The sequence below is a fragment of the Chenopodium album genome, chromosome 11 (assembly GCF_948465745.1).
Source record: "Chenopodium album chromosome 11, dcCheAlbu1.1, whole genome shotgun sequence".
Lineage (NCBI taxonomy): Eukaryota > Viridiplantae > Streptophyta > Magnoliopsida > Caryophyllales > Amaranthaceae > Chenopodium > Chenopodium album.
In genome coordinates this window covers 16,348,400-16,417,976 of record NC_137844.1, presented here as the reverse complement: position 1 = coordinate 16,417,976, position 69,577 = coordinate 16,348,400, and the positions used below count along the sequence as shown (strand labels likewise).

The following is a 69,577-nucleotide window of genomic DNA, read 5'->3' as shown; positions in this document are numbered from 1 at the left end:
CGACGAAGGTCAGCGCCTGGCGACGACTCTGTCGTCTCGCGCTGGTCCAAAAGTCAACGCGCTTATCCACGCGTAATTACCTTTAACACCGGTTGCAGGTAATTAAGCGTCCAAATAGTTTTCAAAATCAGATTTAATATTTTATTCTAAATAAAACCTGTTTTTAAAAAAAAATACAATGATCAATCCTAATTTAATTAAAACTAAAGAAAACCTTCTAGATTTTCTTAGAAGACTAAAATCAATCCTAATCACTTTAAGAATAATAATTAATAGGCCCTCCTGTAGATCATTGGGCCACTTTGAAAATCATTGGGCCTAATTTAATTTAATCCATAAATTCCTCATAAGTCATCGGAATTGGGCTCATAATATATTGTTGGAAAGCTCTTTTCAAGCTTAATCCAACTACACTATTATTGGACCTTCATCATGGACCAAGCTAAATTAGACTGGCTATTTTTTTATAAGTAGAGTAAGAAAAGAAATATTTTAGAAAACAGATAGAGAAATATAAAAACACCCTCATCACTAGACTTTCCACACTTTCACTTCGTTCGATAATCAAATGACGGGAAAGGTATTCATCACTGGGTTTGGTTTTGGGGAGACATATTTGGGTGTCTACAGGAGTGCACCCTATTTTTTAGGCTAATTTATAAAAAAGAAGTAGTTAAGGGGAAATTTTGAGTGGGAACAGTTGTGGTATACTGTGCTGGTGTGTAACCGGTAAATATATATGAAATTTTTTTGGTAACCCAAAAAAAAAGAAAAAGGTAGTTTTGATATTTGAGAAGGGTAATTTTGCAAATTGAGAAGGGTATTTTGGGAAAAGACTAATTTATCAACCAAGAAGGCCTTTCTCTTTATATATTACTATCGATTAATTATTTAATTTAATATTTTCCTTGAAGTTATAACGTGTGTATTGTTTTGATAAAAAGAGATACGAGGCAACAAAATGAGTAATTTAATTTCTCTATATCTTTAGAAAGCATACTTAGATCATTTTAATTCCTAGTATCATGTTAGGATGTTATTTATTGCTTTCTAGTATCATGATTAGGTTGCTTCCTATTTTCTTATATCATGTTAGTATCATTTTAGGGTTAAAGCTTTGATCATTATTGTTTAGCGACATGCTAGGGTTTGTTATTAATCATGTTAGTATCATGCCTAGGATATATTATTATGCTTTGATGAGATTGAGATTGTTATGATGATGATGATTTGTTGTATCAATATTATTATGTTGCTTGATATTATTGTTATTGCTTGATCACGCCCTCTCTTGCAGGTTTAAAAGGAATTTGTACTTGAAATCACGCTTAATAAGATAATTAATAATTTATTTAGGCTAATTATAATATGATTTTAATTCAAGTGATCGCCAATAATAGCTTTGTTTGTGCATTAATATTCAACCAATGTATATTATATAGGTTTAGGATTAATATATTGATTGTATGTTAGTCAGAAAGCGCACGTGAATATGAGACGAACAAAGTAGAGGCCTATTTAGGGCAAGTTTAATCTCTTTTAGGTTGGATTTGTACCTTCATCCCTGAATATCCAGTCATGGTTCAGGACCACTATGGAGTTCGCGATCTCATCGATTGTAAAGGGGTGTAACCTTCATTCTGTGAACGATTTACAAGTTCCTAAAACTTGTTGGACACTCTTTTGCTCTAGCTTCATTCCCTTTGGACGCCACCATGCTTAAGTGTATGATCACAGCGGGGCTCAAGTGTGAGATGCTTAAAATATTCCCTACACTCTTAAAAAAAAATCAAGAAAGAAAGGGTATTCGGTAAAGTAGCAGCTATGATATACGTCGTCGAATTCCTGAAAATAGGATTGCTGCATGCTCATTTTTCTATTAATTCTACAGCAGCAGTATAAGATGAAATCTCCTGCTGATTATGACAAGTATGTTTGTGCAGAGATACTTCATATGACTCAGCCTGAACTGCGAAAAATTGTGTTGAAGCATATGATGCTTGGACCATGTGGGCAGTTAAATCCAGAATGCCCTTGTATAAGAAAAAAGGATAATGTCATTGCTTGTAAAAATGGGTATCCAAAAAAATTTACGGCATAAACCACAACAAATAAGGATGGTTATCCATGCTATCATAGAACGGATACTGGAGAGCAAGTGAAGGTCAGAGGTGCTCATTTAGATAATCGATGGGTTGTACCTTATAACCCTTATCTTTCTTCACTTTTTGACTGCCATTTAAATGTTGAAGTTTGTTTGACTATAAAAGCGGTGAAGTATTTGTATAAATATGTTTATAAGGGGCATGATCGAGTGGCCTTTAATGTTTCAGCTCATGATAAAAATTCGAATGATGAGATTGATCAGTATTAGTTAGGAAGGTGGGTGTCACCATGTGAAGCAGCTTGGAGGATTTTTGGATTTGATTTGTTCGAAATGTATCCACCAGTGTTACCTCTATCTGTTCATATGCCAGACATGAACACTGTGTGTGTACGGCCACATGAAAGATTAGATGTGGGTATTGCAAGTGGTGCTTATGCGAAGACTCCTTTAACAGAGTTTTTCCGTTTAAATGCAACTTCTGAGAATGGTCTAGGGTATTTATATGGAGAATTCCCAGAGCTCTATAGGTGGGATGCTACTGCAAAAACATGGTTCAGACGACAACGTAAAATACCAATGGTAGGCCGGTTAGCTTTAGTAGCTCCTTCTGAGGGTGAACGCTTTTACATTCAGCTGCTGTTACTGAATGTCAAGAGTCTTAAGTCGTATACAGACTTGTGTACATTTCAAGGCCATGTTTGTGCGAGTTTCAAAGAGGCATGTTTAAAAGCAGGTATTCTAGAAGTGGATGATGTTGCAAGCATTTGTTTAGCTTAAGAGACTGAAATTCAGTTGCCAGTAGCTCTACGTCGTTTATTTGCTACTGTCCTGATATTTTGTCGGACCAGAAAATCTTGAAGAACTATGGTGAAAATACTACACTGCATTGTCAGAAGATTTTGCACAAAAATACTCTGGTACAGAAAGTAGGATAAAAAAACTGACAAGAAGATTGGTGGAAAAGCATTTGGAAGCTATGGGAAAATCATTAGGTGAATGTGGTTTGGCTATTTTGATTAATAGTAATGATAGTTTGATTGACAGAATGAAAGACATCCAAGATGCATTAGATGCTCCATTCCCTCAAAACTGTATAGACAGTCGGAGTCTCTTGAATATAGGTCAAAGGGAAGCAAAACATGTATAATGCAGCATGTACTAGAAGGAAAGCCAGGAGCATTTTTTGTGGATGGTCCAGGTGAGACTGGCAAAACATTTTTATACAATGCACTCTATGCAGATATCCGTCTTATGAACAAGATCGTTTTACCAACAGCTACTTCTGGAATAGCTGCAGCAAACATTCCTTCTGGTCGTGTGGTACCTGGTTTTTAGTGGAAAAAGATTAGTCTATAAAGGTTTCACTTAAGTGTCTGATAAGACTTATAAACAAAACTTAGAGTCGCCACCTCATTTTTATCCGAATAAGGACGGATTTTAAAACAGTCAATTTTAAGAAATAAAACTAAAAAAAAAATAAAATCAAATGTTAACTCCATAAAGATAAATAAGGCATAGGGTTTACGTTAAGAGAATTGAACGTCTGGAACTCGTCTTCCCTTCCATTCTAAGGAACGGGCTCTTACTATTGCGTTGTTAAAAATCAAGTTTTAAGACATGTTAATCACAAAAATAAAAAATGATATAATAATTAATATAAGGTAGGTTTGAGCACCAAACTTGCACTACGTAGCGATCATAGTGAGATTTTGAATTCACTCACGGATCAAAACCTTCGTAGTTAGGACAGATGCCATGTTTTAAATAACCAATTCCATTGGATTTTTAATTTGGGTAGTTGACATAAACGTCATTTTTTTGTAAGTGGGATCTTAGTGATCTTTGACGGATTCACTCATAAAAGTAAAATGAACCACCTTGGTTGAGGAAAATCACCCCGATTAGTGATCACCAAAAATGTCTTTTGAAGAAGATAATTCAACAAATGCATCCTAATTGACGACTTTTTTAGTGGGTCAAGGTATTTTTTGGAGTGAAACTGTAAGGGTTCACTGTATAATCTCACTTTGGGTTTAAAAACACTCAAGGGTAATTTTTGTAAGGTTTTAAAGGTTATGTGTTTAGGCTTAATGGAATTGACTAAGTAAAACACGACACCTGTCAAGGCCTTATTTCCAAATAAAAGGGAACAATAAACTATTTAATCATATCCGATTGTCAATTAATCCATCGGGTAATTATAATAGGATATAAGCTTATTTTTATGGAGATAGATAATTGTTACAACCTTATACAACTAAATAATTAATCTTAAACCTCATGTTTGGAAATGAGGCCATAACCTTGTATTAACTATCATTAATTATTAAAACAAACAAGTAAAGTTACGATTCATTCTTGTGTCGTGATGGTAGAGGGAAAGATCGGTCGTTGGACAATCACCCTAAAGCCAAACAATATTTCTACCTAAACCAACCTAAGACAAGTCTACGGTATGTAGAGGATCGTATCCACAGGGAATGGGTAAAGAACACCAAGAGTATGGAACGGTTGTAAGCTAATTCAGCCACAAATTTGGTTTTGATTAGTTAACTAATATATAAAGGAACGCTAGGGGAAACGGGATTCAACACTAACCAAACCAAAGAATCAATAACAAGGACAAATCATGAGCACACAAGGAAGATAGAATAGGAATTTAACATTGTCTTCTTTCAAAGTTACAACATAAGTACTTCCTAGATTAAGCACCAAAATAACAAGGATTAAGCATCAAGGATGGGAATTGGGTTTCTAGCTCGAGTTTGTCTCTCGATCGTTCCGAACTAGCATGAATCACAAATAATTAGGATTTCTCACCTAATTACCACACTAAAGCATCCTACTCAATGAAATCAAACATCCATAGTCATGAAGGTAGCATAATCTAATTGCACAGGAAAGGACTCACTCCAAATCCCCATCTTTCGATGTGAGAAGAGGGATGAACACATGAGTATAAAGCGGCCATCAAAATACACATGCGATAATCAATTCAAGCATAAACAGCTATCAATCCAAGGTAAAACATGAATAAATCCAAGTCAATCAACCATAGCTTGATTGGGTTTTCACCCAACCCCTAGCTAAGAAACTACTCACTAAACATGGTAGAAAGCAGTCTAACAATTAAATCTAGGGTTAACATGAAATCAATTAAACTAGGAGAGAGATTAGACAAGGATGATTAAGCATGCAAGAACAATTAACAATGATTAAGAAAGACCTAAGATTAATCAGAGATAAAATCAGGAAATTAAATAGCAAAGGAGAGAGAAAGAGATTACTTAATAAGCTTCAAAGTTGAGAAAATGTTGAAATTGATGGAACAAACTTCCAATAATTCTTAAAAATGATTGAGTTTTTGAGAAACTAAACTAAGGGAGAGGAAAAATATGAACTAATTAAGAAGATAAGCCTAAAGGATTTCAGAAGGAATAAGCCCCCTTACAAATGAGCCCCCAAAAGCTACTTATAATCCCCAATTACATAGTAAACTCCGCAATAGAAAGTTCGCAGGGCCTATCGAGCGCGACCTCTCCAAGGCCTGGAGAGGCCGCTCCCAAGGACTGGAGAGGCCGCTCCATGTCTTGGAGAGGCCGCTCCAAACTGGGGCGAGTTGGGGCAGAATGCTCCGTAGTAGAGTGGAGAGGGCTCTCCAAAAAGGTGGAGAGGCCGCTCCAGGTGGAGAGGCCGCGCACCTATGTTGGAGAGGCCTCTCCGCATCTCTTCTTTCAAATCTGCCAAGTGAGGCAGGAAGTTCAGCAACGAGGTGGAGAGGCCGTTCCAGTTGGAGAGGCCGCGCCCTATGTTGGAGAGGCCTCTCCTCACAAAATCTCTTGAGTCTACCAAAGAAGGCATTAGCTACAGCAGCGGGGTGGAGAGGCCTCTCCACTAACCTGGAGAGGCTGCGCCTTAGGAGAGGCCGCTCTAGTCGATTGAGAGGCCGCTCCATTGCAACCTTTTTCTTTTTCTTAACTTGGCTCCCTTGCCTTGGCTTCTTTCCATCATCTTCTTGCTTTCAAACTTGGTTTATCATCCATAGGCTTCACTTGGTCGTCTTTAGGCCTAAAAACTCAACAAAAACACGAACAACCCGTGAAGCACAGGATACACAAAAATTGTATAATAATGGAGTGAATGTGAACCAAAACACCGATTTTAACAAGTAAACAAGGTTCAAAGACACCCTAAAACCATACCAAAATACAAGTTATCATGTGAAAGGGTTTGAAATAAGAAGGTTCACAAAATTATAAAAAATTTTAAAGTTTGTTAAAACTCTTATTTCTGAAGTCGTCTTAAAATAAAATTAAAGTCCTTAATACATCACTTATTTCAAAAGTCATTTTTTAAATAGTATTAAATATTTTTTTTTAAAACAAAAACGTTTTGAATTAAAGTTTATTAATAACTCTTATTCTAAAGTCATCTTTAAAATAAGATTAAAGATATTAAAACGTATTTTTTAGAATTAAAGATTGTGAAAAACTCTTATTTCTAAACTCATCTCTAGATAAAATTAAAGTTACTTAAAACTCTTAACAAGTAAAGTTCTATAAATGTAAATACATGATATAGTGTAATATAGGTTCCATGACACCATTAGTTTCTTGAAAAAAAAGTAATACAATTTTTTTTTTAAAAAGAAACACGTGCCTATTTCACCTCTTTGATAGCTTAAACTAAAAAAATCATTAAAAAATATAGAAAAATCGAAAAAATTATTGTGAGATACGGTTGGAAAGCTCTTGAAAAGTGCTATCACTTGAGCTAAAGAAATAGAACTGCTTCTGGACGTAAGGGTTATTTCATAGGCCATCTTTGGGACGTGGTAAGTAACTCTTCACTCTTGAACATCCTTTACATAAACTCTTAATTCCTTAGGTCTTTAAGCTCACTTTAAGAAGAAAATTATTTTTAAAAAATATATCCTAAACAAACACATGAATGTATTTACCTTCATATTTAAAATGCATTAGAAAGAGATGCAATGCAAAATGCAATTAACCCCCCCTCTTTGTAACCTATCACCTCACCAATAGGCTTGGCTTTCTAATTTGGAGTAATGAAAGATTTAGGGCTAATTTAGCACCTAATATCGTCATTACCCCTATTGGTATCATCACATGGAAACAAACACATTAGTTAGCATAAAAATAATTAAGGAAATTAAGAAAGGAATAAAGATAGTACCTTGAGCTAAATGCGGCAATTTTTTTGATAACCTCTTTTGTTTATCAAGGATGAAAAGGTGATAACTCCTTAATTAAAATTCAATGAAAGAGACTAAGTGATATATTTTGGAATTTTGAGATATTAAAAGAAATTAGTGCAAAATAAAGCTAATGAACTTTTTTTGTTTTGATATTTTGATTATAGAAAATAAACTTAAAAAATAAAACTAAATCTTAAGAAATAATTTTTTTTTTGGTTTTAGTATAGAATAGGGACACTTAAATAATTAACTAATTTTTTTAACAAAGATGAAAATAACAACAATACTTGAACTTGAGATATTTTTGTGTTTTTTTTTATATAGGAGTTGAAGATAATAACAATACTTAAAAAAAAATAAAAATAAAAATAACAACTTAATTATATGATGCTTTTTATAAGCTAATAACGTAAAAATAAAGCTAAATTAGAGAGATTTTAACTAAAGCAAAATTTTAGAGGAGAATTTTTTAGAGAGAATTTTTAGAGAGAGAATTTGTAGGAAATTTTTGTGTCTTAAAATCAGAAAATCAGGGGGGTATTTATAGGAAAATAAAGGGGTTAATTTGTAAATAAAAAAAATTAAATAAAATATAATTCAAGGATTATAAAGGTAAATATCAAGATTTTGGTAATAATGAGAATCTTGATATTAAATTCTTTTGTTTTATGTGTAACAAACTACATAATCTGTTTTGCATCACTTAAACTGATAACATAAAGAAAACCATAATAAAATCAACTCTAATATTCATATAATAAAAAGTTTCTAAAATGCCATGGTATTACAAAAAAGAAAATATATGACCAAGTCATGTCACAACACAACTCAAAAATAATACTCACATGGTATACGATAACAGAGTGCCTAAATTTATTTAGTGACTATTATACTCACCAAGGTACTAAAACAACTCTTATAAAATAAAAATCAGCTCTGAGATGTCAGCTCTGAAAGTTACACAAAGACATTAGGTTACAATACTAGTAGGGTTGGACATAATATTTCAGAGTTTATATATATATATATATATATATAAAAATAACCCCTGCCCTTATTAGATAGTATATATAAATTTACCCAAGAACATCTAAACATACGACAAAACCTTATAAATACGAGCATTTCAAATAATAACCCTTACTTAAAGTATAAAGTAAGGTAAATCATATAAATTCATAAGATTGACATGGTCAAAGTGAAAATACACCATGTAAAATCATACAATATTAAGTCATACGTCATAAATTTAAGGTAGTCAAGGTTAAAATATATTCCCTTAACCGAATGACCTTTAAAAAGAAGATGAAATCTTATCTTTCCTCATTCTACTAAAACACAAATTTATACTTATCATAGTCGTAAAAAAAATAAGATAAAAGATACAAAACTAGATCAAAACAAAAGGAAAACAAATAAAACAAAAGACCAAATTCACGTCGGCAACGCAAATTAACGTAACGAAAAATACTATTTGAATAGTATCAAATAGTGTTTTGAATAGTGATATGCAATGTGTGACGCGTATGAAATCCAGCTGTCCCAATTAGCGTCAGATAAATATTGATACAATTGATCCAATATTGAAATTTATCGGATACAATATTAACCGCGGGGGATAAAAAAAGGTAACGTTATTTCACTATTGACAATGTTCATCATAATTGACGAAAGGATACAAAAACTAGACTGAAATAAACAAGTCATAAAAAAAAAAAAGAAGAAGAAAAGAAAGAAAAAAAAAAGAAGTTACATACCACTATGGCCTACAGTGGTATGGTGTGCACAAAACAACAAAAACAAAGGTGAAAAAAAAATAAATAAAAAGAATACAAGATCTGTAGTATACGCTGCATCAACAGTAAATTGAAACAAGAAATTCAATATGATTGCTCCAGTATAATTACTAAAATACATATTGCATTATTTCATTGTACGCGTAACATTAACCATGAAATTCCCATTGTCCCGCAAATTACTCACATCCATATATCTATCATGCTAGATAAATATTGGTACGATTGGCCCAAATTGAAATTAATCGGATCCAATATAGACTGAAGGAAAAAAAAAGGTGGTATTATCTTAGTCCAAAACTCATAATGGTAAAAAGTGTTCACTCAAGAAAGAGAATGTTTGTCATTTCCCTACCTTGGTTCGGTTATGGGTCTTTAGAGTACTGTACTTTATAGGTAAACTGGCCAAATAATAGAGTAGTGCACAAATCGCAAAAAAAAAAAAAAAAAAAAAAAAAAAAACTCTAACAGCCTAAGTGAACATACAAATATACTTGTTATACTCTAAAGGAGTAAACAACGCTTGTTTATAAAGAAAATGACATATTCCCCTGGCGAGACAAAAAAATATTGTACTTTATACTATATGATTATTATACGTATAAAAATACGGTCTAAAATACCTACTTTTTACTATAAAAAGAAATTACCCTTATCCAAAATCTCCACTCACCACTTAATTCTTATCTTCTTCCATCTTCCTCCTTACCCGAAAAAACCAAACAAAAACCACCATTAAACTCGGCCACCATGTTTCAAAAAAACCAGGAAGATCAGGCTGTTTTTACCTTTGAGGAAGACATGAGGATGATAAGGGTGTACTTCATGTACATTGTGGGGCTAGTGGTCCTCCTAATGGCTGTATTAATTTACTTGTTAATCCACAAGTAAAGCCCGAAAATTACTTCGGTGGAACAGGGTAAAAATACATGTAGTGTTAGCTGTACTTCAATATTTTGTAATTTAGTAGTTTAGAAGTACAAATTGTAACATGTATTTTGGAAATTATAAATAAAAATCATTATTATTACTCATTTTCTTCATTTTAAATAATAAAACAAACGTCGTTAAGTTTATAAAAATATTTAGAAAAATAATAATAATTATTTGCAAAAAAAACAATATCTATAATAATTACAAAAATAGGATCAAAATTTGGTGTCTACAGGTCGAACAACACACTCTAGATTCAAAATACCAGTGGACTGTGATGGTTCACTAGCTTGCAGCATTTCTAAACAAAGTAGCTTAGTAGCATTGATAAAAGAAACAACTCTTATAATATGGGATGAAGCATCAATGGCGAATAAACAAAATTTAGAGTCTCGGGACTTATTGTTTCAAGATATATGTGATAATAAAGTTATATTTGGTGGAAAGGTAATAGTATTCGGAGGAGATTTTCGGCAAGTGTTGCCTATTGTTCCTAATAAGACTAAAAAAGAAGCAGTTGAAGCAAGTGTAGTAAGTTCTTATATTTGGCATCATTTGAGAAGATTAAGATTAACTGAAAACTTAAGAGCTATAGAAGACCCTGCATTCTGTCAATTTTTTCTTGCACTGGGAAACGAGGAATTGCAAACTATGGAATGTGATTTCATTCAACTGCCTGCACAGATAGTGCAAACTTTCCAGCCTGATGATGATCCAATAAGAGAATTTCTTGAATTGTGTTTTCCAGAATTAAGTTCAGGCATTTTGGATCCCAAAATCTTTTCAAGCAGAGCTGTTCTGACACCTATAAATGATGATGTAGATTCAATAAATTCATTCATGATTGATAAATTCCCAGGAGAGGCCAGAGCATATACAAGCTATGACAATATTTTGGATGATGCTGGAAACATATATCCTACAGAATTCCTGAACAAACTGTACCCGGGAGGAATGAGCCCTCACAACCTTGTGTTGAAAAAGAATTGTCCAGTAATATTACTTAGAAATCTGGTTCCTTCTTCTAGTCTGTGCAATGGAACCCGTCTCATATGTAAAAGGTTTTTCTCAAATTTAGTCGAGTGTGTGATTGCTATTGGACAATATCAAGGAGAACATGTATTTATACCTCGAATTAGACTCAGGACATCAAGCTCATAGAAGTATATCCTTTTCAGTTTCATAGGAACCAATTCCTATCAAGCTAAGCTTTTCATTGACCATTAACAAGTCCCTAGGACAGACTTTAGATCAAGTGTTAGTATATCTTCCTCGGTCATGCTTTTCACATGGTCAATTATATGTTGCTCTCTCACGTGCCCGGACAGCATATAAAGTGAAGGTCTTATCAATTGCTCCTACTATACATCATACAAAAAGTCTGTTAAAAATGTGGTCTTGTATACTGTCTTAAAGCTAGTAGGAGTAATATAGGTGAGTATACATTAACTAAAGTTTTAAAAAACTTCTCATTACAACATGTTTTGGTTAATATTACATATCTGCCTACACAATAAAAGGTCCTTAATCATTTTTAATGTTTCAATTGCAGGTAACAAGTTATAAGGAAACAAGAATAATTCGCTAAATCATTAGGTATTAAGATCACAAAATATGTCCATCTTTCTACCATAGGCTTCTTATTATGCCAAGTTTTAAAAAGTTATCAGTTTATTGATTAAGCTGCTAAAGTAAATTCTGTACTCTTTGTCTTGATATATGAAATGTATAAATTGTTTTACTACTTTATAATATATTACTGCTAGAAAATTTAGGGTAGCTTTAATTTTGATAATATATTACAGCTCCTTTCTTTCAAATAGAAAAATTGTACCACATAAATTTTCAGATATGTGGCTCTTATAAACTGAGATTTATTCTATAAAAGATCTATTATTATTTTATTATTTATATGAAGATATGACCATCTTTGAGGTATGGAACACACTGTAAATATCCACTGAGAAGTATGGAGTGCACAGTGTAAATTTCAGTACTATAGAATACCTAATGAGAGGTATGGGATGTACATTGTGAACTGTATCAGTAGATTTAAAAATGATATTGGCTATTATGTGAGTTGTCACTAGTAGAAAAAACCAATTTGGAAGCGGTTCAAACTTTCAAAAGGGAAGCGGTTTTGAACCGCTCCGGCTTGGGGGCTTCCCTTTAGGCTTTGGAAAAGGAAGCGGTTCAAACCGCTTCCCTTTTTGGGTGAAAGGGAAGCGGTTTTGGCGCCAAACCGCTTCCCTTTTAGAATTTTGGCAGCATTATGGTAAGGGTAATGGGAAGCGGTTTTGGCGCCAAACCGTTTCCCTTTTGAAATTTTTTTTTAATTTATTATTTATAATAATAATATAATAATTATATTAGTGACCTGTGAGAATAATAATAATATTACTATTTAATAATAATATATATTAATATTAATATTAATATTAATTAATAATAATATTAATGTATTATTAATTAATATTAAATACAACAAAAATACAAATAACATGTAATTATCATAAATATCAAAATGAGTAACATCATTAATATATTTAATTAAAACTACTATTTAATTATAAGTAATTAATGTTAATATATAATTGACATAATAATATTTAAAAATATAACTAATAAAATAATGTTCACAAGTAATCTAAACTAGCTCGATCTCAGTAGATGCCATCAAATGTCACGAAAAAAGCCCACATGTCACGAATTTCATTGATTTCGTTGCTTGTTAACGGGCCTTCCCTTTGAATCTTGCAAACCTTTGGAAAAAAAATCAACCAACCATTATTATATATCAGTATATCATGCGTATGACATGAAAAAGTTAAAAAAATGTTTCTTTCATAAACTTGTATGTCATGCATTGACAAATCACATCAAATATAGCAATTTACTAAGTTTTATGACGCATTATATCCAAAAGGGCCCATATAAGGCCTATACGACTTCTACTTTGCCCATTTTCTACATTTCTTATCAAATGAAGTGTTTCTTTCTCATAACATGTCAATATTACCTAGTATTAAGTGTCTAATGTTTGAAATCACACCAATATAGTAATTTACTAAGTTTTATGACGTATTACATCCAAAATGGCCCATATAAGGCCTATACGACTTCTACTTTGCCCATTTTCTACATTTCTTATCAAATGAAGTGTTTCTTTCTCATAACATGTCAATATTACCTAGTATTAAGTGTCTAATGTTTGAAATCACACAAATATAGAAATTTACTAAGTTTTAGGACGCATTCCATCCAAAATGGCCCATATAAGGCCTATACGACTTCTACTTTGCCCATTTTCTACATTTCTTATCAAATGAAGTGTTTCTTTCTCATAACATGTCAATATTACCTAGTCTTAAGTGTCTAATGTTTGAAATCACACCAAAAATAGCAATTTACTAAGTTTTAGGACGCATTCCATCCAAAATGGCCTATATAAGGCCTATACGACTTCTACTTTGCCCATTTTCTACATTTCTTATCAAATGAAGTGTTTCTTTCTCATAACATGTCAATATTACCTAGTACTAGGTGTCTAAGGTTTATAATCACATGAAAGTAGCATTTTAGTAAGTTTAAGGATGCATTTCCATCGTGTAAGGCACAAAGAATATTAAAATGAGTTATTAACCAATTTTAGCAAAAATTACGCACCAAGTTCACAAAAATTAACCAAATTCACGAAAGGTAAACACATTCACAAGAATCACCTCGGCCACTCCCGGCGGCGATGCAGCAGTTGCCTCGACTGCTGCCATGGCTACTACTACAACTTCCTGGGCAGGTACCTGGGCTGCTGCTGCAGCTGCCTAGGCACCTGCCTGGGCTGCTGCTACTGCTGCCATGGGCAGCCCTGCCTTGGCTGCAGTTGCAGCTGCCTGGGCACCTGCCTGGGCTGCTGCTGTAGCTGCCATGGGCAGCCCTGCCTTGGCTGCAGCTGCCTGGGCACCTGGCTTGCTGCTGCTGCAGCTTCCATGGGCAGCCCTGCCTTGGCTGCAGCTGCCTGGGCAAGTGCCTGGGCTGTTGGTGCAGCTGCCTGGGCAGGTGTCCTAGGTGCATCTGCCTCGAGTGCAGCTGTCTCGGGTGCAGCTGTCTCGGGTGCAGCTGTCCTGGGTGCAGCTGTCTCGGGTGCAGCTGTCCTGGGTGCAGCTGTCCTGGGTGCAGCTGTCTCGGGTGCAGCTACCTCGGACTATGCCTCGGGTTCAGCATATAGTTGGGCTGCTGCCTCGGGTTTTCTCTTTCCCATTTATGTGTTCGGTGCAATAATGGAAGCTAGTATTGATCGAACGGAAAAAAAATAATAAAATAAATCGATACCTCATCTATGTGTTGAGCTTCTGTGCAACTATTGACTATGTCAAGCATAAACCTCATCACGTACAGGGCACAGTCAACTCCGTTTTCTTGTTGCGCATACTAAAATACCATGTGTTAATGATATAATGCATAGCTATTATCGATGCGAAGTTTATTAAACAAGTCACTATGTCAAGGCATTACCTTTGCATATTTCAACGTAGGACCCGCAACCGAACGACAATTTAGCTTCTTCATAACACTGTAGGAAAATAAGCTCAAAGTTAGAAATATAACTAGCCAATAACTTAGGTGAGGACATTCAACAAGGGGTTGTAATTTGTACCTATTCAGTAGGTTCTTCACTAGCAGCTTTCGCGGTGGACTCACACGAGCCGAATCAATGTGGTAGATTGTGTTATTGGAAACACAAATCACTAAAAGAGTCCAATGAGCACTACATATATATTAACCAAATAACAATCCATTAATGATTAGACGTCAACATAATTACTAAGCAATCAACTGAATTATAACATATTTAGACGTACTCCTCAAAGCATGGTGCTAATATGAACTTGTCTCGCGCTCAGGTTGATTCCTTAATACTCTGCTCGAGGTAATCTTGCACATCACGCGGGTTGCATAAGCATCTGGTAACGGAGGTTTGCCTAGGGCATAACCACCCAACTGTAGCCTCAGAATTACCTTTACTAAGAAGGTGCTCTTGTAGTGACCTTCATGAAAGCAATGTGTGGATCATTTATTAAATGCACTATCTACATTCGAAATGCAATAACAAGATCATTAGGAATAGTGCCATTGAATTACCTCATGAAAGTTTGAATGATGGAAATGTTAAGCATGGAACCGGTTAGAAATTCCGTCACATCCACTCTTGAAATAAACGCGATTGCATCCTCATCATAGTGGAACAACGCCTTAGGTAAATTCACTTCAATAGCTCTTCTTCGACAAGTGTTCACCCTTCAACCCTTGTCCTTCTTCCATGCTGTTTGGAGGTTGGACGACCTTGGATTTTGTCTTCTCCACCTTCTCCACCTTCTTCCTTTTTGAGGGTTGATTTTCCTTTGAAATTTAGTAACATAAAAGCACATGTCATATTACAAGATATGTTATATTTGTTTTTAAAAAAAGGTATTTGATACTTACCCCTCCTATGAACCTCACCCAATCACGTGGCCATTGCACAAAGCTGCCTGTCAAATCTTGTAGCTTAAAGAAGTCATACTCCTCTCTAGGCACCGGTAGTGGTAAGTCCTCAGAACCAGGTAGTATAGAATTGATGCCGACCGAGATATGCCGGGTACTAGTATTAGACTTGAAATGGACCTTGTCAAATGGTTGTGCGCTACCATACCCCACCAACTTCAACTTTCCATCCATGTTTTCCCCAGGGTGAAGAAGCTCACAAGGTGTCTCTTCCTACACATTAGATTAGGACATGAGTTATGAAGTGACCGACATAAGTCTAATAGAAGCACATTTGATTAGTTACTGACGTTTACCTTAATATTTGGAAAAGGATCAGGTGTTGGATGTGCAATCTCCAATATGTTTTCATGCATAGGACTAGGAACCTGCAATAGTAAAATAAGTAACTCGCTCTCAACAAGTGTATGAACCACGTTCATATTTTCACCAAATTTGATTGTAATAAAATTACCTCACTCTCAACAACTGGATCATCCCCGACGCCTTTTGGATGACTACATGAGTCCACTTGAGTATTCGAGGGCAACGACAAGATCGGCAAGTTCATGTGCTTCAAAATGGCAACTGACGAGCCGAAGCGACGAATTAATTAATAAGTCGACCGAGTAATTAATATTTAGACGTCGTCGAAACCGAGCGTCGGAAGTCGAGTCGAAAATAGTAAAAGACGAGACGTGAAAATAATAATAAATCAACAAAGACCAAAATAACCCTAGCATCGGAATGCCCCAAGAAAACCGAGTGCTAGGGGCATATGGCCTAGCATGGTGGCTAGCATGCGCACCAAGCTGAGCCTAGGCTGGCTGGTGCATGCTAGCGCACCAATGCTAGCATCGCATTGCTGGGCGCTGCCTTGTGCGTGCATTGGCTAGCAGCCATGCTGCAGCAGCTAGCACGCTAGGCGTGCCAGCCCGCAGCAGCATGGCTGGACCATTGCGTGCTGCCTAGCAAGCTGAGCTTCGGCCTAGCAGCCCGCAAGCAATGCGTGGCTTGCTAGGCCATGGCAGCTGGTAGCCCACACCAATGTGCGAGGCATGCTGGCAGGCAGCAGCTAGCAGCCCGCACATTGTGCGTGGCGTGCTGGCAGCTAGCCTCGGCCAAGCAGCCCACACTTGGTGCGTGGCCTGCTGAGCCGTAGCACAAGGCAGCCCACCTTGGGTGCCTTGGTGCCTAAGTGTGGGTGCCACGTGGCGCAAAATAAATGGGAGTTGGGGCATTGAGGTGGCCGATTTTGGGAGAGGGAGGGGGGAGCAAGTTTGGTCCCCCCTCTTCCAAATGGTCCTCACCTAATCTCTCACATGAGCTTGCCACTTGTTGATTTATTACTAGTTTGATTATTACTTTTATTTTAGCTTTAAAATAAAATGGGAAAATTAAATTCTCCTACATTGATGGGAGAGCTTGTCACACTCATGATTTTCCCTATAAATACCTAAGTTGGGGTATTGGAAAAATCACTTGAGTAAGAGTTGAAAAAGGCATCACTAGTAGTGAAAACCTTTGAACTCAAGAGTTGAAAAAGGTATCACCTTTGTGAAAACCTTTGAACTCAATTACTCGAGTTTAGGTCGGGCCTTGCTAACTCCAAGGCATTGGACCTAGTCGGTGTTCGAGTTGTGGGTGGACTTCCGTTGGAGGTTGTCGTATTTTCGAGGCTAGCTTTCGAAGTAAGAGCCCCTCGAGGTCGGGCGAAGCACGCGTCAAAGGTATAATTATTATCTTTATCTTGTCATTAATTTAATTATATTTATGGTTTTATTTATTGCGAGTGCGGTCTTGGTTTTGGGTTTATTTCCGCGGTGAGTCGGACTCGCCAAACCCTAACACCTCCCATTGCAGAAATGCTACTCTTGCTCTGCTTGTTCAAGCAAAGAAAGTATCTACACAAAGAGGTATAATATGAGTTAGCTTATATATCAGTTCCTATTTAATAGCATTATACATAGCAGTGAATAATTATTATCATATGTATTAGAGCAACATTTATGTTCAAAGCTAGCGATGGAACAGGAACTATGGCGTTTACCACATTTAATGACGACACATAAAGGTTGTTTAGGAAAACAACAGTTGAAATCTATACTATAAAAGAAGAAGTAAGTTCCATTTACGATGTAGCTAACATGCAATGAACCCTAGAACCCTTTAACACCATGTAAATTAAAATTACAAGCAACAATATCCTTTAAACATATAATAAACCAAATTAGATTTCAAAATTGAATTGTTCCCAATAGATTTATTTTTAGCAATTGCCTTAAATGAAACAAATACTGAATAGAATGAGTGACTCTTTGATATACATTAAAAAAACTCTTTGATATAGATTAAGTGACTCTTTAATATACAGTAAATGACTTCTTGAATGAATGACTCTTTGATTAAATGACTCTTTCAACATTGAATTGTTCACCACATGATTGATTTCAAAATTGTTTCTACAAAAGAAAGTAAGCTGTTTGTTCGAGTTTTTTAAGCTTATCAGTTTAAATATGATAGCCTTCCAATCAAATAATTCTTATTTACAAATAACTCTTACAGTAGAAATACAGTAAACAAAAAGCCAAGAAAAAATAGGAAGCAGGAGAGAAATAGAGAATGCTTAAAAGAAGATAGGTTTTATTCACACACATAATATTAATAACCTGCACAATCAAACATATAAATCACAACTATACATGTTACTATGAATTTTGATGCCTGACATCATAATATATTCAATGCAGGATGATCACAATGCATTCAAGGCTATTCAGGACATGCTTAGCAGCACCCCATTCTACATTAAAGTAGGACCAACTTGGCACTTAGCTCAGAACAATGTGTTAGAGTGGGGCTCTCAAGACTATAGAGCTGAAAGATAGTCCTTAGACAAAAGAGGTGGCAAATGAAATATAAGAAGCAAATGAAACACAAGATGCTCAAAAACCCAATGAAATGGGACATTCTGAACCATTCATTCCTACTCTAGACTTAAAAAGGTCTTTAGAAAAGCATTCACAATAGCAGGCTTTCACTAAGGCACCTGAGTCCCCTCACCAGAGTTTAGAAACACTGAAACAAAAAAAAAACCTTATGGAAAAGGCCTATGGAGTTTGATGCTCAACAAGAGTCATCAAAGCTGCAGCTATCACAAGCTGATGCAAAAAAGAAGCTTTGCTTTGGCGGAACGACTCCAAAGAAACACACTAGAGGTCAAAACCCTGGGATTTCTTTAGGAAAAGATCGTTTAGAAGATGTATCAGAGAGTGATGAGGCTCAGCAGCGGCAAAGCACACCCACCAATGTCAAAAGTGAAAATCTGAAAAAGCCCTCCACTAAATCTGATAGGAATGGTGTCCTTCGAACAAGTGTATTATTTCGATAGAGGGTTCGGAGCTATTAGAAATCTATTTATTCTGTAAGTTCAAGTGATCGGAATGCCTAGGTGGAGGCTACTTCCGATCAGTAATATTAATATATAATTAATATTGTAGCTTAATCTTGACTGAACCCTTCGGGCCACACCCAAGCAACTAACGATCTGATACGACGAATTAATCCGAGAGGAATTAATGAGTCATTCGAGTACTGTGAACAAAGACAACCGAATCTTAAAAGTCGAGCCAAAATTTAGGAATTGGTGAGATGGGAGAATGCTTCAAGTAACAAGTAAAAACCCTATCCGCGCGAAAGGCTAGGGAAGCGCGCCAAATAGAAGTGCGCCACATGGCAGTGCACATGGCAGCATGCCATGTAGCAGTCCGCCATGTGGCAGCCACTGAGTGGCAGCGCGCCACGTTGGCAGTGCCATGTGGCAAGGGCCGCGGATCCGGGTGACAGGTCATGGACGCGGGCCGAAAGGTGGTGGCCCAACCGAACCCATCTTGGGGCTCAAGGTTGGGTGCCACATGGTTAGCTCACAATGGATGTGAGTTGCCTTGGGGAGCAAGTGAGGAAGTAGTCCTCACCTAACTATGTGACACTTGTTACTTAGTTATTCCTTGGTTTATTTAACTAGGAACTGAATTCAACATTCTTTCCATGTGGGATCTTTTTGTGAAAAAGTCCTACATTGAAAGATGAGAGCAATTTACAAGGAAGCACTCCTTATAAATAGCCAAGGCATACCTTGGGATTGTTCACTTGAGTAAGAGCTCAATTAGGCATCTCCACTTGGGAGAAAACCTATAAGCTCATTAATTACTCGGGTAGTCTTTTTGGGCGGACTTGGCTAACCTCCAAGTAGTAGACTAGTCGGGTCGCATTGTGGGTGGATACCGTCTGAGGTCATCGCCCTTTGTGAGACTTGGCTTTCTCAAGTAAGAGCTCCATCCGATTGAGAAAAGCACGCTACAAGGGTAATTTAGTCTTTTCTCTAATCTTGTTATTTATGCATTTTATTATATTAATTGTGAGTTTTTCCTTGGGCTCGGGTTTTATTTTCGCTATGAGTCGGACTCAACAAAACCCAACAGTGGTATCGGAGCCTTGCTCATTTATTTTTATAACAAAAATTTTCAAGGTGTTTTTTTATGATTTTATTTTTCTTGTTTATGTTATTAATTAGATTAGCAGCTCGGTTTTATTAATTTTTAATCCCATTTTAATGTGATTTTTGGCCCCGAACCCAGATTTTCGCCCAAAAATAGTGAATTTTGGGTGAAAACAGAAATTTGGAAACTTTTTAATCCTTCAAGGGCTGTGAAAAAGCCAAAATCCGACCAAAAATGCCTTTTTTCAAAGGTTTTTCGTTTTTGACGAAATTTTTTAAATCTTTTAACCTTGAATCTTAATGGCATATTTATGGTGATTATGTATTTGGTTCTTTCCTTAATGTTTCTGCATTTTTTGACCTCTTTAAGCATGGTACTTTGTAGTAATTAATGTTTGAAAGATTGGTTAAATTTTCACATAATTGCAAATCCATTGCATTAAGTGTGAAAAATTTATTATTTGAGGCTTCTAAGTACTAAAGATCCAATCTTTAATTGTTTTAAGTGGTTGGAACTTTGAGTTACTAAATTCCATGATTTTTTGTTGAACTTTTGATTTTATCATATATTAAGTTGATTGGAATCATAAAGTTTCAATCTTGTCATAGAAATTTCATTTATCTTCATATTGGAAGATATAATTTTTCAAGGATTCACAAGTTAAAGTTGGAATCTTTATTTGAATTTTGTGTTCATAATTCCAACTCCCCTTTATTTTTGTCAAATCTTATGATTAATTTAAATTAATTAAATTAATAGTGAGAATAGCTTTATTTACTTTATCGCATCAAGTTGAACTAATTTTATTAAAGAATAGTTCTTGGGAATAATTTTGGTTTTGTGCACTTGGATGAATTTATTTAAGTTGGACTTGTTATAATTTTCATTTTGCTCATCAAATTAATTTTAAAATTAATTTAAAATTAATTAATTAAGTCACGCAAATATTCGGATTTAATCCCGAGAGTGTGGCACGTAAACCAAGGTCGCACCACCCTCGGCCAGCCGGGCTACTAAGCAGCCCACATGCGGCTGCCAAGGCATGGGTGCGCTTGGTGCGCGCCACACAAGCTGCGTGGCTGGTGCACACAGCAGCAACAACACAGTAGCACCAGCCAGGCAGCAGCATGCTGCAGCTGTGCGGCTGTGCTGCTACCTTAGTGCGGGTTGTGCGTGCGTGCACTGCTTGGTGCAGCAGCGGGCAGTGCGTGTGGGGTGTGTTGCGTGCTTGCGGCACGATGCGCACAACCCCATACTTGGCACTTAAGCCTCGGTTTTAAGGCTATGTTCATTTGCGTTTTGGCCGTTTATTTATTTTAATTATGATTATTAGTTTTAATTAAAATTTTTGAGGCTAGGCCTCGATTTTGAGCGGTACTTGCAAAATTTTATTTTGGTAAGAACTTTGGGTTTATCGGCTTAATTAATTTGATTAATTAAGATGGATGTGGAATTTAGTGGGAGCTTCAATTTTAATTGTGCTAAATTACATAATTGGTTAAACAACTTTGACTAGTTTTAATTAGGCGCGTTAATCGGATTAACCACCTAAGTTAGTTACTAGTTTACGCGTATTTGTGCATTGTTACTTGTTTATCGTTGTAAAATTCATGGGCCATTCACAAATAGTGAATGAATGAATGGAATGTATATCCTCTCACAGGTTTTATTAAATGGCCCCAACTAGTGGGGCCCGATTAGGATAGAAAATACGAATTGCGTTCCATCATGTATTTTTGTAAATCTAAATACGGTCTGCGAACTGTTGAGTATTTTTGTACCTTAATATTTAGATTAGTCCTAATCGTAGATATTAGTATTTGCATTATTTTGGTTATGTCTTGAAGGCGGAGGTTCTTGGAAGACAAAACCATGAAGTTGCAAATGACGACCCTTGAAGACTTGAAGACTCAAAGGGTCATGCTAGTTGCCAAATGCATCATATATTTATGTTTTCGATATATATTTATGATTATATATGAATTATATGTTAGATGCATGTTTAGGATTTTGAATATTGCGATGATTAATTAAATTCACTCAAATCAACCAACATAGAAACCCTAGGTCCCTAAAATATTGAGTAAAATTTGCCATTTGAAAACAACACTTACTGACCTATTGAGAGTAGGATGGGCTACGCCAAAGCGAGGCATCACTATTTCTCCCTAGGATATGTATGGCATACCGGGTATGCATGTTGGTTTGGTTATACTCAACGATATGAGTGATGGAGTCCTAACATGTCGTGGCAAAGTGAATAAGTTGTTGAGAGAGCATTAGATGCGACGATTTATCTAACCAAGAGTGACTTGGAGCCATTAGCAAAGAGTTGCTTACCTTAGAATATTGAGTGTTAAGACAAGCCAAAGCATGCTTAATCACTCATTGATTATTTGGATCTTGGAATCGCCTTATTCTCGTCAAATGGGGACAAATTTAATGCGTAAATAAGACGCTTAATAAGATTGAAAATTTGCATGAATGCTTTTGAATTTCAAACTTATTATGTTATTTTATTGATAAATGGTTATGCTTTGCACTTATATTTGTAGAATCCTAAATCAAATTATATTGTTTTCAATGATTAGTAAAGGAAATCTTTGAGAATAGTTCTCAAAGAAAGGCATTTCTAAAATACAATTCTCATAAATGACTTTTATAACTAAGTTCGAAAGGACGGTTCGACATCATGTATTCAAAATACTAGGTAGTTTTGATAAACATGAAGTATTGAGTTGAAAACTCAAATTGTTAGAAGTTGACAACCAACATATCTTTTCGCTTTATACACTGGTGAGTACAACTCATTGATGTATTAATTCAAGTACGAATTAAAGGAAAAGATGGGACTTTGTTATATGGCGCACTAGATGCTTAATTATGCCTAACAAAGTACAAAAGTCAAAACCTTCAAAGAAACGGTTCTTAAAGGTTATGAGATAATGTATAAATAAGAAATATAGGAAACAAGGAACAAAGAAAAGGAATGAAATTCCATTTCTACTAAAGAGTTCATGTTATTCTAATTAACTTAGCAAGTCATTATCTTCACAAGTATCAGATACCGCTTGAGTGTTACACTTTGAAAGTGACCTCAAACTATTGAAGTTAAGCTAAGTTATTGACTTACAAGCTTAGAATGAAGCAAGAAGAGCTACATCAGTTATAAGGTCGTATGCTTTGTTTAAAGACCTTTTAAGCTAAGGCTGGAACAAATAAATGGTTATTATGTTCCATAATCAGCGAACAATCTGTTAACACACGGAAAGACTCACATTCAAAGTAAAGAGCAATTGTTGCGAATTTATTTGAATGGCATGGTTGTCTAAACCATGAGTCAAGAATGCTTGATTATAAACAAACATTTCCTAAACATGAAGACTCACAAAGTTCAAGTCATGGGCATGATTTGTACATGTTTAGCAATGTCACATTAACAAGAACGTACTCAAGGCTATATAGGCTCTTGATAGTTGATCAATTCGGAATCGTTCTAAGAAAAGCAAGTCTTACTTGTTAAAAACCGACAAAGTAAAGAGCTATTGTTCTTAGCATAGACAATTGACTCTAAATGGTAAAGAAGATTCAGTTACTTCAAAGATTCACAAAGAATTTGAAAGAATGTGGCTATGTTCATCAAATGTGAACAAACTTGACTTGAGTAGCTCAAGAGTTCAGTGAAGTACAAAATCGACTTGGCAAGATATCAAAACGTCTAGATTAGATCGAGCGATGTTTACTTGAGCTAAGCATGACCATCACAAAGTTATGAATTGAAATTTTCATAAATAACTCCACAAAGAACATAGTGTGTCTTCACAGAAACCTCGATGTCATTTGAAAATGACTTGAATGATGATGGATCACATCCCTTCCTATAAAGTTCTTAAAGAGTTGCACAAATGACTAATGTTACACTAAACAAAATGTCTAAGCTAAGAAAGGACACCATATTCAGTTATGGATAGAAATAACTCCTAAACTTCTTTTCAAGTACATGTCTAAAACTCTTAGCCTCGGTGGGAGCTAAGTGACTCAGTGGGAGCTCACCGGCTTAGCAAGAGCTAGGTGGCTCAGTGGGAGCTTAATGGCTCATTAAAGGCTAAGATAGCTCAAGTGTGAGCTAACTGTTTGTTTCACAACGAACTTTTACCCAAAGACAATATACATGTCTCTTTGTAAGCATTCAAGTGAGACTACGGGCATTACCTCCACAACCTAATTGAGAACATAATGTTTGTTGCTCTAAGTGGTGTCTTTCTGGAAAGTAACACATTTCCAAAACGACAAGTGGGAGAAAAATGAACTCGATGACCATCGAGATTAGCAACAAACTAGAACTAAGAATCTCGGAAGACCTTAAAAGGGCTTCGTGAGAATTCTTTACTCAAAAAACTTCTGAAAAGTTGAAGTAAGATCAACATAATCAAAGGGCTTTGAAAGAGCCTTGAAACTTAGTGTTTGATGAAATTACCCCGTATAGGTATAGAATTCACCAAAGGCTTGGATTGAATCCTATAAATTTCTATTAAGTTAGAAATAAACCTAAGACTTACAAGCATACTATTTACTATTAGATAGTAAGGGAATAATTCCTTGTAAGATAGCTACGACAAATCCAAATTCCAAATAATGGTTAGAGGCCATAAAATCAGAAATAGACTCCATGTTTGAAACTCATGTTTAAAACTTGATTAATTTGCATGAAGGGTGAAAGACCCATCGAGCGCAAATAAGTTTTCAAGGAGAAAACTAACAAATGTGGAAATGTATATGCATACATAGCTAGATTGGTTGAAAAGGATATAATCAAATTGATGGAGTTGATTTTCATAAAAACCTATTCACCAATCGGAATGTTCAAGTCTTTACGTGATTATTCTAACAAAATTGCACATATGAAATATGGCAAAATAGATACCAAAACCGCCTTCCGAAAAGAGGATTTTGGGAGTGACTATGAAAATAGTCTAAGGGTTTTGAAAATCTAAAAAAATGCTAGATTTGAAAGCAAGCTGAAGAAATCCATTACGGGATTGAAGGTAGCATTGCATAAAGGAATTGGAACGTGTTTTCTCATAAAGTTAATAAAAGGATTGACTTATGGAGAAACATATAAATTCTTGTGGATAAAAAGTTTAGTGGGAGCAAGAGTCAATCTTGTAAGGTCCAACAAGAAGTTTATGAACTCTATTGTGAAATAACTATCAAATGCTTAATACTTAGATTTGAAAGTATTTTCGACAATGGACCAAGCTAAAGATGATACTTAGTACATATTGGGAATTAAGATCTATTGTATAGACTTAATAAATGTTTGAACGAGTAAAGGAATCTACCGTGTTAAACATGAATTGATGGACTTTGAAAGGCTTTCGACCCGTATGAATAAAACTAAGTAACTATTTGAACTTAGTATAAGCTAGGCTAAATACTAAGTCAAACAAGAAAGACTCTAGTAGATACTTTCAACCGTATCACATATCAAACAGTTTAGCAAGACTTAGTGAAACTAAATGAGCTAAAGTGTCACATGGATGGAATAAGATTGAGAATAATTCTGCAATTGAAACCATCATGTATGCTACGGAATCGTCACACAATTTACATGTTTAGAGCATGAGAAGAATAAAGTACTAATCAAAATAAATCTAAGTCATGGACCGTTAGATTATGATTAAGAACATCCAAAGTACTTGGATAAGTAAAAGGGATGGGTTCTTGACGCATGGAAACAAATTTAGTTTGAGAATTGATGTTACAAGCACAAACCTTAACAAGGATCAGATCTTTAACAAGGAAGCCATTTATAAACGCGAGCTAACAATGCGTCGTGGCTTGAGAATGGTAACATGGACGTGCATCCATGTGTAATGTGCGGGAATTTAAGGTAAATTTCCATGATCACATGTGACTAGGGTATCCCAAATCACTATAACCCGTTTGGAATAAAATCCAAGCAAAGAACCATTAGGAAGTCTACTAAAATATATGTTGAGAATATTGTTGTTGCCTTAAAGGCAATAATAAGAAAGTTGTTCAACGGAAAGTTTGTTGTAGAATGTTAATGATTGTAGGTTGTCAAGTTGAAGATCTCAGATCATGAAAATGAGTGGGAGCCATCACTTGGACAATAAATCCTAAATCACAAATAATCCATGACACTCTCAAATTTTATCATCTTATTATGACAGTGATCAATAATGAAGATGCTAAGATTTTCAAAGTAATTATTACTAAACCTATGTAATAAGTGAACGACAACATTCACAATTACAGGAAAGAAATCAAGCATATTAAATATGGGTGTGATTTCTATAAATGTTTTATAAAGAGTTTACTTTTAAAGCATTTGGAAAACCATTTATCATAAGATGAAACGTTGAAACGTTTCATAGTGGAAAAAAAATTATTACTAATTATTCCACAAAACTATTTAATTATGGTTTGGAATTAAATTATGATTCCATTCGATTTTGAGAATATTAAAAATAAGGTATCAAGACCAGTCTTGGATAAAGAAACGCCTATTAAGTGAACACTGAATATTATAATCGAAAATTATCCCTACTCAAGGTCATTTAAATGATGGACGATTGATGACCACTTGATATTAGTGTGTAGCTTGATTTATAGCCCCGTTTCTTGTGCTACAAGGACATGATTGTCATAAATCATTTGCACAGGTATTGGTTTAGAACCATACTGGATCGACTTATGAGAATACTCTAAGAGATTTAAAAATCATCATAAGTATACTTCTCATTATGGCTATCGAAACCTCTTTCCTCGACCATGAGTATTGTGAGTTCTCTTGTTTGAGTAGTAGTCCGTTTTGATGTTAGTCAAACGTCTGCCGTACATGGAGATTATAACGGCAACACTTGGACGGCTAGGTCCTCTTAGTAAAAGAAGCTGACATAACAAGACTGGGAATGTCCCCCTAGTAACAACAGGAAACATGTCTTTGTTGTTTACAAGGCCTCTCAAAGAGCGAGACTATGAAAATGCATGGCCGTGCTCGGATGGATTTTAGAAATCATCTATTTATTGACAGTCAAACTCGGATTTCGAGAAACACTTCTGGACGTAATAAGGATGACGAATAATCTTACCTTATAGTTCATGAAGAGACATTATGTGACGTAGGAAAAAGGCTATACACTAAAAGCGCACTTGTCCGGAAGGACAAGTGGGAGATTGATAGGAATGGTGTCCTTCGAACAAGTGTATTATTTCGATAGAGGGTTCGGAGCTCTTGGAAAGCTATTTATTCAATAAGTTCAAGTGATCGAAATGCTTAGGTGGAGGCCGCTTCCGATCAGTAATATTAATGTATAATTAATATTACAACTTAATCTTGACTGAACCCTTCGGGCCATACCCACGAAACTAACGATCCGACACGACGAATTAATCCGAGAGGAATTAATGAGTCACTCGAGTATTGTGAACAAAGAAAGATTCCGAGCTTAGAGCATCAGAACCGAATCTTAAAAGTCAAGCCAACAATTAGGAATTGGCGAGACGTACGGGAGAATGCTTCAAGTAACAAGTAAAAACCCTAGCCGCGCGAAAGGCTAGGAAGTGCGCCAAATAGAAGTGTGCCACGTGGCAGTGCACATGGCAGCAGGCCATGTGGCAATACACGTGGTAGCCACTGAGTGGCAACGCGCCATGTGGCAAGGGTCGCGGACTCGGTGACGGGTCATCGACGCGGGCCGAAAGGTGGCGGCCCAACCGAACCCATCTTGGGGCTCAAGGTTGGGTGCCACATGGTTAGCTCACAATGGATGTGAGTTACCTTGGGGAGCAAGTGAGGAAGTGGTCCTCACCTAACTATGTGACACTTGTTACTTAGTTATTCCTTGGTTTATTTAACTAGGAATTGAATTTAACATTCTTTCCATGTGGGATCTTTTTGTGAAAAAGTCCCACATTGAAAGATAAGAGGAATTCATAAGGAAGCACTCCTTATAAATAGCCAAGGCATATCTTGGGATTGTTCACTTGAGTAAGAGCTCAATTAGGCATCTCCACTGGAGAGAAAACCTATAAGCTCATTAATTACTCGGGTAGTCTTTTTGGTCGGACTTGGCTAACCTCCAAGTAGTAGACCAGTCGGGTCGCGTTGTGGGTGGATACCGTCGGAGGTCATTGCCCTTTGTGAGACTTAGCTTTCTCAAGTAAGAGCTCCATCTGGTTGAGCGAAACACGCTACAAGGTTAATTTAGTCTTTTCTCTAATTTTGTTATTTATGCATTTTGTTATATCAATTGTGAGTTTTTCCTTGGGCTCGGGTTTTATATTCGCAATGAGTCGGACTCATCGAAACCCAAAAAAATCTACCACTAATGGAAATTAGTACCAAAAGTTCAAGAAATGTATATAGAAAGGTGATGAAATTTCAAGGATCAACTACTGAAGGAAGTTCAAATAAAATATATGCAAGGTGATGAAGTATCGGACATCTACTACTTAAGATGCACTACCTGCACACCTTTTGAATGTTAAAGCTTTTGCTAAGTTGAATGTATCTGGCAGCTATTACCATTATTCTTGATAGAACTACAAATCAGCAAATTATGCTAATATGGCAAATAGTTGCTCAAGTACCTTATGTAATGCTCCAGCATCATCTAAAGATAAACCTTAAGTTTATCTTCATGATCTTATGTATATAGAAATTAGATGATGTAGAGAAGAATCTATTGAGAGTTTTCCCAGGAACAATAAGAGTAGTTAGTGTTCTTGGAAAACACCAGATTAAGAATATATTGTGCTATATTGCTTTATTTATATACTTATCTAAATATTAGAAGAAATGTTGCATGTGCTACTGTTGATAAGTTTTGACCTTAATTGTAGTCTTTTTTTTTATCTTACATATATGATACCGCGAAGTAAGAGCCCGTAAGGGGAGAAAAGCAAGATATATAAATCAAAGTAATATAACCAATACAAAAACAGAACAAATTCACTTTCAAACTAATACAGTCGCATTAAAATAATACATCTCAAACACAACCAATAAGATAAAGACTTATTGAACTAGAACATCCTCTGATCACTAACAATCAGTAAAATGCAAAACTGCAAAATCTAAAATCCTTAATTAAGTAGAGTAAACTAACTAGAAGCATAATTACAATACTTAATGCTTGATAATCATTTTACATAATACTGAAAACCTAACAGAACAAAACTACACATAATCCACTAAATCAAAGCACCTAAACTAGTCCAAGTAATAATTTAAACAATAAGGGATGGCCTTGACGATAAAGCACCACAACACCCAAGTGCAGTCTTGTAAATGTGAGAGGGGGAGAGAAGCAAATTGAATGGGAACTTCCTATATACATATAGCAAACAACATAGTTTTCCAGTTAGATTAGTTACTAAGAAACATGATATTTAACTTATTATAAAGAAGTAACTTACAGTAGCTCCTTGAAAAATGCTATGAACATCAAATATATACTTGAAAGAAGGTTCAGGTTGTTCAAGTTGCATAGCATCTAATAGATTATCCAATTCTAGAACTGTCAAAGGGAGTCTCCTTTGAATGACATTTGTTACAGCTGTTGGTACATTCAAATATGTCTTCTCTAGACCACTAACAACTTTGTGTGAAAAACACCTTCACCCTTATAATACATTATCAAAGATGTCTTATTTCATAAACATACTTATTAATAGTGAATTAAACTTATTTCATAAACATACTTATTAATAGTTTTCCCATTTAAGAGCTAAAGATGTCTCTTAGTTAAAGTTCAAAGAGTCTTAAGCAGTCGATCATGAATGGATAACTGCACACCAATATTCAAAAGTAGAATATGATTATCAAAATTAATAATAACCATACAATCCAATCTCCATAATGATACCAGCTAAACATTGAGTGTGCTATCTAATTAATTACCAATGCAAGCTTTAAAAATCCAAAACAATAAATACTCAGAGGTATAGCATAGACACTGTATTATTCTCCTCTATAAATGAATACAATTAGATTCCAAAAAAAGACTCAGTTAAGCAATGAAATCATCTATTTCACCACTACATTACAATTTCAATTCACAACCTTCTACCAAAGGGAAAACAGGGAAAAAAAAGGCTGACCAAAAAGCATCTACAGGTTCAATATAAACCTTACATCGATAAATAAACTTTTCTAAACCACATACTGAGCACAATCTACAAAAATCTATACAAAAATACAATAAATCAGAAAAATACAGCTCTATTTAACCACTCAATGCACTCTACAAACACTCAAAAGTGAAAGAAATTCTATAAATCTATACCATTATAAAGCACATACATTATTTCCTCATAAAAAAAACATACATGAAAATAAAATAACAAAAAATCTTATTGAATGGTGGTGATATTCTGCCTATAAATAAACAACTTCATATCCACCCAATGTCCACACCACTAACCATTCTTTCAACCCATATCATATACTTCTGATTACCTTACTTGTAAAATGTCTAAAAATTCAAGTCAAAATACCAAAAGATCCAAACTTCCTCTTATCAACCAAAGAGCAATTTCAGCTTATCTAAAAATACCATTACAAATAACCTATAAATACGCACTTGGAATCAAAGTTATTGCTAAAAAAGGAAATTAGCATCAAAGTTTTTTTGCTAATGTATCCCTATAATAGTTACTTTGATACAAATATATAGCTTGCAGTTAAATTCATTGCGTAAGAAACATATTTGAATTGGAGTTTCTTGATAATAATTTAGGTGTATATAAAACATCATATAAATATTGGCAATCAAACACCTAAATTACAACCAAGTTTGGCGTTGAAGCAAATGGAGTCGGTGTATACATGAAAGAAATGGAATCAACATCCAACAAGTGACACAGACTCCTATCGAACAACTTGGAAAAAGTATGCCAACATGATAAAGTTGGGATTTTGGAGAATTTTGCATGTTAATTGAAAAAGAATAATGCTATGGCTCTAATGTTTACTACAAGAAAAATAATTCAAATTATTGTAAAAAGTAAAATTGTTATACAAATGTGAGAAGGAAAATATGTAAAGCGGTCAATTTAGAATAAATCAGAGACAAGATAGGCTCCTTTTATCTCATGGTATTTAATTTTATTTTTGGACATCTTATGATACTAAGTTTTATCAGTGAAAAATTCAATAGAAATTGCTTATTATGTTCAGTATTATATACATGTGATGAGTACTAAATATAGTATATTAACGGGTTGCAAAATGCTCGCAAACTTGTTATATATATTAATTCGTTCTAAAAATGCTATAATTATTAAACAAGACAATCTAAATAAAATTTAGGAAAATTCTCAATGGTAGCCTCCTACTATTGCTTATTCTCAATGGTAGCCATTTTTTTTGGATTCTCAATGGTAGCACTCTACTTTTTAAAAGTTGTAACCGTAACCTTATTACCTCTAAACCGTTAAATATCCGTTAAATTTAACTATTGTAAACCATTTAATCTCTCTTAACCCTTAACTATTTTCTCTCTCCTCCCCTTCATTTCATGGCAGATTGGCAGCCACCTCCAACCCGAACCCCAAACCCTCCACCACAACACCCTCTAAGGTCCACATGCACCCACCCCTTCTCTGTCCTCCTTCCACCGCAATGCCACCCCTTCAAGTCAACTAAACCAGCCCAAAACAACAACATCAATACTTACACTAAAACAACCACCAAACACGACATCCACCTTTGCACCACCATGTCACCCAACCATCAACTACAGCAGCCCACAATAACCACCATTTGCCACCTCTTGACTCCAACCCACAACAACAACCACACAAATTGCGGCTTTGACACCAACACCACTACCACAACCCCAGCGCCGCACCTCAATTGCTCGAATTTCAACAAAAATGGAGGTCGATGAATCCTCAATCTCTTTCAATTACAATCATAAAAATTATCCCCAATTAAAACCCTAGAATTCGATGAAAATCATCTCCAATTCTTCTCGCATAGATTCAATGTTGGATTCAAATCATGTTCCGGTGTAATTCTCTCTCCAAGCCCCTATTTCGGCCATATTGACGCATATGATTCAAATTTAACGGCGACCGCAACAATGGAGATGAAGAGGAAGACGAAATTGAAGCATGCAAAGAGGGGATAGGGGAAAGAGGATGGCGGGGTGGGGTGTCGAGCGATAGGTAGAAACACCGATGGATTATTGGTGGAGCCGTGGAAGGGGAATGAGAAAGTGGTTGGTTAATGGAGGAAGGGGGAGGGTGGTTGGGCAATGAAGGGGAAGGGGTGGGTATTTTTATTTATTTACTTTTTATAAAAAAAATTAACTTTAGTTTAAATTAAGTCAGATTTAACAGAAATTTAACGGAAAAATATCATTAAGGTTACGGTTGTAACTTTTAAAAAGTAGAGTGCTACCATTGAGAATCCAAAAAAGAATTGGCTACCATTGAAAATAAGCAATAGTAGGAGGCTACCATTGAGAATTTCCCTAAAATTTATATCAAAATACATCGTAATTACATAACATCAAAAGGAAAATTTTAAATTCTTTGGCCTAAACACTTTAGCAATAAACATGCTACCTTGAACTACAGCACTGTCACCTTGAGAACACTATCCTTTATCTCAGCCTAAGTCTTAGCAACCTTGTATTCACTGAACTACGTTAAACCAACCACATAAACAAAGGATTCAAAACCAATATAGGCATCATCCCTGAACACACGAACTTCACATCTACTATGCCCACTCCTAGAATATCCATCCTTAAGCAAAGTACACTATCATCTTGCTTAAAACACCATGTGTCAGGAAGATCATGAACAGAATCCGAATAATGATCAAAAACTTGAATCAGTATTGATGACACTATATAACGACCTATTATTCCTTAATTTTCCAACAGATGGGATCTATAAGCCTCCATGCTTAAAATTTAATCATGCATGATAGCATTTAAGCAAGACTAATATCACAAAACTAGAGTGAACAGTCTGAACTGTTTTGCCTTTATTTTTTGAGCTTGAACTCGGTAAAGAGCCTCCTTCGTGATTTCCTCCTCATTTCCCTAAAATTAATCAAAGCAGACCAACAATAAGAAGTATAACCATTCTCACACTTAGCTACAAACCTATCAAAATCAGTTGTCCTTACCCCGGGATCAAATCTCATACTTTATTATGGATCAAGTAATAAAGCTACAGCGTTTCTCACATTATTTACATTATTTAGTAACTTTATTAAGAGGGGATTGACATGTAACATAATTCACATGCATGCCTTTCCTCAAACTACTAAATAATGAAGACAAGCCATTCAACTCTCTACACAATTAATTTAAACTGATGCAAAACAATCAATAACAGTTAAATTTAAGTTTATTATTCAAGCCATGTAATTTGGAATATTGTTTGACATTGATTCAGATAATTCAATAGTGGTCATTGTTCAGAACAACCATGTCATTGTGCTTTGTTTGTTTGTCGTCAGCCATATCTGGAAGCAGAAAAAGAAATAAGAATTTCAAGATAAATTGAGTACAATAAAGAGGAATCAGAGCTGCACCCTTTAAATTTAATTCAGAGAAGAGCTGCACCCTTTAAATAAGATTCAAATTAAGAGCAAATAGAATCCAAATATCATTAATGCAATGTTAATTATTTTTTTAGGCTAATTGTTCAGATAAGATTCAATTAGCAAGTCTGTTAAAGTCTTAACAAATTAATGCAATATAATCTGATCCTCACAAATGAATGATGCAATGTTAATTGTTCTTTTAGACTATATTACTGTAGACACCTGATTGTGTCTCCCCAAAAACAAAACCCAGTGATGAATACCTTTCACGTCATTGATTATTGAACGAAGTGAAAGTGTGAAAAGTCTTGTGATGCGGTTGTTTTAATAAAAATACTTCCCTTTCTGTTTTCGACAATGTACTCTATTTATGAAAATGTCTAGTCCAATTTAGTTTCGTCCATGATAAGGGTCTAATAATGGTGTAGTTGGATTGGGCTCGAAAAGAGCTGTCCAATGGTACATTATAAGCCCAATTCCGATGAGTAATGAGGAAGTTATGGTCAAAATACTAAATTGGGCCTGAAATGGTTTTATGTGGCCCAATGATCAAGTGGAGGGCTCATTAATTATTATTCCTAAAATTATTAGGATTGATTTTAATCTTTTAGAATAATTTAGAAGGTTATTTTAAGTTCTAATGGAATTAGGATTAATAATTATATTTTTTAGAAAATAAAGAATTTTATTTGGAATAAAACAAGTGTTTTTAAAAGAATTAAATCTGATTTTAAAAGATAAATATGGGCGTCAATTAGTCTAATTTAATTAGATTAATGACTCTGTACAGATTTTAGAAAACGCGTGAACCATCGCGAAACGACAAAGCTGTCGCGCCGCGCTAGACACTGTCGCTCCACGACAAAGCTATCTCGCCGCGACAGAAGTAGTTTTATTCCAAATTGGCGGTCTTTTTCTGATCGTTTTCGAACTATTTTTCTTATAAATAGGGTTGTTATCCCCGTTTTCAAAGAATCAACAATTCAACAACAATCATCTAATTCTATTCTCTTCTCTCTTAAGCAATAGCTTATTCTTTCTCCCTCTTTCTAAGCCTAGCCTTTTTACAAATACAATACCGCATTCACGAGTTCTAGACACACCTAGTCAAGCTCGAAGTTGCCTTCGCCCTAGACGTGAAAGGTTGATAATTTTTGAGGGTTTGGTCCCAAATCCCTATATCGATTATTTAAATTAATTGTTTGATTTAATATTTTTCTTGAAGTTACTAACGTGTGTATTATTTTGATAGAAAGAGATACGAGACATCAAAGTAAGTAATTAGATTACTTCTTAATTATTCTTTTGATATAGAAATCATGTTCCTTTGATTATATTAATTCCTAGTATCATGTTAGGATGTTTTTATTGTTTTCTAGTATCATGTTTAGGTTGCTTCCTATTATCATGTTAGTATCATGTTAGGGATAAAGCTTTGATCTTTAATGTTTAGTGACATGCTAGGATTTGTTGTTAATCTTGTTAGTATCATGCCTAGGATCTTGCTAATATTATTATGCTTTGATTGAGAATATTATGATGATGATGATGATTGTTGTGTCTATAATCAATATTACTACGTATTATGTTGCTTGATATATTGTTGTTAATGCTTGATCACGCCCTCTCTTGCAGGTTTAAAGGGAATTTGTACTTGTAATCATGCTTAATAAGATAATTAATAATCTTGTTTAGGCTAATATGATTTTAATTCAAATGATCGCCAATAATAGTTTTGTCTGTGCATTAATATTCAACCAATATAGATTAAACAGGTTTAGGGTTAATACATTGATTGTATGTTAGTCAGATTGCGCACATGAATATGAGAAGAATAAAGTAGAGGCCTATTTTTAGGGCAGGTTCAATCTCTTTTAGGTTGGATTTGTACCTTCATCCCCGAATATCCAGTCATTGTTCCAGACCACTATGGAGTTAGCGATCTCATGGATCGTGAAGGGGTGTAACCTTCACCCTGTGAACGGTTTACAAGTTCCTAAAACTTGTTGGCGACTCTTTTGCTTTAGCTTCCTTCCCTTTGGACGCCACCATGCTTAAGTGTATGATTACAGTGGGGCTCAAGTGTGGGATGCTTGAAATATTCCCTACAGTTTTTTGGCGACTCCAATTGGGAAGGATTTCTATTTTAATTCCTAAAATTTATTTTTGGCAATAATTTAGAATGAGTGGATGAGACTCGAAAATATCTAAGTATTCTTATGCGTAATTTTGATTAACATTGTGGCATATGCGTAAAAAGGTTCGCATTGGATAGACCATCCATAATGCATCAAAAACATAGGATTTTTACACGTAGGAAATTTGGGAAATATCTTTCACAACTAGAATCGAAATAACGCTACAAAAAATTGGAAAATTCTAAGAATAGAAAGTTGCTGAGGCATGTAGGGACTTGCGCTTAGAAAACAGTGCCCATCACAGTGCGACAGCAATGTCGCGTGGCGACAGGGTCATCGTCTCGCGACAAGCCCTGCTTTCTCGCGCTAAGTTCTTCCAATACTGAACCAGAAATCTACCTTCTTGCTTTGACTAGTTCTAGTACTGTTTGCTCGATTCTACTTCCTGATTGAGTTTTTCTCACTTTTCTAAACCCAAATGTGCTCTACATATGGCTATAACCCTCTAGGAATTCACGCTCTATCTACCCAATCGAACGTCATTGCAACGACGGGTACATCCGAGTTTGTGAATTCACCAAACCATGGAAGCAAGTTTAACTTGCAGGGTCCCATCCATACGCATTAACCCTTCCAAAGGTAAGGCTTCCGCGCGATGCATCCGGACTCATAACCATGGACCCTCTTTGACTAACCCTTATCCTTGAACGTTAGAGAACTAGATCCATGGTTAGGTTACAAACTCATTGCATCATATTGTGACTACTTGACTACTTGTGCATCTTTTACTTGTGCATACTTATTATGTGACTAAACTAACCGTTTATGTTGACTTGTGTTCATAATTAATGTTTAAACAAACTGACCAATGACTAAAGGATTTTGCTTAATTAGTTAATTAATTAATTTAAGCTAATAAATATGTCTAAAATCGAGTCATAGTTCCTTTAAGTCAACTCGGATTTTTTTTCCCTTATACTGCACAAGTGTCAACTTGTTTTGGTCATAGTTGGAGTTCTAGGAAGAGTTACGAGTCATACAACCTATGGATCTATAGCCCCGAGTTTTATCTTTCATGTGGCGTTGGTTTCGTCCAATTCAAAGTTAGAGATCAAAAGGTATGACTAAAATACTACAAACTGTCCAGTTTAGTGCACATACGTGAAGTCTTAACTTAGTCTTTGTTTGAGTCTAGTCAAATGGTCATGACACGAGTCTTGAACATATCACTTACACTCACAAGTATTCACACACTTTGTACATACCCTTTTCACACCATGACCATGTCTTAGGTTCATGCATGAGTAGTCTTTTCCGTCATTTAAGTTGGGGTCCACTCTATTCCTAAATTCTTCCACATCTCTCCATCTACATTCACATTCCTTCATCTTACATGCTTTCTTTATACATATCATTCCCCTCAATTTTCCATGATCTCTTCCCATCCATGCATGTTAAATAGAGTTTGAGTCAAATAATTAACAAAAAGTGTCCATAACTTCCTTTTCCGCAGTACTTGGTCAAGAAGAGAAGGACGCTTAATCAAGGACAACACCTTCGTTCAATTACTACTCTTCGACAAACCCATCAGACACAGGAAAAACTTCGCACTAATGGCTTCCCAACAAGAAGTTGATGAGTTGAGGCAAAACATGAATAATCTGACTGAGATGGTGAAGACTCTCGTTCTTCAAGTTAACGATCCTAGCAAGCAACGACAGCTTGAGCGCATGGAAGAAAGCCTTAAGCAAATTTTGAACGATTATAAGTATCAAGGAATTAGCTCACAAGGGGTCTCGGTGGACAAGGAATTTCTTCCACAGAAATTCAACGCCAACGACATCCCTAGATTCAAGCCAACTGACAACCCCTACTTCCATCTAAGAGCCTTTGAAACGATAATGAATATTAAGTGGATTAATAGGAAGGCTTTCCATTCACTGTTCTCATTGTTTTTAGAAACCATTTGTCAACAATGGTTCTTTTCCCTTGAAAAAGAGAAAATCTCTTCTTACGATTCCATAATAAATGCTTTCATAGATAGATATAAGTGTAATATTCAAGTTGAAACAAATCATAGACAACTTGAGATGCTAAAGGAAAAAGAAAACGAAGGGTTCACCTTTTTCTTCAACAAATAGAGGAAAACTTCCGCTAATATGGTTGAGGTTCCTACTGAAAAGGATTCTGTAAGGATGTTCATCAAGAACCTCCAAGAAAAATATTCAAAGCATTTGAAATATCAACACAATTTGAATACTTTCAAGGCTGTCTATGACATAAGTATTGGAATCGAAGATGACCTTGCAAAGAAAAAAGCTACTAACAATAGTAACAACAGTGGCTAGAAAGGAAAGAAGAACGACAATCCTTCTTCTTCCGAAAACACCTACTCTAGTAACAAAGTTAGTACCTTTGACCTCAATGATGTCTCAGCCATGGATAATCAAGGACCTAAAAAAGAACTAAGGAAAGAGTTCACTCCTATTGGGATGAGCTATGATACTGCCTTCGATCGACTCCATGCCAAGGGACTCATTACTCCCATTGGACCTATTCAAGATCCCGCACCTGAAAAGAGGTTGCCTAGTTGGAACCCAAATGCACACTGCAAGTACCATCAAGGTAGGGGGTCATACTACTGAGAGCTGTTGGAAGCTAAAAGAAGCCATCCAATATTTAATCGATAATAACAAGCTTCTCATACCTTCAGCCGGCAAGAAGACCGAGTGAGGACAAAGCACAAGACACGAGGCGAGCTTCAACGACAAGATTTCGTGACCTCTTTTTTCTATTTCTTTGATTCCTCCTTTCCCCAATAAGTCTAGCATAGGCACCTTTTATTTTCATTAGATTTGATTTTGTAGATTTTTTCTTTTTCCCTCTTAGTAAAATAAGCATATCTTTTCCTTACACATGATCATTGCATTGCATTCAAAAAAAAAAAAAAAAAAAAAAAAAAAAAAAACATGCCGCACTAAGCACAAGGTATACTAGTGATTTGAGGCACCCTTGTAGACATATCATATCACTTTCACCCTTTTAAAAATATAAATTCTTTCTTGATAAACCACTTTTAGCCTCGTATAACGATAGACCTTTCATTTTTCCAACCCACATCTACCTAACATTTAGGATGGGATGGTGTGCAACTTATGAAATATAAAAAGCTTGAGTGATGTTACCAAAATTTCAAAAAATTAAAAAAGAGAAAAAATAGCAATAAAAGTGTGCAAAAGGGCAAGTGTTCCAATGTCTTTGATATGAATATATCTTTGATAAGAACACGTCTCAAATTGCGTCTCTTATCGAGTGCTCGGTACCGTGCCTGAGAAGCATGAATGTCAAGTAAGTGATAGACCGAATGATCGGGATTGCCCACACTTATCAAAAAAGATTCAAATAAAAAAAATGATGAAGCAAAAAAAAAAAAGAGCAAAAATATAAACAAAAGAGAGTTCAAAAGTGAGGAAATCTCGAGCATACAAATACTAAGATTCAAAAGCAAGATTGCACACCTTGGGGGCTTATCTAGGGTCTTGAGCCTTTATCCCCTTTCTTCTTCAACTTTTAGCCTAACCGCGTTACAACTCTTAAAAGACCTCTTTGAGGTATACACACACTTGTGCGAGGTTCGGTTAGAGCTACGTTTGGCCTGATTCCTGACGGATACGTAGGCAACCTCACATTGAGGTGTGACTGTAATAAAAATGCATTCATACATGATCATATCAAGGGATCTACAGTGTTCATCCCTATCCACTTAGAGCTAGACTTGGGGGCTTGATCCTTACACCATTAGCCTACCCAGCCTAAGAGTCACTATTATTTGACTCTTCTCAAAATATCTTTTCAGTACACTTAGCCTTTGTAACTCAATTTTTAGTATCACTTTCACACACATCACAAATACATGACCAAAAAATCTTTCCCCTAGGAACCATTTGTCATGAAATCTTAACACAACGTTGAAACATGCACACCTTGTCATATCAAGATCACTCATCATCATGATCATCATTGCATCACAAAGTATGAAGTATTTAGCCTCCGTGCCTAAGTTACCCAAATACTTTCATCATCAAGTCATCAATTAGGATAGTCTAGGATATTATAATCCTTGCACCATGAGATACAACATCAATGCATACATTTGATTAAGCTCATTCAACAAGCACTTTCAAACACTTCACTTCTTCCTTTTCGCGTTTTTTTTTTTGGGAGAAAGTCAGTATCCTCCACAAAAATGATGAAAATTTTTTGCTTTTCTGCATTTTGAGTCAAGCACATCGCAATACAACGCACACACAAGTCATGAGTCATGTTGTGTCATCACATCAAGTTAAGTCTACGAACACGAGTCATGTACACTTGAAGTCATGTCAGATTATCACATCGAGTCATTTGAGTACGTTGAGTTACACATCGAGTCGAGCAAAAAACATTAAGTCTTACACAATGAGTTGAATAATGCTAAGCCTTGGGTCAACCCTAAGATAATCATAAACATAAGCAAAGTCCTATAGTTTAAAATATAGATGCAGGTACACTAAGTCCAAAGCTAAACGAGCAGAAAAAGGTTCGACTTGGATTCAAGCATGACGATGCACCCTGATGTAGCACGATGTACCTTGGTGCAGCATGATGCTCCGTGACGTAGCGCGATACACCTTGACGCGGCACGATGGACCTGTCGCTGCGCGATGGCTCTGATTTGCCCGCGTCAACCTTCGATGTTCTCACAATTTTGATTGGTTGGTCCGCGACTAACCCATTTGAGTCTCTTGAAGAACATTTGATTCTTTGATCGGTAATCGGCCCGATTATAGATTTGATTGATGATCGGCCTGATGACGATCATATTTTGATGAATACATTTGATTAATAGTTAGCCTGATTACAACTTGATTGATGATCGGCCTGATGACGATCAAAAGAAGCAGATTTGAAAATTGATTAAGCACATTTGAGTAGTGATTGATCATAATCACAAAGAATTCCTAAGTTGGAAAATTTCCACAAATCAATTTGAAAACTTTAAGAATCTTAGATATGGTTCTGAAAATGAATTTTTCAAAGATGGAAAGGTCAATTATTTCTAGGAGTAAAGACAAGAAAATATTGAAGACTCAAAAGGAGGCTCTAAGATTAAAGGGTCTCTTACTTTAATTTGAGAAGGACGCTTCAAGATGAAGCAGTCTTCAATAGCTTTCGCTAAGATTGTGGAAGTTATCACTTGATTTGAGAGAAAAACGGTTCGAGATGAAGTGGTTTTCGATAGCTTTCGCTATGATTGTGGAGGTTGTCATTTGATTTGAGAAGATAGTACGAGATGGGCGATCTTCGATAGCTTTCGCTAAGATTGTGGAAGTTGTCACCTAGATTTGAGAAGAACGGTTCGTGATGAGGCAGTCTTCGACGACATTCGCTATGATTGTGAAGGTTGTCACCATGATTCAAGAAAATAGCTCGTGATATAGCAGCAACAATAGACGATGTTCCCTAGGATGTGGAAGATTGTCACAACAAAACTGAGGATCGTTACAAGCAGAATGGTCTTTGACGACGTTCCCTAGGATGTGGAGAGTTGTCACAAATAACTGAAGATGGCTACAAGTAGAGTTATCTTCGACGATGTTCCCTAGGACGTGGAAGATTGTCAAAAAAGCGGGAGATGACTACAAGCGGAGTTGTCTTCGATCATATTCCCTAGGATGTGAAGATGGTCACAAAACGGCAGAAAATTGATACAAGCGGAGCAATCTTCGATGGTGTTCCCTAAGATGTGGAGGACTGTCACAGTGGAAATTGAAGGCAGATACAAGCGGAGCAGAAAATTGATACAAGCGGAGCAATCTTCGATGGTGTTCCCCTAGCTTGTGGAGGTCGTCAAACAAAATCGGTTACCCTAGAGGCGTGTACTCGACGGTGCAAGATACGCGTTTCTTAACTCTTTTATCTGTTTAACTAACGCTAGTTTGTAGGTATCGGCGTTACAAGAATGATTTAGGATCGCAGAACATTCTGAATCATTCTCCGTCCCTATCGCTACTTTGACTTTTGTTTTCGAAACTTATGTTTCTCCAAACTCAGTCAAAGTGGGGGCTTCTGTAGTGGGGACGGTATGTCAAAAAATGGGAGTGGCGCAGATATTTAGCAGTAATAGATTGAACCTGAAAATTTAAAGGTTCAAACATTACTTTCCAACCCAACTTAGATAAGAAAGCGGAATTTATAGCTTCAGATTTATGCAAACCTAGACCCCCTTGGCTTTTGGGTTTACAAATAGTATCCCAAGAAATCAAGGGGAGACCTTTTTTGGTCAGGGATTGTTTCAAAAAATAATCACGATTAATCTTGTCTAAGGAGTTAGTCGCAGAAGTTGGTTATCGGGCTGTAGTTATAACATAGGAAGGAATAGCTTCAAAATGGCTTTGAATTAAAACCACTTTACCTGCCTTAGAGACTAAATTAGAAGACCAAGAATTCATTTTACTATCTGCTTTCATAATAAGATGCTGGAAATTATCCTTATTATACCGGGATGAGGAAAAGAAAACCCCTAGATAGCGACCCAAAAAAGACTTAGGGGTCATATTGAAATAACTAGCGAGAGTAGATTTACTTTGATTTGAAATAACTAATGATCTTCATGAAACATAAGAAAAAGAAGAAGAACCAACAATAAAAGACAAGGCATAATTCTTTGAGAAGAAGGTACAATCATAGCAGGGAAACACAAGGAATAACATGGTGATGAGCATAATAATCCACAAAGGTAAATAATATGGTTAAGCAAAGAAGTTGTAGAAAGCTCAAAGTATTAGAGAACAACATGACAGCTGAAGTGAGATAAACCTGCAATAAGAGATACCAATTAAGCTTAGAAAACCAAAAAGGTTGGTCAACCTTAACCATCATGCTGGACAGAAAGAGGATCGGGAGGAAATCAAGTAAAAATAAGTCATACAGGACAACAACATAAAACCATCAATTGAAAGAAAAAAGAGTGCCTAGGCATACCAAAGAATACAAAAGACATGAAGATGAAAAAACAAATGGGTAAAATAATCAGAAAAAACTAGCACAGAAAGAAACGGGTAAGTAACCAATGACAAGCCACAGAAAAAACTGGCACATAAAGAAATGGGTAAGTAACCACAAGGCCACAAATGTCGTAAACAAAGGAAAAACATAAAGCAAACACTAAAAAGAGAGGCAAAATAAGGAGCAAGGTGTATGCACTATACTACTGGGAAAGCCATCTAAAAAACAAGTGAAAGACAAAGTCACTACAACCTCAGCCAAGCAGAGGGAGTAGCTTTGAAAAAGAATGGGAAAGGCAAGAGGCAAACTAAAAGGCAGAAAAGGAAGCCTAAAATCTGCAAACCAAGTCACTACAACCTGAAAAAGAGAAGTTATCAAGGAGCAGCTTAGTGTGCAGACCAAAGGCAACATAAAAATAAGATACCAAAGCCAAATAAAGGGGAAGAAAGAATAGCCCCAAAAGTACAACACAAGCCTAGTCACTGTCACCTCTAAAATGAAAGTAGAAAGGGAGCATCTAAGCTTCTGCAGAAGGGGAAATGCCACAAAAAATCCCAATAGCCCTCGTCATTGCATAAAACCCAAAGGCAACACAAGGAAAGTCAAACTAAGTAAAGCCAACATAGAAAAAAGAAAAGAGGAAAGTCAAACTAAGTAATGACAGAGACATGAACAAGTTGACATGATATGGTCCTACAATAAAATTCATGAAGTAATCTGTAAAGCAGAATACCAGAAGATTATCAAAAGCAATCCACAGCTGAATATAAAATCGATAACACATGAAAATGAGTAACCAAAAACTTGGAGTAATGAACAAACACATTAAGAAGAGATCAACAGAACGTAAATCCCAAAAACAAGCAAGACAATACCATTGTATAGAAAGGAAAAGAATAACCAGAGTAGTGAAAATCCAAAAAAGTACATAGACAAAAGTATAAAACAAGAGTAAGTGAAAAAAGGAAGAATTAATCAAAGTAAGTGGCTACAAAGTGGACCACAAAAACCATAAATGGATTAGGTCATGTTTAAACCAATCTCTCACGAAAGAGGTAATGACAAATCCAGACAAGGAATAGGTAAGCATAGTAAATAATAATGATAAAAAGTGTACCAAGACATAAAAATCCAGAAATAATCAGCGTAATATAGATGTTACTTTTTATTGTATTATGCTTCAATATATATAAAGGGATTACTATGAACATTAATATAATTACAAAAGGGAAATACAAAAGATATAGGAAATAAAAAAAGATACATCCGAGATGAAGGTAGGATATGTACTATGAACATTAATATAATTACAAAAGGCATTGCTCTAATAGACTACTATAAGGCAGTGAAAACATGCAAAATTCAAGTAGAAGGGGCTGGGAGCATGAGGAGGTGCAGTTGAGCCAAGTAAAAGCATCATTTTTTGTTAGGGATAGAAGAAACTAAATCATCAGATTCCTCAGTTCTCCTCCTTTTACCAGAATTAGAGGAGGTAGTAGAAATGTCCACACCCATAGCATCAAAAATATGTTGCTCATCATAAGAAGAAAGGCATGTATGCTGCTGAAAGTTAAAGCCATATTCAAATATTGGAGGGGTGGAAAGCCCTTGATCAAAGGAATCATGCTCAAGCATTTGATCCATGAGAGAGGGGGAGCTATCATCCTCTATTAACAGAGGGGAAGCATTGGCAGTAAACGCATTAGTGGGAGTAGCATCCCGAATTGCCTCCTTAAAAGATTCATGGGCAACAAGCATCAGATATTGATTATCCAGGGAGATGTTTGAGGGGGTAGGAGGAATATGGACCACAATAGGACCAATAGGGAATGCAGGACCAGAAGATAACCCAGCTTTAGCCAGGCTAATGACAGATCTACCAGGTTGGAGCTTAGTGAGCCTAGAGGATCTTGCCCTCCTAGGGGGAAAGGCTCTCCGTTTTTGGGACTACTTTTACCCATTTAGAAGAAGTGGGAGTAGTAGGAGGGGCAGAAGGATCACTCTTAGGGGAAGAGGATGGATTGATGTTTAATCTCTCAATGAGGATATGCATAGAAGATTGAGCAACCTTAGGGCAGTTGTCAAGTGCATGGGATTCAACCCCACATTGGGGGCAAACTTCAGCCATCCCCTCATAATTGAGGTGGATTTCCGTAATCTCATCAGACAAGTTTAGAAAAACATACTCAGGAATAGGCTTAGTAATAGAAACATTGACACAAGCTCTAACAAACCTAACTTTCTTTTTTGCTTCAGTGAAGTGATCTAATTTAACAAGTCTACCAACAGGGGCCAAGATAGTAGCAAGACATTGGAAGGACCAGTAAGGATGGGGAAGCAGGTAAATTTTAACCCATTGGTCAATGGAGGAGATGGAAGCTGAAATAGGACAGAAATTTTCAGTCCATTCAAGCATGACAAAGTTAAGACCTTGCACAAACCAAGGTCTCCCCAACCAAGCATTAGTCTTGTCCTCATTAGTAGCAAAAGTAAGGAGAAGCCACCCATTACCCATAACCTCAAAGTCTACATGACCTTTAAGGAAAACCCAAGCATTCCTAAGTTTAGACTCAATAATATGCTTAAAGACTCTTTTCTCAAAACCTTGCCCACAAGACAAGCATAAGACATATCATGAACTATAGTAGAGTCGGGGATAAAGGTAATGGGAAACTTAGGAATACTACCCAAGAGAGGAGAAGGAATAGGATCAGAGACAGAGGGCATGTCTATGATTGGAGGATTCATTGAAGATGTGGGAGGTAAAACCAAATGGAATGAAGGCACACTATTTCCTGAGTGAACGGTAAGGGCAAGAAGATTCTTATCTTGATTTCCATTAGGAATGGATTGGTTAGGTGGGGCAAAATGGACAATTCCATTACCAGGGCAAAGGTCAGTTCCCATAGTACTTGATTGGGACCCCAAGTTGGGAGGGTGAGAAGGAAAGGCTGAGACACAGTGGGCATAGGTGCGGGGAGGGGGTACAGAATCAGACATGGAAAAGAAAACTAAGATAAAGAAACAACAAAACACAATAGGAAAGCAGAGGATGTAAAAGTGAATACCACTAAAGCAGTAAAAGGATCTATTTATACCCAAATAAAAAGGGGAGATCAAAAACAAATCCCTAAGGCATGAAAGAGGAAAGAAATTAAATAAAAAAAGCCATAAAGTAAGAATTAACAGAGCAAAGAGTGCGTGAAAAAAAATAATTTAATTTAAATTACATAGAAACATGACAGGTAACAATAAGATTTGACAAGGGTATACAACAATTACCAGAAGTAAAAGCACAAAATTACAGCACATAAAATAATAACCTACAAAATCAGTAAACATGACACGTAGAAGAATAGGTGATTGTAGAAGTAAGAAGGAGAGAGAAAGAGAAATAGCACTCCCTGAAAACCATAGGAGAAGAGAGAGAAGAAAAACCATGCACACCAAGTGTAAGTCATGAAAGAGAGGCATGAAAAAATTTGCCACATGTCAAGCTCCTTATGAGAATAAAGGAACCTAAAAAAATCCAGAAGTAGTATATATAGAGGAGGAAAGGCAGCTTAGGATCAGTGAAACAAACCAGTATTTCAGAGTGCAAGAGTGAGTGCAACTAAAGCTTAAAAAATTATCCAATAAAAAGAGAGTGTAACAAGGAAAGGAACAAGAGAGAATCAAATAAAGAGAAGAATAGGGAGTATACACCTCAAGAGTAATACCAAATAAGATAGGATAAATATTTAAAAAGAAACATATGCGAGTAAACAAAAGAGTAAGAGTACAAGAAGGGCACATGGAGGGTAAGCAATGAAAAGTCAACATATAAAAAAATAAAAAACAAGCATAACTCCATAATGGAGTACATGGAGGAAGGACCAAACAAATACCAATGATACACAAGAGTAGGGGTGTCCGTTCGGTTTTCGGTTTGGATTTAGTCCAAATCCGATCCAATCCGAAATATAATTCGGTTTTCATTTTTTCAATCCGAGTCGAATTTCTCTCCTGATCCAATCCGAATTAAAACTCGGTTATTTGGATCCGATCCGAAAATCCGAATTATAATACATTATTTTTTAGCGCCTAATACGATTATAAAATTAAAGCTTTAATATAAATAAAAGTCTTCAAAATCATGATTAAAATAAATAGTTTAACGTCAAGTCATTAATTAATTATTACAAAGTCTCCTTAATTTATTTTATGTGGTAGTAAGTATTTGAGCTAAACTTCAAAAAACAAAGAAATCCATAATTATACAAGCTTCATTTTACAATTCGGTTTTCGGTTTGGATTGGATCCAATTAGGGTTAATCCGATCCTATCCGAAAATCCGAATTTTCAAAAAATCTCAATTTGATCCGACCCGATTTAAAGTTCGGATCCGATCCGAATTGATAATTCGGTTTGGATTGGATTGGATTTCGGTTTTTATTCGAATTGTGGACACCCCTACACAAAAGTGCACCCATAACAAAGAACTCAAACGAGTTTAAATAACCTAAGTTCCAAAGAGGAACAATGATCCGAGTATCAACCAACAGGGAACAAGAGTAAAGCATAAAAAACGAAAACACAATAGAAAACAAACGAGAAGTATTTGGTGAGGGGGTTAGTAGAAAAAGAAGATGAAAAAGGAAAAGATACCAGAAACTCCAGTGAGAAGGTAAAGTACAAAAATACACCAAATAATTACAGCACCTCGTATATTCGAATTAGTTGGAGTTCCACCATAAATTATAGGAGCATCACCAAAGCTTAGAGGACCAGCGCAGAGTTAATTGGACATTGTATAATCGGAGCAGCAAATAAAACCACAATTGCTTCGACAAGGGAAAGAGCTGAATCGAAAATTGGGAAAACCACTTATAAGTATCGCGAAGTAAATTTGAGACTTCAATTGGGTTGAACCCAAAATGAATTTTGGAAAGATCATCAGCAGCGTGACGGTGGCCGGAAGGAAAAGATACCCAATATTTGTTCAAACAGAAGCAACAAAACATATAATTATTGATGATGATCAAGATTGGGAGCAAATTAATACCCCAAGTAGGAGACAAAGGTTAAAAGATAGCCATGAATGCAAAAGGGTAAAAGATTCAGAGTAGTGATTTGCTAAATTGTTATCAATAACGTTGAGCCTAAGATTTTGGTTGGTAGGGTTGACTCTACCCTCCAAATCCAAAGAATTGCCATCAACATTCTTTTCCAGTTTGGTGTCGTCTTTCACACCTATACACCTACGAACATGACCATCACCGCGACCATCTCCTTTCTTTCTTTTCCCTTTTTTTTTCCTAACTTCCATTATCATCCTTCCCACAATGAACATAATCTCTAAACTTCTCATCCTCCCTTATTACTGCTAGTGCCTCATCAACGAGACTCCGAGACTAACACAATAAGGAAATCACCTCCTTTAGTTTTTGTTGGGACTCACTGTTATTGGGATCTATTTTAAGGGCTTGCGCAAGGTCCATGAAAGCTAAAGTAGGTTTATGGAATTCTAAAGCTGCAATCGGCCTTCTGAAGTAAGCTTTCACATTAGTAGTATCAAAACACAAAACCGCTAAACATAATTGACCCGCTCTATCATAATCTTTCACCTTGACATATCAAGCGCCCAAGTTCAGATTAAGGGACACAGTGATACCCAAAAATATCAATTTATCCTCATCACTACAAACTAAAACAAAGGACAACATCTTAAGAGCAACAGAGTATTTTACAATAGTGACATCATTTGATTATGCTTGTAGAACATGTTTCCCTCATCTTTTAAATTCTTAACAAAATTGAGAATACCAAAAGGATTCTCCAACTGCCTAACTATAAACTCTAACCCATGAGAAGAGACATTATTCTCTTCAACATGTGAAAAACACACAATCCCTGTTAGTTCGTCAAAGCTAGCCATATAGACTTAAAACAAAGCAAATTAAAACATGAAAGAAAAAGCTAAAACTAAACCACTAGGCAATCCCTTAATTACACAAAATTAAAAACCATACCAGGAAGAAGAGAAGACCGGCGATGACGGAAACCCCACCTTATCACCACCGATTGAAGAGCTCCGCGAGATGACGAAGCCGAAATCCCCAAAGCCTCGGTTCTTGAAAACCGACCTTACTTAACGGAAATAGAAACCCTAACCTCAACTTCACCTTTACTGACGAGGTTAACTTAGACACGATAACCAATATCGGCGACGCTGGGAGTAGGCCGTAGGAAGTAGATCGTCAAAGACTGCTTCACTAATTTGACCCGAAGTAAATATCCTTTGTTCAAAACACGATGCAGCCGACAAACTTAATTAAACTACCTAGAAGATAGGCTAAACTACCTAGCAACAGCTCACCGGTGACCAAAGACAAATAAAGTTGTTCAGGCCACCGGCGGCAGAGAAGTAATAACTTTGGGGGTTTTGGTTTTTAGAGAGAAGGGGAAGGGTTTGATATCTACCTTTGTCTCACTTTTCTTTTCAATGTTACATATATGCACAGTTTGTGCCAAAATCTATAATCAGGGTTTGTACAGGTACTTTTTTACAGCTACAATTTGCTCATAAATTTCTGTTAACTTAGCCCATCTTATTATTTCGTATAGTGTGACCAGACCCATTTTCTGGCCTCCACAAATGCAAGCACTAGACCGCATAAATCAAGTTACATAAGGAACATTTGGGAGTTCATCAACCAGCTTTTGCTAAGATGTATTTTGCAGAGTACCAGACAAGCACATTGATACAGTTCGCTTGAGAACTTTCACAGAGAATTTTAAACACAATGCAGGTTAAAAACAGAACAGGAAGGCCATCCCAGAAATTCAGAAAAAATATCAGCAAAGTCTAGGTCCAAGAAACTGGCATAGTCTGTACTCTTTGGTAAAACTTTGAGAAATTGTGGTGAAAGCCAGTATGTCGCTTGAGAGTTACTTCTCTTCACCTGGGTTCATATCATCTTAAAATATTGATCCTTGCAAGTGGTTGTCTAATAGCAGCAAAAAGGACTTGCTAATTCTCAAAGAAATCATCGTGTGATAAAGATGGAAGAAATTGTATCAAGTAGTTTACACACAAGTTCAAATTAATGAGCTAAAGAATGACTGAAACATTGTTTTCAGACAAGTAAACAACTTAACTCAAAAAACTGCTGCTCAATATGCATAGAACACTCCTAGAATAATTTACTAGCTAAGTTTAGCGTAGAGGCTAGAAAACTGACGGAAGTTTCAACAGGAAATGTGGACGAATATTGCTGTTAGAGGCCTAAAGCTGCCAAAAGGGGTGGTGGCATTGGAAGTTCAAACATGTGTTACTCGCAAAGTGCTTTTCTAGTAGTTAGCCTTATACAATAAGCTTTCTACAAAGCAAAGGTTACCTATATGGATAAATGATACAGACCTAATTAGTTTGTTACATATGACAGAGGAGTAGGGGACTTAGACGCTATGGATCACATGTTTCAGCACATAATTTTTCACAAAGGATCTAAAACAAAGAGCTTAGGATGCCTAAAAGTCCTAAAATTGACTAGTGATTAGGGAGGCAACTGAATATTCGCAAAAGCTTACCACACGAAACATCTATAAGAGACTATGTAACTTAATATTCGCAAAAGCTTACCACACGAAACATCTAAAAAGAGACTATGTAACTTTTCATGTCATGATCTGACAAGCTTTTGCCTATTACCGACCTAAATCGTATAAAGAGCAAGTAATAAGCAACTTTACTAGCTTCAAGACAAAGTAATTAAGTAGCTTCTAGCTTGGTAATTCTCATAGCTTAAAAGAAGTAAAGAACATCATATAACATCTCCAAACATTGGAAGTTATCATAACACGAATACAGATATTACCAAATCTTGAAACAAAATATAAATAGATGAACATCAACTAGTGAACATGCATTATAAAAGGTACAAAGCATAAGCTAAAAGTTCAACGCTAACAATAGTCGTCTGAATAATATTAAATAGATTGAGCAAATACCAGATGAATTCATACTCAGATTTCTCACTCTCTCATTTTCTTTATCCTCATCGAGCTTTGCTGAGTTGACTATTAGAAAGGCAAAACCAGAGTCTCAATATAATCCTTTGATTGAACTATGCAGTCATCATTAAGATTAATACCTTCTCGAGAAAACTGTAGAGTTTCACAACTTGGATCGACAACCTTGAGCTGTCCCCCATGGTGTACCAAACACTTGCCCGTCTCAGAGAAACCATGGTACATAACATTTACACAATTGAAAGAGAACAATTTCTGCCAAGAATTCCAGTCTCTAGGATTGTTCAATATCCAAACATCAAGAAGATCATCCGAGGTGTAACAAAGCAAAGACAAGCAACCCCTCAAGCGCAATAAACGCACCCTGAAATACCTACTTAGCCAATTCATCGAGGGCAATTCCTTTATTTCCTCATTAACCAAATCAAACCCAACAATATGATTGTTTATAAAAGAGCAAAAGTATATAGTATCATTGACTAAAAGTGTGTTCCCAAGCACAATCAATTGGAAATGCTTATCTAAATTACTGATTCTTTTCCAAGTCCCAGAACTCAAAGAAAATACATGAAATTGAACATAGAAATCTCCTGGAGATGAAAACGAGCCGAAAATCTTGTAATCATCACATGATGGATTATAAAAAAACTCACACCCATAATGCATAGCCTTATCATGACCTACAGGAATCATGATTTTACGAGAACTACGAGTAGCAGGATTCCAAACAAAAAAGAACTTAGGGTCTTTCCGCACATAAAAACACACCAAACCATGACAAGAACCCACTAATTCCATAAATGTAATTGGCTCATCACACCCATTATCAAATACCAATTGAACAAATTCATTCACATTGCAATTATTTTCATTATAATCTAATAAAAAGAATTCGTTCTTACATTCATGATTGTTTTCACTAAGTATGAGGAATTTCGAATGAGAAGAGCAGAATTTGAGGTGGGATTTTGCAAATTTAGGGGAAGATATTGAAGAAAGCCAGGATTTTGAAACAGATTTGAAGCGAATTAGGGATTTTACCGGGAGTCTTGGCAGAATTTCTTCCAATATGAGAAAGTCTGGGAGAGTTGGGATTATTGGCGGAAGAAAGTTGGTGAGGTCGTTCATTTTTTCCATCTTCTGATGAAGATTGAGGCGTCGGTGCGGCGGTGAGCGTCGATGATGAGCAGCTGCTTCCGACGGGACTTATGGCGGATAGAGAGAGGGCAATTTGGATCAATGGGTTGAGCCGTTGAGGTAATCAGGTGTGGTTTGGAGACGAATCTCTACTTCTTAAAAATTTGGAAAAATTATCCGGAATCATTCCACCTTTTCACCGTCCGCTAAAAATAATCTCACCTTTACTCCTGATCATTTTTAATGGTTCCATTTTACTTGAAATCGGTTGAGTAGATAACTTTTTTTTTTAGGTTTAATTTACACGTGTCGTTACTTGATTGACCAAAAATAAAAAATAAAAAAAAAAAGTAAAAAAACCACTACCGCCACACCAATTCAGCCACCACCATCCCCACCACCACCCAAACCCAAACCCTAAAACCACCGTCCAACCCTAATCCGAAACCACCACCACCTACAAGCTGTCGCGCTGACGACCGTAATCCACCTAGCCATTCCAACCCCAAAACCCCATTAACCCATTAAAGCAAGACCGTTTGAAAACCCACCAAACCAAACCCGACATTTGGTTCGACGTGAAATCAGGGCAAGGAGTTTGATGCAGCTGGAATCAGGGGACGGAGGAGGTCAGCGAGGCCGGATCAGGGGATGGGGGTGGTTAGCAAGGTCGAAATTGGGGGACGTGGGAGTTCGCGCGTGCCGGAATCCTGGGATAAGGGAGTTTGGCGGTCGGATTCCTAGGACAAAGGAGTTTGCGCATGGCCGGATTCCTATGACGAGGGAGAAAGCGATCGGATTTCTAGGACAGAGAGATCGACAGCTAGATTCCAGGAGTTCGGCGTAGCCGGGAGTTGTGGAAGGGGAGGTCGGTGATGCAAGGTTGGTGGTTTAGCTGGTGGGTGGTTTTTAATACTCCCTTCGCCCACAATTATTTGCAACAAAGGAATATTTTATATCTCACAAATAATATCCCTTTGTTGCACATAATTGTGGGCTGAGGCAGTATTAATTATTTTTTTTATTTATTTAATTTTTTTTTTTACTTTTATTAGTTGGACCAATTAGGTGCCAATGCGTGCCAAGTAACTTGCTATAACAAGTTAACTGAACGATTGGGACCATTGGAAGAAGATTGGCACTAAAGGAGGGATTATTAAAAAATAGGAAAATTTGTTCAGAATAACCTTTTAAAGTGACCTTTTTGTTCAGAAAAACCTTTTAAAAAGTTTTTGCCCAAGAGAAACCAATTTTAAATTTTTTTTGTTCAAGATAGCCAAGTCCCACTTTTCGACGTTGACTAATGTTTTTCTGGTGTTGACCACTTGTTTTCCCACATGTGCATGTCACGTGATTACTAATTTCCTAATGACACCCCCCCCTTTTTCCTAAATCAACGCTATTTTCTCTCCAATTAAACCTCCAATTAAACACCCTCTCTCCTACTCTCTCTCTCTCTCTCTCCCTCTCTTTCTCTCCTTCTCTCTATTCTCTCTGTGAACAAGCATCGAGGCCATAACTCTTCTCTACCATGGCTACAACATCATCAATGAGGGATTGAAGCTGCATTGAATTTACACCAACCCAAAACAGTTTGTTTTATTTTAAAAATTGATTCTATAATTTATTTCTTTAAACAAAGCATTCATAGTTTTCTCTTTTGCTCTGCCATGGCTAAGGATAAATCAAAGCATCCATTAAGTCCTCTTCGCAATAGGAAAGCCAAACTCACACCTCATAACACCTCCTCGAGCCATATTGTTGCATAATTGAGAAACTTTGAAAACTGGGAAAAACCCTAATTTCTAGTAAAGTATCGAAAAATTCAAAGATGGACAAATTAAACACTTACCTCTGGTCGAAACTTGTTGGGAAAGCCTTCTATTGCTTCGGATTAACTGAACTCCAACAATGGTGTGAGAACACAGAGCAGAGAGAGACAGAGAGAGAGAAGAGATAGTGTTTAATAGGAGGTTTAATTAGAGGGAAAAGACAGTTGATTTAGGAAAAGGGTATGTAATTAGAAAATTAGAAGTCACGTGACACGCACATGTGAAAAACAAGTGGTCAACGCCGGAAAACAATCAGTCAATGTCGGAAAGTGGGACTTGGTTGTCTTGAACAAAAAAATTTTGAAAAACTGGTTTCTCATAGCCAAAAAAATTTTAAAAGGTTTTTCTGAACAAATTTTCCTAAAAAATAACCCAAAGGTGGGATTATTTTTAGCAGATGACCCAAAGGTAAGACTATTCCAGGCAATTTTTCCTAAAAATTTAGGAAATTCTCCTTAATAACACTATAGTTTTATTTTTCTCAGTGATAAATTGTAAAAAAAAAAAAAAAAAAAAAAAAAAAAAAAAAAAAAAACTTATTATCTTTGATAAACTTGAATTTATTTATTTTATTTTTTTGAAGGGAGAATTATTTAGCAAACTATACTATTAATGATAAGTATTTAACCATAGTTTGTTTTTGTTGTTTTTTTTTTTATTTATTTATTTTTTTTTTTTTACATTTTAATGATTTTAAAACTAAAATTTTTTTAAAAGTCACCCCCTTCCCCACCAACTTGCCACCACTTCCCGCCCCGCCCTAACCCACGCCGGCACCCAGCCCCTTCCCTTGCCGGCACACTGACCTCCCCCGCCCCTGCTTCTCTCTCCACTCCCCCATCCCCCTGAACCACGACCCCTCTTCCCCAAAACCTTCAATGATGGCGTCGGTGGTGGTGATTTTAGAAAATCCTTACTTTAAGAGGACCAACTCGCCAATTTGATTACAGAAGACATCGTTAGAGCTTCTCGCATTCTCGATCTTGTTTTTTATTTTACCTGTGTTTTCAGCTTGATATGGCAAAATTTCGATTTAAGGTTCGTAGTTATGTGAACGGGTATGATTAAATTGATTTCTTAAGTTTTTGTGTGTGGTTTTTGGTGGGTGTCGAGATGAAGGAAGGAGGTCGGTGGGGTGTCATGGGTAGAGGTAGCTAGGGTCACCGCTGGGCGCCGGGAAGGGGAGGGTGTGGCGTTGACAGGAGGGGAAGGGCTTGGGTTGATAGTAGTGATGACAATATTAAGTGGATATCCGCTAACCCGCTCCACCCGCTTAAAATAAATGCACGAAAACCCGAATTAAATGGATGAGAAGCGGATAACGGATGAAGCGGGGGATATATCGGATGTGGATGATACTTTTTTCACCCGCTAACCATCTACCCACCCGTTTAACATATATATTAAATTTTTAATATAAGAATTGTAATAATAAAATATGAAATGTGTAAGAAAATTATTTATTTTTTCTATTGCAAATTAATTATTCAAACAATATGTTGTTATGGTTTCCTTTTTTTATTAATAAAATAAAAAAATTATTGTTTAAATAACCGAAATTAGAATTTACGTGAATTTTTTTCTCTTTAATACTCATCCATTAGTCATCCGCTCCACCCGTTTCATCTATGGATGATGGACGGACGGATGGATGTGGATGGAGCGATTAGAACAATGGATGGATGCGGGTGAAGCTCCACTCAATCCGAATCAGATCCTTTGCCATCTCTAGTTGCTGGTTGTTTTTTTTTTAAAAAAAAAATCAGGGAAACTTCTTTGTGGGTCACCGGTAGGAGACGGAGGGGGCAGGGGTTGGCCGCCGGCTAGGGTAGGGAGGGGTGAGGGTCGCTGCCGGCCAGGGTATCTGGGCATCGCCAACCAGGGGAGGGGGTAAGATGGTGGCTGGTGGGTAGGGGTATTCATAACCGGGTACCCGAGATTTCGAGTACCCGGAAGTGCGGGTGGTGATTTAGGCGGCCCATTACCCGACCCGATAAAAGCGGGTACCCGCTTATCGGGTATCCGTTTTTACCGGGTTACCCAAAATTTTAATATACTATATGTTTTTTGTAAGAAAACCTGTTGTATATACCTTTAAAAAGCTGTTGATTTTATAACAAACAAACCTTTTATCATTAAAAACAAAAACTAATGTGTTTATTTATAAAAAGAACCTACTTTTTTCATTAAAAAAAAACTAATGTTTTTATTTTACAAAAAACCTGCTATTTTCACAAAAAATAAAAATAAAATAAAATAAAATAAACCTGCTAGTCTGCTACTACCAACAAACAAAACCAACCCATCTACAATAGGTGGGTATAAGAAATTAAGAATTATGAAGGAAGTTATGATTTTCTCATTAACCGATTACATATATATATAGTATACAATTGGTATGGGCTTTGGCTAAGTTAGGCTATACAAGATTACAATCAATCAATCACTAAAATTAAGGAGGAGATTAAGGCTAATTATATAGACTAATTTACTGACTAATATTCCTAGAAACAAGGTAGAGAATATTTACAAAATAATAGAAGATATTTACTTTGAGAAGATCATTCCTTAACAGTGGGTAGTAAACTAGTAATTTCAAATATGGATGATTTTGCCCCCTCCAACAAACAAAACCAAAATACACAAAACCTACTTCCACCAAAAAAAAGATGCGGCTAACGTTGAGGGACTGATGGAGTGAGGTCGGTGGTCGCCTGAGAGGGAGGACGATGGTTACCTGAGAGGAAGGACGGTGTTCGTCGCCTGAGAGGGAGTGTTTGAATGTTTGAGAGGGGAGAGGAGAGAGGAAAGAGAAGAGGGGTGAGAATTGTGAGATGCGGCTACTCACAAGCCCAATAAGTGAGTATGAGTGAGCAACCCTAACCTAAAGGAGTAAAGGGAATTCCAGCCAAGAAAAAGAAGAAAAATAAAAAAAAAGAAATCGGGTATTTAGCGGGTACCCACTACACTCAGATGGAGGCTCATTACCCGACCCATAGAAATGGAAAAAAAGAAAGCAAAAATACCCGTCGGGTACTTTACGAGTCAGCGGGTTGGGTCATACGGGTCGGGTCTTTTTTAACACCTCTAATGGTGGGTGGGGTGGGGGAGGGTGAAGGGGTTGATTTTTTTAAAAAAAAAAATTAAATTTTTTTTGATCATTAAAAAAAATTAATATTTAACCATGTGATGACACCCGATTGTGTCTCCCCAAAAACCAAACCTAGTGATAAGTATCTTTCACGTCTTTGATTATCGAGTTCGGTGAAGAGTTAAAGAGTCTCGTGAATTTCCCCTAAGCCTTAACCATTTCTAACCTTACCTAAAATGTTTTAAACCAAATAATTTATTTTCTGCCCTTCAACCCAAAATCATTCATTTCGTATCTTTAAAATCATTCATTTTGTGTCCTCTTTATTAAATTGTCCAAACCCGTTTATTTTGGTCCATAATCCTGGTCCAATGATTGTGTAGTTAGATGTGGTTAAAGAAGAGATTTCCAATGATATATTATAAGCCCAAATCCGAGTTCAACGAGGAAGTTACGGCCAAAATACTAAATTGGGCCCAAATCGAGCCTTACCTGCCGAACTAATGATCATGTGGAGGGTCCATTAATCTTGAATGATTTTAAAGATACGAAATGAATGATTTTAAAGATACGAAATGAATTTTATTATTAGGATTTGTTACAAGCTTCTAGAATTCTCTAGAAGGTTGTTTTGAGTCCTAAATCCATTAGGATTTATTATTAGTTTCTAGAATCTTTTAGAAGGTTCTAATTTATCCTATTTTTGAAAAGATAAAGATTAAGAATTTTATATCGCATTAAAAATTTGTTTTAAATAGATTTAATTCTGATAAGTACGGAAATTCGTCAAACCCAATTTGATTGGAGACGGATTCCGTAGAAATCCTATCTTCCAAAAAAGTATTGCTGGTAATGGAAATATCGCCCGACGATATAAGCGTCGCGCGGCGATATGAGCATCGCACCGCGATGAAAGCTGTTTTACTCCGAGTCGGATTCTGACACTTTTTCTGGTCTTTTCCCCGTTTTTTCTCTATAAAATAGAGGACATTTTCCTTCATTTTCATTCACCAAAAATCATCATCTAATACCCCTCTCTAAGCTAAATTTAATTCTTTCTCTCTCTCTTTTTCTTGATTTTCTAAGCCTAGCCTAAACACATCAAATGCACATCCTTGATATTTCTTTGATTAATCACAATTCCTCATTCACTAGATTCAAATACTTCTAACCAAGCTCGAAATTGCCTTAGACCTCGACGTGAAAAGTTGATTTTCTAAAGGTTTGGTCCTAAATCCATATTTCAATTCTTCTTTGATTTATTTATTTATTCTTTCTTGAAGTTTAGTAACGTGTGTATTATTTTGATAGAAAGAGATACAAGGCATCAAAGTGAGTAAATCTACTACTTTATTATTCTTTTGATATAGAAATCATGTTTATAATATTATTTTAATTCCTAGTATCATGTTAGGATATCTTTATGATTTCTAGTATCATGTTTAGGGTGTTAATTAATATTTCTAATATCATGTTGATTTCTACTATCATGTTTAGGATAAAGCTTTGATCTTTATTATTAGTGACATGTTAGGGTTTGTTATTAATCCGTTTAGTATCATACCTAGGATCTTGCTAATATTATTTTGATGATTGTTGTGTCAATTAATTGTATTGCTTGATTATTCATGATTTATTGTTATTGCTTGATCACGCCCTTTCTTGTAGGTTTAAAGGGATTTGTACTTGAAATCACGTATAATAAGATAATTAATAATTTGATTTAGGTTAATTATATTTTAATTCAAGTGATCACCAATAATAGATTTATTTGTGCATTAATAATCAACCAACGTAGATTAAATATGCTTAGGATTAATTTGATGTATGTATGTTGATCAGAAAGCGCATATGAATATCATAAGAATAAAGTATAGGCCTATTTAGGGCGGGTTCAATTTCTTTTAGGTTGGATTCGTACCATCATCCTCGAATATCCACTCATGGTTCCGGACCACTATGGAGTTAGTGATCTCTATGATCGTGAATGAGGTACGTAACCTTCACACCTGTGGACAGTTTACAAGTTCTTAAACTTGTTGGCGACTCTTTTGCTCTACCTTCTTTCACTTTGGACGCCACCATGCCTAAAAATATGACCACGGTTGGGCTCAAAGTTGATGTTTGAAATATTCCCTACACCATGGTTAAAGATTTTTATCAAAAATAGTTATTATTTACAAATATAATAATTTTTTTTGTAATTTATCACCGAGAAAAATAAAAACTGTAGTGTTACCAAAGAGAATTTCCCTTACAATTATGTTTTTTTAACGAAATACAGTACTATGAATTATCACTTTAATTTATCATATATCTATCAAAAATTTTAAATTCACCATATACTTATAAATTTCACAAAAATGTCACCAAAAACTCTTACTAAATTAATTGTGTTACGCGACAGCCTTTAATTCATTCTTATTTAAATAATTACTTATAAAAATTGTAAAAAGAAATTATTAAAAAATAAAAATAAAAACCACAATCAGCCCATCACCCTCACCTTCCCCAACCTGCCCCCGAGAACCTATTATGTACACCCTGGTGTACCGTACACCCGGGGTCATTTACTCATTCAACCAACAAGTGAGTAAAAATATTATTTTCTCATTTGTAGATTAAATGAGCAAAAGACTTAGGGGGGTACGATACACATGGGTGTAGGGCTGGGCACAATACGTTAACCGTACCGTTTATCCTTAACGGTAAGGTTAACCGTTATGTCCGTTACTTAATAATGCAAATCGTAATCATACCGTTAACGATACGGTTACAGGTTAACCGCTACCCGTTTAATAAATTTTAAATAAACATTGTATTTTAATTCAAACTTTAAAATAAACAATAAAATTCATGTTCCAATTAAGAAAACAATAAACCAAATACATTACTAAGTTTTTTTTTAAAATCATATCAAGACATTCAATCTAATGATATTACACATATTAAATCATCATCTTCAAATTAAGACCATGGCATATTGGCAGACAAGCAACCTAGAAAATCAAATTGCATCATTATATGTTTTTCCTACAAAAATTAAATAAAAAAATATATATTTATTTTAATTGTTAACCATCGGTTAGCCGTTGGCTTAAAATTGTAACCGTAACCGTTAACTATTATATTTAGTGGTTCAGTTAACCATAACCGTTAATTTAAATGGTTCGGTATATCAATCGTTTAAACGAGCCGGTTATACTGCTTAACGATTCCGGTTTGTTTTTCCCACCCCTACCCGGGTGTATATAACAAATTCTACCTGCCCCCACCCTTGTCAGTGCCTAGACCACCTCCCCCGCTTCGGTACTGTAGACACCTAAAAATGTCTCCACAAAACCAAACCCGGTGATGAACAGCCTTTCACCGCCATTATTGGTTGGGTTGACTATATAATCTTTGGAGTGCTTAAATCCATATTCAATCCAATACATTTCATAAAACTAACCAATTTTTAGTCCATTTTGCTAAACCATAACTAATTTTCCACTTTTCGTGTCCACATCACAAAACCGAGATAAAATGATTTTTTAGACCTATAATTTTGATCCAAATATTATTTATTTGGATAGGTCTTAAAATAAGCTTTCCAACGGTATATCATAAGCCCAATTCCGATTTAAAATGAAGAAAATATGAGCAAAACACTAAACTCGGCCCTAAAACCGACACCCTTTCACTAAAACAACCATATATTAAAATCTACAAAATATTTTGACCTGATTCTTATTGGTTTGGAAATTATACTTGATAAACTTCCCAACAATATATTATATGTCTTATTCCGGGTCACGGATCAAAAGTTTTCATAGTTTTAAAAACGTGTAAAAACTGGAAGTTGCCACGTCACGGCATAAATGCCGCGCCACGGCATATTGTAACATATCACGACACTCTGTACCGTGTCACGGTATTTTTTACCGTGATACGTAATTTTTCTAGGGTTTTATTTTTGCGGCGCTTCAATTCTAGGGTTTCGTGCTTCACCCTACTCTTTTTCTCTATAAATACGAACCTGATTTCTCTAGTTTCGGGGCACCAAAAATCATTCTCTCTTCCTCTCTTATACACCAAAAAATCATTCTCTCTTCTCTCTCATATTCTAAGCCTTGAACCTATTTTCCTAATTACACTATTCCTTCCCTAAGCACTCCAAGGAGTCCATATTTAATCCGAAGTTCTATACTTAAACCAAGGCGTGAAATGTAGAATTAACTAAGGGTTTGGCCGCAAATAAACTCTACTTTTATTTAATGTAATTCAATTTGATTTATATTTTTAATGAAGTTACTAACAGTTTATTCATGATGTAGCAATTCAAGGAAACGCGGAAAGTAAGTAAATAATCACTTAATTACTCTTGTTTTTATTCTTGTTGCTAGTATCATGATTAGGTTTTATTATTATTATTATTATTATTATTATTATTATTATTATTATTATTATTAGAATTATTATTATTATTTGATTTGACTAAAGTTATTATGGTTAAATTTATTTCAATGTTGATGTTTATTCTATTGTTTATTTTGATCACTATATTTCATGTTTAAAGGGAATATGTAATTGAATATAACGCCTAATAAGATAATTTGGACGAACGGTTTAGGATCCTTTTTAATCTCGTTGTTTAATCGAAGTGATCACAATATTTTAGAATTATATGATGCATTAATATTCAACCAATTTAGCATAATTATAGTTTGGAGAAAATTGAATCTTTGTTTGCATGCCTTAGAGATCACAAGAATCACTTTTCACAATAAGAATCGAGTAGAGGTCAATACGGGAGAACGTGACTCCATGACTCACTTCGTGCCATCATCCCGATCCTCCTTTCGTGGTTCCGAACCATATGGACTTAGTAATATCATGGATTATGAATGGGGTGTAACCTTTACGGGTTAATTGTTGTTGCCTATCGTTGTCCCTTTATCGTGGTTTCCTTATAATGATCCGTGAACGGTTTACAAGTTCCTTACAAAACTTGTTGACGGCTCCCTACTTTCTTTGTCCCTAATCGTTGTCCCTAATTGTATATGTCAATTCCCACTTTCTATGAGTGCCAAGCTTATTTACCACATGCTTAACGTAGACGCGCTTCGAATGAGGCCTACAATTTGGCGACTCCACTGGGGAGGATTCTTGGTTATTTATCGATTTGAATGATTGGTATTTAATCGAGACGAGAGGATGAAACTTGAAAGATTCTTGAATTGTATTTCTACGATTTAATTGGCATTGTCACGTATTGTTAGAATCCAACTCCTTTTAATGTATTAGATTCCCTTTAGATGCTTTCTTAGAGTTTACTTTATGTTTTCTAAGCTTGAGGTCCCATTATTGTGTTACTGTCAGTTCAGTGTTCACTAGGGATTCTCCTTGTAATCAAATTAAAGCTCTTTAGAGGGTGAATGATTAATGAAATCATAAGCTTTCTACCAAGTGTTGCCTTGCTTTTTATGCTTGTTTGTTATTATAACTTTATAGATATTGTGTCTTACTTGCATAATAGCTCCCCTCCAAACCAACTTGAAGCTCACCACCACAGTCTTCAAGCAGCAGCTCCCCAACAGATGACCGAGGAAGCTGCCCGCCTTCAGAAACGACAAGAATCAACTCCCAGGAGGAAATTCAGAGATGAAGCTCTCAACAAATTGTTCGAGCCAAGCTACCCCAGAGACAAGCTCCTCGTCAACAAAGCAGATCCAGCACCAGAGTCAGCAAAGATTCCAGAATTCAGCCGCATCAACGGCGCATCAGAGGCTCAAGATAGTTAGGATTTTCTAAATTTTGATTGTAACTCTTGTAAGTCGATGAGGTCTTTGACAGCTTAAGTAGGGGGGATGTTAGAATCCAACTCCTTTTAATGTCTTAGATTCCCTTTAGATGCTGACTTAGAGTTTACTTTATGTTTTCTAAGCTTGAGGTCCCATTATTGTGTTACTGTCAGTTCAGTGTTCACTAGAGATTCTCCTTGTAATCAAATTAAAGCTCTTTAGAGGGTGAATGATTAATGAAATCATTAGCCTTCAACAAAGTGTTGCCTTGCTTTTATGCTTGTTTGTTGTTAGACCTTTATAGATATTGTGTCTTACTTGCGTAATAGCTCCCCTCCAAACTAACTTGATGCACTAAGAACCCGCGGTTCGGACCCACTTGTGCCCGCCTTAAAGTATTGGCCGTCACAAGCCCTGACCACCCGCACTCCGTCACCCAAATAGACACGAGTGCTCCTTTGTTTTAATTGTCCGCTTGTGTTGCTTTGTGCTCACAAACCCTTCTTCCGCTCAAGGCTAGCGTTCTTGCCGCCAAAAGGGTAGGGCGCGCCACACGTTTCGGGATCCAAACTCCCGGACCGTGACACGTATGCATATGAATTTTAGCTTACCTATTTTACCACAATAGTACGTGTTCTACGTATGTGGCTAGCCTGGGGGATTTAAGCTCTATCAACCCGAAAACGCTCATGGCAATAAGGGTTCATCCGAGTTTTTAAATCCACCCAAACCATGGAGTTGAGTTCGATTTCATCATGAACTCGCAGAGCCACCCGTTGGCATACACCCTCAGGGGAGGCTGCATTGCTAATGCGTCCAAACTCTTAACCATGGTACCTTTTAACACCCAAATAATTAAGCTTGACCATAGTGGAACATAGAACTCCACTCTAAGTTGCAAACTTTATTGCATCATGCGTGACAATGTGTTTATGTGTGCATTTTTTTGTACTTTATTTTTTTTTTCTCTCTTTTATTTAATCCTTTTTTTTTTATTATAGTCAAGTCATAGTCTTTTTTTTTATTTATTTTTGAGTCAACCCGGATTTTTATTCCCGTATCCAGCACAAGAGTCAAATTGTTTTAGTCATAGCCAGAGTTCTAGAAAGAGTTACGTGTAGTGCCACCTATGGATATGTAGCCCAGAGTTTTATCTTTCATTTGGCGTTGGTTTCGTTCCAATCAAAGTCGCAGATACAAAGTTATAACTGATATACTACAGCCTGTCCAGTTTAAGTGTCTTTTTAGCATCCAACCTTCTTTTTTTTTTCGTGTCAAGATAGTCTTATCCAATCTTGTATTTCTCTTAGTCCTCTAATCCGTGTCAACTCGTATGACATAGGATTGTATTTTATTTATTTATTTATTCCCATGAGTCATAACTCTTCTAGAACTCTATAGTTAATCTTCCTATTCTTTTGTGATTATTGTGCTAATCTTGACATGTGTTCTTTGTCTTTGATTGTGGTTAAATTTTATCTTATTTATGACTAAAGATTTCAAATAGACCATTTTCACCTAGTAAATAGCATAAACATTAAAATTGGACAAAATTAATCAAGTTAGTTTGTCTTTTAATCTTCCGTGCTATTTGATCCTCGCGTCCTTCGTTTTTTCACAACGTCCTCATGTCTAGCCATACGATCATATCACGAGTCTTAATAAATTCACCTAATCACACTTGTTGAGTCGTTACACACACTTTGTCTTCGAGTAATGCACCATATTTTTTATGATCGTATACTAGGACCATGCATGCATCGTGTTCCGTTGTAATAGGAATGAGTGGAGTATTTCCCATTGGTTTTCAAAATCCTTTCATACACTCTTCCTTTTTAATCCGAGTATTGAGTCAATGCATTATGCGAGATCTGTTTTACAATACTTGAGTCCAAGAATCACTAGGCAAGAGTTGGAAGAATAAGAGGAATGTCATTCCTTCTTTTCTTCCAATCAAAGCATCAGTAATAACAAACTTCTTATCCCTCCTAGTGGCAAGAAGGAATTCATAAGCAACCATAAAGACGAAGCACAAGACGAGCTTTCCATACAAGATTTCATGCCTTTTTCTTTTGTTTCAACCCTTTTCTCCTAATAAGTACGCCTAGCATAGGTTTCCTTTATCCATGTGTCATGTTTCTTACCTTTTCCATCAATGAGCATTCTTTTCCTTTTCATTCGAACATGTCATTAGAAAAAAAAAATAAAATAAAATGTCGAACCAAGCACAAGATATACCAATGGTTTGAGGCACCCTTTGCAACCTATCATTTCCCCTTTAACCATTCAAACACTTTTCCATTTCTTCATTAACCACTTTAAGCCTCGTCTAACGTTTGGCCTCATTTATTCAACCCACATTCACCTAACCTTGAGATGGGAAGGTGTGTGATTTGTGTAACGTTCTAAAGCAAGTTAAAAAAAAAAGCAGCAAAGCAATAATAAAACAATGTCTAAGGGAAAGTGTTCTAATGTCTTTGATATGAACACGTCTCGAATTGTGTCTCTCATCGAGTGTTTGGTACCGTGCCTGAAAAACATGAATGCTAAGTCAGTGATGGATCACATGATCCGAGATTGCCCACATTGATTCAAAACAATGAAAAAGAAAAAAGAACAAAAATTCAAAGCCAAAAAAAAATGTGAAAACTAAAACTTGCAAGTTCAAATTTCAAGTACACAATTGCATATCTTTGAGGGGCTTCTCTTGGGTCTTGAGCCTTTAACCTTTTATTCTTTAAACTATCAGCTTAATCACATTACAACCCTCAAAAGACCTCTTTGATGTGTACATACACTTGTGCAAAGTTCGGTTAGAGCTATATTCGGCATGATTCTTAACGGATACGTAGGCAACCTCACATCGAGGCAAGTGCGGCCACATTCATATGCACGATTGAGTCAAAGAATACCCAATGCTTATCCCTATTCATCTAAAGCTAGACTTGGGTGCTTGAACCCACATCACTTAGCCTACCTAGCCTAAAGAGTCACCATATCGACTCTTCTCACATTTCTTTCCATCACCATAACCTTTGCAGCCAACCTTAGTAGTTAGTATCACATTCACACACTTCTTTCACACATACATAACCATATCATCCTTCCCTTAGGAACCCTTCGTCATGAAATGTTGTTCCCCTACCGCGCATGCTTAATCATTGTATACTTTCTTAGCTTCATGACCCGAGCAATATTCATTGTTTCACGCATAGCATAATGTGTTTAGCAACATTTATACTCAAAGATATGTGATTGTACAAAGCATATCATGCTTAGCTCCTTGACCTAAGCAACGTTCATTATGCAATATTCAACAATCACTTCATATACATGTGCTTAGCTTCCAAACCTATGCAACGGTCATCAAGATTCTTCTACATACACTATGTGACGCTTAGCTCCCTGACCTAAGTAATACTCAGCAATCACCATTGTATACTTGCTTAGCTTTCTAAACTGAGCAATGTTCATTGTTTCATGTATCACATAATGTGTTTAGCAACATTTATCAAAGATTTGTAATCATTCAAATCATATTGGGCTTAGCTCCTTGACCTAAGTGCATTCGTGGATCGTGTCACATGATGTAATCGTCCTTAGCCTCCTGGCCTATGAACATTCATCATGCATACATTATTTTTCAAGAAAAGTAATTCAATTTGACAAGAAGAAAATCCATGCGATTCATTTCGCTTTGCTCAAACGAGAAAGTTCAAAACTTTTTCCCTTTTTCATGTATTTTCTTTTAAGGAAGTTCAAAAACTTTTTCAAAATTTTCTCAACGAGGAAGTTCAAACCTCCTTTACATTTTTCATCTTTCTTCTTTTGGGGAAATTCAAAAACTTTTTCAAAATATTTATCGTGGAAAGTTCGAAAACTCTCACTTCATTTTTCACGTCTTTCTTTTCAGTTAAAGTCAGTACCCTCCACTCATGACAAAAAATAACAAAATTTTTTTCTTGATTGTGCTTACACACACTCAAACTTTACATATACACACACAACCACAAGTCATACAGATGTCATGTCATGTTAAGTCAAACTTGGTCAAGTCAGTTGGTCAAGTCAATCATAGTCTATACGAGTCCCTTAGCAAATTTTATTTTGCAGGTCTCATCTACAACCCGTGTTTGGGGAAAGGAGAACTATCTACGTCCCACGTTCGGGGATAAGCGAACTATCTACGTCCCACGTTCGGGGATAAGCGAACTATCTACATCCCACGTTCGGGTATAAACGAACTATCTACAGCTCCCGCTCGGGAAAAGCAAACCATCATCATTCGTCAAATACTCACTGATCATCATTCAATAGGCTGATTGAGGCAGAGTAGCTCACGATAGCTTTTCTTGAGGCGAGGAAGCTATCTTCAATCAGACAAGTTTTTCACAAGGCAAAGAAAAATTGTCGATCATTGCCACCTCTCAAGGTGAAGAATTCAGCGATTATAATATTCCCGAGGCGGGGAAAAATCATCATCTAACAGCGTTCCAAAAGCGTGGAATCATCATCTAACAACATTCCCGAGGCGGGGAAAAATAATCATCTAACAGTGTTCCAGAGCATGGAATCATCATCTAACAACATTCCCGAGGCGGGGAAAAATCATCATCTAACAGCGTTCCAGAGGCGTGGAATCATCATCTAACAACATTCCAGAGGCGGGGAAAAATATCATCTAACAGTCTCCATCCGGTGGATTTCACGAGGCGGAGAAAACTACCAAAACATGTTTGTCGCCATACACTGGTGTCTCTGTGGAACTAACGCTTTTCTACAAGTATCGGCGTATACAAAGTGGTTTAGGATCGCAGAATGTCTTAAATCATTCTCCATCCCAATCAACTACTTTGACTATCGTTTTCGAAACTGACGTTTCTACAAACTCAATCAATGTGGGGGATTCTGTAGACACCTAAAAATGTCTCCCCAAAACCAAATCCGGTGATGAACAACCTTTCACCGTCATTATTAGTCGAGTAGAGTATTTAATCTTTGGAGTGATTCAATCCATATTCAATCAAACACATTTCATAAACCAACCCCATTCTTAGCCCATTTTGCTAAACCATAACATATTTTCCACTTTTCGTGTCCACATCACAAAATCGAGATAAACTAATTTTGTAGCCCTATAATTTTGATCCAAATATTATTTTGTTGGATAGGCCTTGAAATAAACTTTCCAACGGTATATCATAAGCTCAATTCCGATTTAAAACGAAGAAGATATGAGCAAAACACTAAACTCGGCCCAAAACCGACACCTTTTCACTACAACGGCCATATCTTATATTCTAAAAAATATTTTTACCTAGTTCTAATTGAATTTGAAAGTAGACTTGATAAAATTTCCAAAAATATATTATATGCCTTATTCCGAGTTACGGCTAAAAAGTTATCACAGTTTAAAAATGCGTAAAAACTGGAATTTGCCACGTCACGGTATAAATGCCGCGCCACGGCATATTGTAACGTGTCACGGCACTCTATACCGTGTCACAGTATTTTGCACCGTGACATGGCATTTTTCTAGGGTTTTATTTTCGCGACGCTTCAATTCTAGGGTTTCGTGCTTCACCCTACTCTTTTACTCTATAAATACGAACCTAATTTCTCCAATTTCGGGGCACCAAAAATCATTATCTCTTCCTCTCTTATACACCAAAAAAATCATTCTCTCTTCTCTCTCATATTCTAAGCCTTAAACCTATTTTTTTAATTACACTATTCCTTCCCTAAGCACTCCAAAGAGTCCATACTTAACCCGAAATTCTATACTTAAATTAAGGCGTGAAAGGTAGAATAAACTGAGGGTTTGGCCCCAAATCAACCCTAATTTTATTTAATTTAATTCAATTTGATTTATATTTTTATTGAAGTTACTAACAATTTATATTTTAATTTAATTCTAATTTTATATTTTGATTTATTGATGATGTAGCAATTTAAGGAAACGCGGAAAGTAAGAAATTAATCACTTAATTACTCTTATTTTTATTCTTGTTGCTAGTATCATGATTAGGTTTTATTATTATTATTATTATTAGCTGATTTGACTAACGTTATTATGGTAAAATTTCTTCCAATGTTGATGTTTATTCTATTGTTTATTTTGATCACTATATTGCATGTTTAAAGGGAATATGTAATTGAATATAATGCCTAATAAGATAATTTGGACGACCGGTTTAGGATCCTTTTTAATCTTGTTGTTTAATCGAAGTGATCACAATATTTAGAATTATATGATGCATTAATATTCAACCAATTTATCATAATTATAGTTTGGAGCAAATTAAATCTTTGTTTGCATGCCTTAGAGATCACAGGAATCACTTTTCTCTATAAGAATCAAGTAGATGCCAATACGGGCGAATATGACTCCATGACTCACTTCCTACCGTCATCCCTGATCCTCCTTTTGTGGTTCCAAACCATTGAAATTAGTAATATCATGGATTATGAATGGGGTGTAACCTTCACAGGTCAATCGTTGTTGTCTATCGTTGTCCTTTTATAGTGGTTGCCTTATAATGATTCGTGAACAGTTTACAAGTTCCTTAAAAAACTTGTTGGCGGCTCCTTACTTTCCTTGTCCCTAATCGTATATGTCAATTCCCACCTCCTATGAGTGTCAATCATATTCACCACATCTTAATGTAGGTGCGCTTCGAATTACGCCTACAGGTACCACCCCTCCACCCTGCCCCGCATCTATGCAACCCCTTTCCTTTGAACCACCACTCCTTAACCCAGATTCGTGGTGGTTTAGGAGGATGGGGGATGGGCGCTGGCAGCCTTTATTATAGTAGTTAACTTGTTTAAAACTCATGCTATGCACGGTTTTACAATAATATTTT

The 69,577-nt window shown here is 36.0% G+C and overlaps 3 protein-coding genes across 3 annotated transcripts; 2 read left to right on the top strand and 1 right to left on the bottom strand.

Moving 5' to 3' along the window:
* The first annotated feature begins 2,437 nt into the window (after positions 1–2,437).
* On the top strand, positions 2,438–3,442 carry LOC145566380 (uncharacterized). The gene is made up of 3 exons (XM_081625818.1): positions 2,438–2,840; positions 2,900–3,024; positions 3,152–3,442. Exons 1-3 carry the CDS (start codon positions 2,438–2,440, stop codon positions 3,440–3,442), a joined length of 819 nt encoding a protein of 272 aa, XP_081481944.1.
* A 6,978-nt stretch (positions 3,443–10,420) lies between these two features.
* LOC145566379 (ATP-dependent DNA helicase PIF1-like) lies at positions 10,421–11,215 on the top strand. Its single transcript, XM_081625817.1, has one exon. It carries the CDS (start codon positions 10,421–10,423, stop codon positions 11,213–11,215), a length of 795 nt encoding a protein of 264 aa, XP_081481943.1.
* Positions 11,216–50,919: 39,704 nt separating this feature from the next.
* On the bottom strand, positions 50,920–51,666 carry LOC145566378 (F-box/kelch-repeat protein At3g23880-like). Its single transcript, XM_081625816.1, has one exon. The coding sequence runs from the start codon at positions 51,664–51,666 to the stop codon at positions 50,920–50,922; it is 747 nt and encodes a 248-aa protein (XP_081481942.1).
* Between the last annotated feature and the right edge of the window lie 17,911 nt (positions 51,667–69,577).

Bases quoted from the DNA above. Each gene is read 5' to 3' on its own strand.
- LOC145566380 (XM_081625818.1), top strand. From the start codon at position 2,438: ATGTATCCACCAGTGTTACCTCTATCTGTTCATATGCCAGACATGAAC. The intron at 2,841-2,899 runs GTATTCTAGAAG...ACTGAAATTCAG, and splicing joins AGAGGCATGTTTAAAAGCAG to TTGCCAGTAGCTCTACGTCG. The intron at 3,025-3,151 runs GTACAGAAAGTA...TTTGATTGACAG, and splicing joins TTTTGCACAAAAATACTCTG to AATGAAAGACATCCAAGATG.
- LOC145566379 (XM_081625817.1), top strand. From the start codon at position 10,421: ATGGCGAATAAACAAAATTTAGAGTCTCGGGACTTATTGTTTCAAGAT.
- LOC145566378 (XM_081625816.1), bottom strand. From the start codon at position 51,666: ATGGAATTAGTGGGTTCTTGTCATGGTTTGGTGTGTTTTTATGTGCGG.